At 38.9% G+C, this 72,089-nt stretch overlaps 2 protein-coding genes across 4 annotated transcripts in view; both read right to left on the bottom strand.

Moving 5' to 3' along the window:
• Window positions 1–4,700: 4,700 nt before the first annotated feature.
• TBK1 (TANK binding kinase 1) lies at window positions 4,701–57,982 on the bottom strand (the record flags this gene model as incomplete). Its single annotated transcript, XM_080706461.1, has 20 exons — window positions 57,878–57,982; window positions 52,283–52,423; window positions 48,768–48,897; window positions 44,481–44,662; window positions 35,329–35,489; window positions 32,289–32,399; window positions 30,208–30,387; window positions 27,926–28,122; window positions 27,175–27,233; window positions 25,298–25,389; window positions 21,993–22,094; window positions 19,290–19,368; window positions 10,195–10,316; window positions 10,022–10,098; window positions 8,742–8,781; window positions 7,640–7,741; window positions 7,423–7,519; window positions 6,024–6,130; window positions 5,729–5,800; window positions 4,701–4,752 (listed from the first exon to the last, which is right to left on the bottom strand). Exons 1-20 carry the CDS (start codon window positions 57,962–57,964, stop codon window positions 4,701–4,703), a joined length of 2,190 nt encoding a protein of 729 aa, XP_080562587.1. The 5' UTR covers window positions 57,965–57,982.
• A 6,704-nt stretch (window positions 57,983–64,686) lies between these two features.
• Window positions 64,687–72,089, bottom strand: part of XPOT (exportin for tRNA) — a gene marked incomplete at both ends in the record, with an annotated part of 37,943 nt that continues 30,540 nt past the window's right edge. For all 3 annotated transcript variants that reach the window (XM_080705405.1, XM_080705406.1, XM_080705407.1), the window contains 2 exons: window positions 64,687–64,713; window positions 67,232–67,288. In XM_080705405.1, coding sequence (XP_080561531.1) covers window positions 64,687–64,713; window positions 67,232–67,288 — 84 coding nt within the window. The remainder of the gene's footprint in view (window positions 64,714–67,231; window positions 67,289–72,089) is intronic.

Here is a 72,089-nt window from a genome sequence, read left to right on the forward strand (position 1 = left end):
GTGAGGCAAGGCTGGTGCTGGGGACTCCGAGGCCGGGATCGGAGCCTGCCGAGGTTGTTAGGCCGGTGCTAGAGCCAGCGAGGCTGGGATCGGAGCCTGCCGTGAGGAAAGGCCGCTGCTGGGCCTCTGAGGCCGGGATTGGAGGCTGGCAAGGGGTGAGGTCGGTGCCAGGGCCAGTGAGGCTGGGACTGGAGCCTGCCATGAGGCAAGGCTGGGGCAGGGGCTTCCGAGACCAAGACCAGAGCCTGGTGAGGGGTGAGGCTGTAGGTGGAGCCAGTGAGGCCGGGATAGGAGCTTGCCTTAAGGCAATGCCGGTGCTGGGGCCTCTGAGGCTGGGATTGGAGCCTGCCATGAGGCAAGTCTGATGTTGGAGCCAGTGAGCCCAGGATTAGAGTCTGCCAGGTGGCCAGGCTGGTGCTGGTGCCTTCAAGAGTGGGATTGGAACTTGCAATGCAGCATATACAGAGAAATATCACAGACAATAAAAAATCAGATGCGTTCCCTAATATGAAAAAACTAGGAAGAAATGGGTAATAGGAGATCTAGTTGAAGAAAGGGCCCTGTCAAGGAGCAATTAAAGTGACCAATCAAAGGGGATGGGATGGGGGAAGTTGGAGTCTCTTTAAAACACATGATGTATGTAAACAAATATATCAAAGTTAATCACCAAATCAAGCATGGGATCGAGGGAGGGGGAGGGAATGGGATGGGGATTGGATAAAGGCTAATTGGATGATGTGTGCTTATATATCAAGTCTTGTATTCCATTGTGATGTTTGACTACAATGTACCAATAAAAATATACAAAAAATTTTTTTTCCTATATAATTTACTTATGAAGATAGTATATATTCTTTTGGTGCTGGGGACTGAATCCAGAGCTCTACCACTCAGTATACTTTTAGAGAAATGTTTTGGGAAAAATATATATTTCTTTTATATCTAAGATGAGACTTTTACTGCTTTGTTTGAAAAAGGGTAATGAAGTCTTTTTTTTTTTTTTTTTCCCCAGTACTAGGGATTGAACCTAGGGGCATTCTACCTTCAAGCTACATTCCCAACCTTATTTTTTATTCTTTATTTTGAAACAGGGTCTAAGTTTCAGAGGGCCTCAGTAAGTAGCTGAGGCTGGCTGTGACCTGTAACCCTCCCGTCTCAGCCTCTCAAGTACTGGGATTACGACCGTGGCCACCATGCCTCGCTAGGGTAATAAAGTCTACAAGCCAACAATACAGTATTTGGTAATTCCCCAAATAACTGAAGGAGGAACTATTTTTTCTTTTTTGTAGTGCTGGGGTCTCATAGAAGCTGAAATTTTAGAAGATAATTTCCTAAAATTCCTTTTTACTAACTTGAAGCTACTCTTTCTTTGTATTTACTTTAAATTCTAACTTGCTTTATATTTGATTATTTTCCTTTTGCAGTTAGAACTATAGTTTCTCTTCTATGTTGAGTTAAATTTACTAACTTCTGTATTTGCTGTATAAACTATTTTTTATACCATTAATCCACATCTTTTGTAAACAGTCTAATACTTAAAAGAAAGCCTACTAAATGGGAAGTGTAACTTATTTTACAAGCTATTTTCACTTAAATTGTCACTGAAAATTAGTAGAATTGTACCACCATGTATTGACCTAAATTTTTGTTTTTGTTGCTGGGGCTTGAACCCAGTGCTTTGCACATGTGCTACCACTGAACTATATTTACAGCCATGAAGATAAATTTGAGGGTAAAATATTGAAGAAAGTTGGGTGTGGTGGCACATACCTGTAATTCCATCTAGTGCTGAGGCTGAAGCAGGAGGATTGCAAGTAGGAGATTAGTATGAGAACTCAGTGAGACACTGTTTCAAAATAAAAAGAGGGTATGGGCGCTGGGGATATAGCTCAGGGCTTGTCTAACATGAGTGAGGCCCTGGATTCAATTTCCAGCACTGCAAAAAACAAACAAATGAACAACAACAAAACCAAGAAAGAAAAAAAGCTTTGGGCTGGGAATGTAACTCAGTGGTGAAGCAGTCAACCCTGGTCCCATCCTCTGTATGGAAGAAAAAGAAAAAAAGCTTTGTTTCCATGTCATAGTAATGGAAAAAAGCAAAACAAAATCCCAAACAAATCAGTAAATCTTATAAGTAAAAATATAGACTGGATATGTTCTTGTCAAAGCTACTAATAACAATCCCCACAGCAAGGGTTTGTTTGATGATGTTCTTTACTGGATGTCCTGAAATCGAAGCTAAAACAAAACATGCAAATATTCACATTATTTAAGTAAAATCTTATCTAGTGTTGAAGCTGGGCGGGGGGCGCACACTTGTAATCCCAGCATTCGGGAGGCTGAGACTGGAGGATCACGGTTCTCGGACAGCCTAAGCTACTTAGTGAGGACCTTTGCAACTAAGTGAGACCCTGTTTCAAAATAAAGAATAAAAAATAGGGGTGGGGGTGTAGCTCCGAGGTAGAATGCCCCTGGATTCCATCCCAGTACCGCAAAAAAGAAAGAAAAAAAAATATTAAGAGATCCAGATTAAAAGCCTCTTTGCCTCACAGTCTCTGAGACTAAACAGATATCCAACAGGGAATAACTATATTTACATAAATGAAGGCATTTATTTTTGTATTTATTTCCATAATATATACATGTGACACTGAAAATCCCCTATTACTATACTGTATTAATAATCTAAAAATCTGGGGATTGAACTCAGGAGCATTCTACCTCTGAGCTACGCCCCCAGCCTCATTTTTCATTCTTTATTTTGAAGCATGGTCTCACTAAGTTGTGGAGGGCCTCACTAAGGAGCTAAGGCTGGCCGCAAACCTACAATCCTCTTGTCTCAGCATCACAGGTACGGGGATTACATTACAAACGGTACGCCACCACATCTAGCTACTCTCAAAATCTTAATACATTTTCAGTTTAAGATGATTTAGTTCCTAATGTTCATGGTAGGCAAATTTAGGACATGACATTTTTACAACACACAAACTGTATCTATTCACCCTTAATTGCCTGCAACCCCAAAACCAAAACCAATAAAAACTTCTGATGGTAAAGTAAGTTTTTGTTGAGCATACTCCTTTAACTCTAGATTTTTTTGTGTGTGTGGCTAAAACACTTTATTAAATTAAGCGCGCATTTTACAAATGTTTTCTTAAAAAATTTTTAAAGCAATGTTATAAACATTGTCAATAAAAAGTACATTAAAAGCAAACATTTTCTTTATAGTACAAATAAAAACATTTTGTTTTTTGATAGACTGTCTGAAATTTTAAAATTTAAATGGTAGCTACAATGTTATAATTTAATGAGAAGCCTTAAGGTTAGTCCATCATTTGCTAATAACAGGTTCATCATTTGAACCATAAAAGTAAATTGCTCAACTTTAAGGAAATAATAAACCTTGTCATCGCTAACTATAGAATTTAAGAGTATAATTTTTCAAAGAAAATATTCACTTGTATAGCATAAATTTATGAAGAACTTTTTTTTTTTTTTTGGTGGTACTGGGGGTGGAACCCAAAGGCTTCTTTCTACCTCCGGGCTAAACTCCCAGACCTATTTTTTGTATTTTATTTGGAAACAGGATCTCACTAAGTTGCTGAGAGCCTCACCAAGTAGCTGAGGCTGGCTTTGAACCTGTGCAATCCTCCTGTCTCAGCCTCCCAAGCGCTGGGATTACACGTGTGTGCCACCACGCCTGATTATGAAGAACTTCTAAACTTGAAATTCTTGGGTTTATATGAGACACAAAATTGTCCTTCCATTTACTATTCTGAGAATAATTACCATCACCCTAATACTCCTTTCAAAAGATAACTGGGGCTAGGGATGCAGCTCAGTGTTAGAAGTACTTGAATAGCATGTACAAAGTCCTGGGTTCATTCCCCAGTACTGAGAAAAACAAAACAAAACAAACCCACAAAAATACCTTTTGCTTCTCAAACTGGATAAACAGAAACACATGAACTTTTTACATTAAAACTGAGAAATTTATTTTTTCCATGAAATAGTAAGCAGATTTAAAGTAAAGAAATATACAGCTCAAAACAACTGAACAATTCTAAAATTTCAATAACAACTATACAGTTATGGCTATAGGAAAAATGAATAGTTTTAAATAATTTAAAATTTTTGCTAAATAATTCAACTAAAATTAAAAAGACAGAAGGAAACTGGGATCTGGGTATCTTATAAAATGAAATAATGTCACTTGATACTTCTTGGAAAAAAAATTTTGTGTTCTTTGTAAAACAGTGATTCAGTTTTGCTCCTCCCTCACAGAAACCACCTTTCCATTCTACCACTCACAAACCTAAACTCTCAATCTTTTCTGATTTGTACGGATGCCAATTTTGGTTCCACTTAAAAATATTTTCAGTAGGCAGCCCAAGAAGTACGACCTCTCCAGCCTTGCATGGAGAGTGATGAGCGTCCCGGTGTGCTGGCCAGTCCTGGCTCTCTAGTGCTTGCTGAGGTTACACTGCCTCGTGCAGTTAGAAATGTTAAAAGGCAAAATTACATCTTAACAGCAGCCAAAAATTTATATATTTTTTATGTATTTACAGTACTGTACATATTTACATGGTCACATCAAATACTGAATTGTAGAAATAAGACATCACCTAGAAAGGCATTCATTTAATGCCCCAGCATTATCTTGTGCAAAATGAAACTCCTCTCAACTTCTTAGAGAGCTAAAGACAGTCAACGTTGCGTAGTACACCGTCCATGGTTAAAGATCCAAACCTAAAACACACAAAGGGAAATCTCAAAAGATTCACTCATTTAGCTCCCAATTTTTTTTTGTTCTTTGCATATCATGTCAACCCAGAGCCTCCTGCACACCAGGCAAGTGCTCTACCACTGTGCTCTAGCCTTAGCATTTGGCCCCTGCATTTCAAAGAATACAGAATAATTTGGGGGAAATAATTAAAGAATTTAAGAAAATATGATTTGTTCTATTTCTTACTAAAATGTATGGTATTATTATAAATAAAAAAAATAGAATTCAAGCCAGGTGTGGTGGCGCACAGGTTCAAAGCTAGCCTCAGCTATTTAGTGAGACCCTGTTTCCAAATAAAATATAAAATAGGCCTAAGAGTATAGCCTGGAGGTAGGAAGCCTCTGGGTTCCCCCCTAGTACCACCAGGAAAAAAAAAAAGAATTCAGTGACCTGGGAAGACTTTTTAAGAGAAAATGGGGACTGTAGATGATAAATGGGGAAGATGTTAATAAGAACTGAAGAATTTCTTTTTGGCAAGGAGAAGTTCTTCTTTGTTGGTGGTACTGGTGATTGAACCAGGGGACATTCTACTTTTGAACTATACCCCCAGCCCAATTTTATTATATATATATATAATAAATATATACACACACACATACACACACATACATATACATACATACATATATATGTTATTTATTTATTTTGCGGTACTGGGGATGAAACCTGAAACCCAGGGGCATTCTACCTCTGAACTATACCCCCAGCCCTATTTTTTATTCTTTTATTTTGAAACTGGGTCTCACTGAGTTGCAAAGGGTCTCACTAAGTAGCTGAGGCTGTCTTTGAACTGTGATCCTCCTGTCTCAGCTTCCTAAATGCTGGGATTACAAGTGTGCACCACCACACCCGGCTTATTTTTTGTTTTGAAACAGCACAGATTAAAGGAACTCAGCTGTGCACACCACCACAATACAGGCTGAATATTCTACTACTCACCTTTCTAAAATATGATTATTTTCAGCAAGTTCTTTAACCACCCCTGCCATCTCTTCCTTCAATTTCTTCATTCTAACACATATAAAATAAAAGAAAGGCATCTGCTTAAAAAAGCATGTAATTGTTTTAGAATTATATTTAAACTGTTTTACTTTTCTAGATCTAACAAATCATTAAATATTATCAAATGTTATATTTACAATAAACATCAAACATTTAAAATATAAAGGCAAGATTATAAACAGAAACAAAAACAAATGGAAACATTGTATTTTCCAAATAACAAATTTCTTACCCAAGAGTCATTTCCACTAATGTGTTAGAACTTGGATAAATTGGGGTTATGGTATGTTTGATTCCACTGGAGGCAGCGAACATCTTCTGAGGCAGAGTTTCTTGTAACTATATCCAAAAAACCACATCACAGAACATTATTAAGACCAAGTGTTACAGCTTTTTTTTGTAGTAGTAGTAGTGGGGATCGAACCCAGAGGCATTCTATCTCTGAGCTACCCCCAGCCCTATTTTTTATTCTTTATTTTGAAACAGGGTCTCTCTAAGTTCTGGAGTGCCTCACTAAGTAGCTCAGGCTGGCTCTGAACCTGCAATCCTTCGGTCTCAGCCTTCCAAGTACTTGAATTACAAGTGTGTGCCACCACACCCGGCTTTTTATTTTTATTTTTTATTCTGAAAACAGGGTCTCACTAAGTTGCTGAGTCTGGCTTTAAACCTGCAATACTCCTGTATCAGCTTCCCAAGAACTGGGATCATAGGCATGCACCACCATACCTGGCTTCGTGTTAACAGCTTTTAATAAGACCTTTATAGCTTTAAATTTTATTTCAAAACATCAATGAAACAATACCCTTATATATATTAAAAAAAAAAAAAAAAACCTAGCTGTGTGTGTTGGCGCATGCTTGTAATCCCAGTACTTAGGAGGCTAATACAGGAGGATCCAGGTTCAAAGCCAGCCTCGGCTACTTAGTGAGGCCCTCTGCAACTTAGTGAGACCATGTTTCAAAATAAAAAATAAAAAATAGGGCTGGGGGGGGGGTACCAAAAAAACGAGAAAAACCCTTTCTTTCCTTTTCTTCTTCCTCCTCCTTCTTCTTGGTAATGGGGATTGAAGCTAGGGGCAGTCTACTTTTGAGCTATGCTCTACCTCTGAGCTACACCCCCAGCCCTATTTTTTATTCTTTATTTTCAAATAAGGTCTCACTGAGTTGCAAAGGGCCTCACTAAGTAGTAGCTGAGGCTGTCTGCAAACTGTGATCTTCCTGTCTCAGCCTCCCAAATGCAGGGATTTCAAGCATGTACCAACACGCCCAGCTTTCCTAAGCACTTTTTCATTTATTTTGAGACAGGGCCTCACTAAATTGCTGAGGCTGGCCTCGAACCTGTTATCTTTCTTTCCCAGTCTCCCAAGTACTGGGATTACAGGCATGTGCCACCACACCTGGTCTTAAAAAAAGTCTTATAAGTTATAAAAGAATGGTTTATAAAATGTTTTTAATTGTAAAACACCCAAAATTTAAAACTTGGTTCAAAATACATATTAAAAATGGGTGATTAGAGCTGAATAGATATATGAAATATAGTCTAGTTCTCCCTCCTCAATCATCAGATACAAACTCAGAAGACTTTTGTCTAATGGGGAAAAGCTTTTTTCTAGACACTTTGGATAGCTATACCTCATTAGTGTAGTCCTGATACTTTGATACTTCTTCTTCAATATCAAAACACTGATTAGTTAGAGATAATAGCTGTTTCCTAAGGTGAAGCATCTTTCTGAAATAAACAAGAATCCCATTAGCAAGTAAGTAGTTGAGTGAAAGTCTCACTTAAAATATCCAACATACATTACATTGTTCAGCCAGTCACCAATCACCCCCAAACAAATTTATTTACCTCATCCATTCTTCTGACTTATCCAAAAATGCCTCATACTTTTTAACACATTCGTCTGTGAAGTGTGACATAGCTTTTGTTGCATGGTAATACAGTTTTTGCCTGCAATTTAGAAATAATCAGAGGCTTAAGCCAATTTCACTGTTTATAATACTTAAACATTTTAAAATATACACAATCTGGTTTTTATAACGATTGTGGATTTAGGATATTTACAATATAAAGCAAAGGTTTCTAAGACAGACCTAAATATCAGCAAGAGGAAAAAGAGAAGATTCAAAATGCATGTTAAAAACTATTGACTGGCCAGGCGCGGTGGCGCACACTTTTAATCCTTGAGCTTGGGAGGCGGAGACAGGAGGATCACACAGGTTCAAAGCCAGCCCCTCTGGCTTAAGAGACCCTGTATCCAAATAAAAAAAAAGTATAAAATAGGTCTGGGAGTGTAGCCTGGAGGTAGAAGGGTTTCCAGGAAGCCCAGTACCACCAAAATAAAAAAAACAAAAAAAACCCCCAGAAAAACAACAACAAAAAAACTATCGACTGGGGTTAAAGTTAAGAAGGTGATTACAACTGTCCTTGCCTCTGTTCCCCAGTCTCTACCTTTTGCAATCAGAGCACAAGAAACAGAAAATGACTGAGGGCCTGGGGATCTTCCACCCATCACTGCCTGTCTTGGTAACTTTCTACTCAAGGACCAGATCAGTTGGTCTAAAAAATGTGCAACTATAGCAGCAATCCTATAGTTAAGATTAAAATTTATTTTTGTTGTAATTAATTCCAACTTTCAGAAGAATTGAATTAATAAAGACAACCAAAATAGCTGAAAGCAACCAACTTACTTATTTTTTATTTATTTTTTTGTGGTACTGGGGATGAAACCCAGAGGCATTCTACCTCTGAGCTACACCCCCAGCCCTATTTCTTATTCTGTATTTTGAAACAGGGTCTCACTGAGTTGCAAAGGGCCTCACTAAGTAGTAGTTGATGCTGTCCTCGAACCACGATCCTCCCTTCTCAGCCTCCCAAATGCTGGGAATTACAAGCATGCATCACCATGCCCAGCTACAAACAACTTATTAAACATAATCTAGATACTCACTTATCAAATTTGTGGATTTGTTCTTCATTATAAGCTAGTCCTAGAAATATAAAAATATATTTGTTAACATAGAATCATAATATCTCATATATCATTTTTCTCTCTGAGATCATTGCTCCAAAAAGGCTAAGGAATTGATGCAGATGTAATGACCTACATTTGTTTTAATTTGGTCTAAACAATGTTAACATTTAAAAAAGAATTAACTACTAATATTAAAAAAAAAATCAAGATTGATCCTTTGCTCCTTCCTTCCTTCCTCCTTTCCTTTCCTTTCCTATCCTTTCCTTTCCTTTCATTTCCTAGAAATGGAATCCAGGGGCATTCTACCTCCAAGCTCCACCCCCCAGCCCTATTTTTTGTTCTTTATTTTAAACAGGGTCTTACTGAATGGCAAAGGTTCTCATTAAATAGCTGAGGCTGTCCATGAACTGTGATTCTCCTGTTTCAGTCTCCCAAATGCTGGGATGCTGAGACAGGAGAATCGCACAAGTTCAAAGCCAGCCTCATCTACTTAGTGAGACCCTGCTTCCAAATAAAGTATAAAAAAATATGTCTGGGAGTATAGCCTGGAGGTAGAAAACCCCCTGGGTTCCACCCCCAGTACCACTAAAAACAAAAAACCAAAAAATCCTGTATTTCTACGAAGCAATAAATAAAATTTAAAAAAGAAAAAACCACACCCCTGTTATTTCTAGCTTTTCTTGAGAAGCGGGAAGGATGGTAGTCATGAGCAGTTACCTCTCCCCTTTAAAGGGCTGTCTAATCTCAAGGCTCCTCAGGCCCCCTAGCCATCTCATTCCTATTTGTTACGTGCCTGGCCTCCAGGGGTTTTGGAGATCATGACCAGAATTTTTTTTTTTTTTAATTTTTTTGTTGGTACTGGGGGTGGAACCCAGGGGCTTTTTCTACCTCTGGGCTATACTCCCAGACCTATTTTATACTTTATTTGGAAACAGAGTCTCACTAAGTTGCTGAGAGCCTCACTAAGTAGCTGAGGCTGGCTTTGAACTTGTGGGATCCTCTACCTCAGCCTTCTAAGTGCTGGGATTACAAGCATGTGCCCCATGCCCAGCTTATGCCCAGGATTTTAAAATAATCAAAAGCTTAGTTTTAAGAATAATTTTTTAGCACACTCACTTTTTTTCTTGAGAGAATTCCATTTCTGGTACAAATAATGATGCTTATAAATGTTAATGAATATATCAAATCAATCCAACTGAAATACAACTAACCACAGAGGCTGATTCATTAGATAAACAATAGCAAGCTTTACTTACTACGTTCTGCTTTGTCTTTTTTGAACTGATAGTAAATCTCTGTGATGCAATTTAACAGGACCTGAAGTTTTTCCACACTATTAGAGGAAGAAAAACCCAAATAAATTAATTGAACTGATGTGAAAGAGGAGATTTTAACAGGGGCAGCAACTACTCACAAAGGGATCACATACTTTCTGTCCTTCGGATGAGTGCCTTCTTGATGTGCCCATGTATCGGCCAGCACTCCACCTGGAGACAACGTGCTGTTGACTTCCTGAAGATTGGTTTCTATAGTTCCCTGAGAACTGGAAAGCTAAACCAAAACCAATGGTTCAGATCCAAACTGCCAAGTCACAAATGATAATCACAGTGCTAATTAATGTAGGCTATAGTCTAGACAATATTTCTTGGTAGATTACTTCAAGGCAAATCATTTGCATCTTTAAATGCAAGAGCAGACTGTTAGGTTGATTTTCACCAAGAGTACAAAATAATAATAAAACATAAAACTAACCAGTATCAAAACATTTTATATAACACTGCATGCAGTAAATACTTTTTAAAAAATAGTTGTTGTTGATTTAACCCAGGGCTCACAAATGTAAGGAAGCAATACACTGCTGAACTATACCCCATCCCAGTAAACACTGTTTAAAAAAAAACCCAAACACATGAAACACGTTTTGTCTTCAATTACTCGTTCTCTTTAAAAATCAGTTGATATTCTATCTCACAGAGATGTGAAAATTAAATAGGATAATTATGCTAACAAAGTCCCAAGCATAAAGTACAGTGATTTGTCCTCTGTTTATGTCACTGGATAGTGAGTCAAAGAGGTCCCTTCAGGGGGCAGTAGGACCTTAACTCAACCCTGGCAAGTTCTTGACCTACACTGCTGAAAGCAAGGCACAGCATATTATTTATTATTATTTTTCTTTTCTTTTTTTTTTTTTTTTTTGCAGTCCTGGGGATGGAACCCAGAAACATTCTACCTCTGAGCTACACCCCCAGCCCTATTTTTTAGTCTTTATTAGCTGAGGCTGTCCACGAACTTGGATCCTCCTGTCTCAGCCTCCCAAATGCTGGGATTACAAGCATGCACCACCACTTCCGGCTTTATTTTTTAAAATGTTGAAACACAGTAGTGCTAAGTTGCTGAGCTGGCCTTGAACCTGTGATCCTCCTATCTCAGCATCCCAAGTACTGGGATTACAGGTTTGTGTTATCTAGCCTGACTTCAAAAGATTAAAGAATAGCAAAAGTCTACACATCCAACAGGCAGGGTGTAGGTACCCCCTCCTCTCAGAAAAGTGACACACGCAGGGTTGAGCTCTCTGGTTTTATATACAATTTTCCTGGGAAAAAATATGCAAGTTCTCAGGAAGGCCTCTTTGAAGATCAAATCCCATGTTAGTCATTTGGTATTTGGAGTTCAGAATGCTTCTTCCTAATCAAGCAGTGTAGTCATTAATGAGCTATGGGCACATCATGTAAATCTTTGAATCCAGTGGTTTCAACTGAGTATGTTTTTATTTAGTTGGTTTGATGTAAGAATATGCTGGGGGTTTCGTTCATCTAAATAAATAGACAAACATGACATGTCATGCTCAGAGATCCAAGTCTCCATTTACCAAGGGGTCTCTTTTCTTTTCTTCCTAGGAGCTCACCTATCTCACTTGGGGGCCAAAGAAAAGTAACTCATCTTGAAAATGGAAAATGAAAAGAAGCCTCATCTAAGGTTGTTCACTTTAAGCTAAGAAAACTTACCTACCACAGAACTAAGTATTTGTAAAGTTTTAAAGAAAGAAAAAGGTTAGACTTAAATTATATATATATATTATAAGACTTAAGATACTTATAATATATATAAGATACTTTATATATTATATAATATATAATATATAATATAATATATTATATATAATATATATAATATATAATATAATATATTATTATATACAATATATTATATATTTATAATATATTTATAATATATTATTGTATTTTTTATATATTTATTATTTATATTTATATATTTATTTTTAATTATATATTTATAATATATTATTATATACAATATATTATACATTTATTATATATTTATAATATATTATATATAATATTATTATTATAATCAATATATAATATATATTATATATAAGATAATATTATATAAGATATATATACTTAAGATACTTATAATATATATATAATAAGACTTAAGATACTTAGATATATAAATATCTAAGTATCTTAAGAGTCTTGATATACATTATTGCTTTCCATTTGAAAAAAAAATTTTCTTTTGTAGTGCTGGTGTTGGAAACCAGGGGCATTCTACCTCCGAGCTACAGCCCAGCCCTATTTTTTATTCTTTATTTTGAATCAGGGTCTCACTGAGTTGCAAAGGGCCTCACTAAGTAGCTGAGGCTGTCCGTGAACCATGATCCTCCTGTCAGCCTCCTGAATGCTGGAATTAGAAGTGTGAGCCACCACGCCCGGCTTTGAAAAAAACATTTTAAGCAGAACTGCCATTAGTAACAAATAAGGGAGCCCATCTTCCTATACTTGTGTGTGTGTATGTATGTGTGTCTGTGTGTGTGTGACTAGGAATCAAACCCAGGGCATTCTACCTCCGAGTTACACTCCCAGCCCTATTCTTTATTCTTTCTTCCCCCTAGCCACCAGAACTGGGGATTGAACCCAGGTGCATTCTACATCTAAACTACAACCCAGCTTTATTTTGCAATAGGGTCTTACTGAGTTGCAGAGGCCTCACTAAGTAGCTGAGGTGGGCCACAAACCTTTGATCTTCCTGTCTCAGCCTCCCAAGTCCTGGGATTACAAGTGTGCGCCACCACGCTTAGTTTGCCTAGACTTTTGTCATCACTGGCATTACTATTTTTAAGCTTTTATAATTTAAAAGATAAAAATGGTATTTTACGTGCAGTGCATGGTGGCGTATGCTTGTAATCCCAGTACATGGGAGGCGGAGACAGGAGAATTGCATAGGTTAGACGCCAGCCTCAGCTACTTAGAGAGGCTCTCAGCAATTTGACCCTGTTTCAAAAAAAAAAAAAAAAAAATATATATATATATATATAAAATATATATATAGGTCTAGGAGTATAATTAAGAGGTAGAAAACCCCTGGGTTCCATCCCCAACCCCTCCATCTCCCTCCCCCCCCCTCTCACACACACACACAATATTTTACTACTCTTTTTTTTTTTTTTCTCCGGGTCTGGGGATGGAACCCAGAGGCATTCGACCTACGAGCTACACCTCCTGCCCTATTTTTTTATCCTTTCTTTATTTTTTTGGTGGTACTGGAGATGGGACCCTTCTACCTCTGGGCTCCGGGGGCTCTACTCCCAGACTTATTTTATATTTTATTTGGAACAGGGTCTCCTAAGCCAGCAAGGCTGACTTCTAACCTGTGCGATCCTCCTGTCTCCGCCTCCCAAGCGCGGGAATTACAAGCGTGCACCATCATTCCCAGTTTCTTCTTTTTTTTTTATTGTTTTTATTTTTTGTTTTATGGTACTGAGACTGTAAGCCAGAGGCTTTCTACCTCTGGGCTATACTTCCAGACCTATTTTTATATTTTATTTGGAAACAGGGTCTCACTAAGTTGCTGAGGCTGGCTTCGAACCTGCGCAATCCTGTCTCAGCCTCCCAAGTGCAAAGATTACAAGCGAGCGCCACCACACCCGGCTCGGTTTATTCTTTATTTTGAAACAGGGTCTCACTAAGTTGTGGAGGGCCTCACTAAGTAGCTAAGGCTGGCCGTGAACTGCGATCCTCCAGTCTCAGCCTCCTGAATGCTGGGATTACAAACATGTGCCACCACACCCGGCTGCAATTTTCTACTATAGGCTTAAAGTTTTAAAAAGCTGTGCACTAACTAGGCATGATGGCACACACTTTTAATATTTAGTAGGCTAAGACAGGAGGATTGCAGGTTTGTAGACAGCCTCATTTACTTAGTGAGGCCCTCTGCAACTTAGTGAGATCCTGTTTCAAAATAAAGAATACAAAATAGAGTTGAGGGTAGCTTGGAGGTAGAGTGCCCCTGGGTTTAGTCTCCAGTATGAAAAAAAAAAAAAAAAGTTCTGCGCTGCATTTTCTTCATCTGTAAACTGTCTCTAAATGTTATTTGCTCATCTAGTATGGATTTAATATCATTCATTTGCACGAGCTCTTTTTATAAAAGACTTTATTTGCTTTCTTTTTTTTGTGTGTGTGCTGGGGATTGAGTCCAGGGGCATTCGACCTCCAAGCTATACACCCAACCGATTTTATTTGGAAACAGGGCCTAAGTTGCTGAAAGCCTTGCTAAACTGCTGAGGCTGTTTTCAAATCTGTGATCCTCCTGTCTCAGCCTCCCAAGTACCGGGATTACAAGCGTGTGCCACTACATCTGGCTTTTAGTTGCTTTTTAACAATACTTTTTCAATATATAAATATCATATACTTTCACATAGTCAAATATATACCCTGTTTTTTATGCTTTATATTTACTTTAACATTAATTTTAGAATGCATTAAATTATACATTCAACATGTGAAAAATAGTTTTTGGAAAAGTTTTACTTATAGTATTACACAAGAGCAAAAAAAGTAGCAGCAATCTGAAGGACAAATAATAAGGGTAAGACAAGAATAACAAATCCAAAGGCCACATATTATTTTTATTAAAAAGTACTGTTATGGCTGGGCATGGTGGCGCATGTTTATAATCCCAGCGCTTGGGAGGCTGAGACAGGAGGATCACACGGGTTCGAAGCCAGCCTCAGCTACTTGGTGAGGCTCTCAGCAACTTAGTGAGACCCTGTTTCCAAATAAAATATAAAATAGGTCTGGGAGTATAGCCCAGAGGTAGAAAGCCTCTGGGTTCCACCCCCAGTACCACACACACACACACACACACACACACACACACACACACACACAGAAAAGCACTGTTATGGGGGCTGGGGATATAGCTCAGTGGTAGAGCACTTGCCTGGCACATAGGAAGAGGCCCTAAGTTCAAAAATAAAAGAAAAAGGACTATTACAAATCAACCTAGATAATGCCTATAACATTCTTTTTAAAAAATCAGTATGTCCTAGTGGGGCATGGTAGTGCACATCTGTAATCCTAATACTTGGGAGGCTGAGATAGGAGGACTGTACATTTGAGGACAGCCTCAGAAATTTAGTTAAAAAAGAGCTAGGGTTATAGCTTGGAGGTAGACCATCCCTGGGTTCAATCCCCTTTATGCTTCCAAAAAGACAACAAAATACCCTGTACTGTTCCAGGAGTGACAATCATTTCATAATATGTATAAAAGGAAATGAAAATGCAGGTTGTCAAATGTTGGGATCAGAATCACCTGGAAGCTTGCTGAAGCGCCCTTGCTGGAGTCCACTACCAGTTTCTGATTCAGCAGGTGTGGAGTTGGGCCCCTCAATTGCATTTCGAATACATTTCCAGGTTAGGCTGATCTTGCTGATCCAGGAACCATTATCAGAAGCAATGTGTGTGTGGGACCAGGGACTAAACCCAAAGGTATTCTACCTGTGAGCTACATCACCAGACCTTTTGTTAAGTTTTGAAACAAAATCTCACTAAGTTGCTGAGGCTGGCCTGAATCTGTGATCCTCTTGTCTCAGCCTCCCAACTACTGGAATTAGTATGTGAACAAAACATTCAATAATAATTTTTTGGGGTGGTAGGCATAGTGCTATATTTTCTTTTTTCTTTATGTTAGTAACATAAAGATTAGGATTGGACGCAGAGGGATTCTACCTCTGATCTATACTCCAGCCCAATTTTTTTTTTTTGGTGGTACTGGGGTTCTCTGAAAACCCTTCTACCTCCAGGCTACACTCCTAGACCTATTTTTTATATATTTTTAAAATTTGAAAACTGGGTCTCTTAAGCCAGCGAGGCTGGCTTCGAACCTGCGCGATCCTCCTTTCTCTGCCTCCCAAGTGCAGGGATTACAAGCGTGCGCCACCACGTCTGGTGTCCGATTTTTTATTCTTTATTTTGAAACAGGGTCTCATTAGTTGCAAAGGGCCTTACTAAGTAGCTGAGGCTGTCTGCAAACAGTGATTACAAGCATGCGCCACCACGCCCGGCTAGGTGCTATATTTTCTATTTGTAAATCTAACTTCTGTGGTGGCAAACAATTTTTTAAAGGTCTCCATTAAGAAAGAAATCACAACTCAACAGATTATGAGGAAAAACAATGCAATCTAGAGAAAATAACTGGCTTAAGTTAGAGGGTCTGATACCTTAGATTCCATGCCATTTAGCCATTTTTTTTTTTCTTTTTTGGTGGTACTGGGGTTCCTGGAAACTCTTCTACCTCTGGGCTATACTCCTAGACATTATATATATATATATATTTTTTTTTAAATTTGGAAACAGGGTCTCTTAAGCCAGCAAGGCTGGCTTTGAACCCGCACGATCCTCCTTTCTCTGCCTCCCAAGCGTGGGGATTACAAGCGTGCGCCACCACGCCTGGCGTCATTAAACCATTAAATCATGTATGGTTTCTTTCTCATAAGAAGTCTAAATCTCAAGAAAATGTCATTAATATGAGAAACATTTTGGGCTTTCCGAAACAAGGGATAATTTTGATTGAAAGTGTTCAAATTATGCTGGGTATTGAAAATAAATTCCATTAGTCTATGAGCCAAATTCTAGCCAAATTCAAAGTCAAAAGAGCGGGGCGTGGTGGCGCACGCCTGTAATCCCAGCATTTGGGAGGTTGAGATCGGAGGATCACGGTTCACGGACAGCCTCAGCTACTTAGTGAGGCCCTCTGAAACTTAGAGAGACCCTGTTTCAAAAATAAAGAATAAAAAATAGGGCTGGGGGTGTAGCTCAGAGGTAGGATGCCCCTAAGTTCCATCCGCAGTACTGGAAAAAAAAAAAAAAAAAAAGGGAAAGAGTACATTGCAATATGGTCCCTATACTTAAAGAGAGATGAATATTGGGAAGACTATTTCTGGTTTTTCTAACTTTCTAAAAGCAAAATTTTCAGCTGGGCATGGTGGTGCGTGCTTGTAATCTTAGTACTTGGGAGGCTGAGACAGGAGAATTGCAGGTTCATGGCCAGCCTCAGCTACTGAGTGAGGCTCTCTGCAACTTAGTGAAATCCTGTTTCAAAATAAAGAATAAAACACAGCACTGGGGTTGTATCTTGGAGGTAGAATGCCTCTGGGTTCCATTCTCAGTGCTGACATTTTTTTTTTTTTTAATTATGTGGGGGATTGAACTAAGGGACACTTCAAATTATATCCCTTCTTTTTATTCTAAACCAAAGGTCCTGCTAAATTGCTGAGGCTGGCCTTGAACCTGCAATCTTCCTGTTTCAATCTCCCAAGTACTGGGACGACAGGCATGTGCCATCATACCCAGCTTCTTTAACATTTAATTACTTTATAAAAAACTGAATCAGAAGTTTCATGCAATAGTGACTTCCTATATAAGATACATTCAGATATTTTCTATCTTCCATTAAGACCCGGCTGATTGCAATGTACTAAACTTCACAACCTATTATACATTATTCATGAGTCTTTTTTTTTACTCTATATAACTTAATTGTTATACAACCCATGAAATGAGCAGGGTATGAAACTGTTCATTTTGTGTGTGTGTGTGTGTGTGTGTGTGTGTGTGTGTGTGTGTGTGTTACTAGGGATGGAACCCAAGGGCATTCTACCTCCAAGCTGCACTGCTATTCTTATTTTTTATTTTGAAACAAGGTTGCTGAGACTGGCCTTGAACCTGTGATCCTCCTGTCTCAGCCTCCCAAATACTAGGATTATGAGTGATGATAAATTGTCCATTTTGTTTTTCTGATACTGGGGTTGGAACCCAGGGGCATTCTACCTCCAAGCTACACTCCTAGCCCTATTTTTTTATTCTTTATTTTGAAACAGGGTCTTACTGAGTTGGAAAGGGCCTCACTAAGTAGCTGAGGCTATCTGCGAACTGTGATCCTCCTGTCCTAGCCTCCCAAATGCTGAGATTACAAGCATGTGCCAACACACCTGGCTAATTGTCCATTTTTGAAGGGGGAGAAGTGAAGTATGCAAGGAATTAAATGCCTCAAGTAGCCTGAAAGGAGTAGCTGGGTAAATAGAGGCAGATTTGTGAGTAGTAATCAGCTCTCACAATATATATTTCCATTTACTTTTACAATACTTACAATACATTTTATTTTTTATATATTTTTATTGGTGCATTGTAGTCATACATCTTAATAAAAAAAACTTGTAGAGATATACATGCACACATCACCCAATTAGCCCTTATCCAATCCCTATCCCGTTCCCTTCCCCTCCCTCCTTCCCATACTTGGTTTCATGAATGATTTTGGTATGTTTAAGTACATCATGTGCTTTAATAAGTTTCCATCTTCCCCCCTCCCACCCCTCATATAGGTCACCTTAATTGCAGATACTCCTGCATTGGTTTGGTACTTTGGTTTTCATTCTTTTGGGTAGATACCCATAAGTGATACTGCTGGATCTTATGATAAGTTTGTTTTCATTCTTCTGAGTACAATACATTTTACTAAGAGATTCAGAGTCCTTGAAATGCTGTTTTTCATCAGAGTAGAAAATTGTGTCCTAATTGCCTTTGCTAGTTATAGAAATGATTCAGTGCCTTAAGGATTCCAAATCTTTCTTTCCTTATCTTTTATTTTAGAAAAGATCTGATAACATTTTTCTAATTTGCATTTATTTCTAAACAAGAATCCCACACCCAAGCTCGGCGTGGTGGTGCATGCTTGTAATCACAGCATTTGGGAGGCTGAGACAGGAGGATTGCAATTCATGGACAGCCTCAACTACTTAGTGAGGCCCTTTGCAGCTCAGTGAGATCCTGTTTCAAATAAAGAATAAAAAATAGGGCCAGGAGGTGAAGCTTGGAGGTAGAATGCTCCCGGGTTAAATCCCCAGTACTGCAAACAAACAAATAAATAATAATAATAATAATAAAAAAAACCCAAGGTGCTTTACCACTGATCTATACCCCTAGTCTTTTTATTTTTTAGCGATACTGGGGATGGAACCCAGGGGCATTCTATCAAGTACTGGGATTACAAGCATGCACCATCACGCCCACCTTGTCTTTTTTTTTTTTTTTCCCCGAGAGTGGGTCTTGCCAAACTCTTTGGAGATCTTTAGAAATATCAGTGCTCTAAAAATTTAAATCTAATCATGCCAACAAAGGAATAATAAGCCTATAATTTTCATAATTTATAAATACTTACTCTCAACAATTTGGTGCGTATGTCTGAAATTTCACCCAATTCTGTTGCTTCTAGGTTGATCTTCATCAACTTTTCATATCTGTATGAAAAATGTCATAGGAAAAAATTAAATGAGTGTAGTAACAAATATAGATTAACAAATTTATTTTTATACTGGCAATTTAACCCAGGGTCTTGTGTATGATCACTCTACCACTTAGCTATAACCCTAGCCCTTTTTCTGTGGCACTGGGGATTAAATCCAGGGGCATGCATACATGCATGCATGCATTCATTCATTTATGTATTTGCGGTACTGGGGATGGAACCTAGGGGGCATTCTACCTCCAAGCTACGCACCCAGCCCTATTTTTTATTCTTTATTTTGAATCAGGGGCTCACGGAGTTGCAAAGAGCCTCCTTAAGTATTAGCTGAGGCTGTCTGTGAACCGTGATCCTCTGTCTCAGCCTCCTGAATGCTGGGATTACAAGCGTGTGCCACCACACTTGGCTTTTATTTTTTATTTTGAAAGATTGTTTTACTAAGTTGTGAAGGGCCTTTGCTAAATTGCTGAGGCTGGCCTCAAACCTGTGATCTTACTATTTCAGCCTCCCAAGTACTGAGATTACAGGCATGCACTACTATATGCAGCACAATATCCCCAGCTCTTTTTATTTTTTACAATAAAAAATAGGATCTTGGTAATTTATTCAGGCTGGACTCAAACTTGTGATCTTCCTGCCTCAGCCTACAAAGTAGATGGGAGTACAGGTATGCACCACTGTGTTCAGCCAAAAGATGTATTACAAGGGCTGGGGGTGTAGCTCAAAGAAAAATTCAAAGCTAGCTAGCAGGTTTAAGAAAATCTTGATCTTGATGCCTTTCTAACGTCTCTAAGAAAGAATATTATATACAGTGGTTCCCCCTTATCTGTGATTTCATTTTCCATTGGTTTAGTTACTGGTGGTTACTGGTGGTCTGAATATATTAAATAAAAAGTTTAGGTTGTTGGGCGTGGTGGCGCACGCTTGTAATCACTTGGGAGGCTGAGACAGGAGGATCGCACAGGTTCGAAGCCAGCCTCAGCTACTTAGTGAGGCTCTCAGCAACTTAGTGAGACCCTGTTTCCAAATAAAGTATAAAACAGAATTGGGAGTATAGCCTGGAGGTAGAAAAGCCCTTGGGTTCCACTCCCAGTACCCCTGCCCCCCGCAAAAAAAAAACCAACCAAAACAACAAACCTAAGGCTTCTGGAGCTGGGCGTAGTGGCGCATGCTTGTAATCCCAGCATTTGGGAGGCTGAGGCAGGACGATTGTATTTTGAGGACAGTCTCAGCTACTTAGTGAGGCCTTCTGCAACTCAGCAAGACCCTGTTTCAAAATAAAAAATGGGGCTGGGGGTGTAGCTCAAAGGTAGAATGCCCCTGGGTTCCATCCCCAGTACTGAGAAAAAAAAAAAAAAAAAAAAGAAAGAATCCCTAAGTTTTAAAATCTCCTGCCATTCATTCAGCCTGGGACTTCTGTGCTCTGCACCCACACTGTATATGCGACCCACCCATTCATCACTTAGTAGCCATGGCAGCTATCAGATGTCTAGATGTTGCAGTGCCTGTGCAAAGGGTTTGGTACCATCTGAGCTTTCAGGAAAGCAATGAATACATCTCCCAAGAATAAGGAACATGGGGGATGACTAATGCACTTCTTAGAGTTTGAAGATGAAGGGATAAAATAGAAAAGACAAGTTGATTTCAAATAATTTTATGCCATGATAATAGTAAAAACACTAGATTTCAGAATTAATAGAGGTTGCCAGGTGTTGTGGCTGGTACACACCTATAAAGCCAGTATTTGGAAGATTGAGGCAGGAGGACTGCAGGTTTGAGGACAGCCTTGGCAAGTTGTGAGACTCCAATCAACCTACCGAGACCCTGCTTAAAAAAAAGAAAAAAGCCAGGCATGGTGGCGCACGCTTGTAATCCCCGCGCTTGGGAGGTGGAGACAGGAGGATTGCGCAGGTTCGTAGCAGGCCGCGCTGGTTTAAGAGACCCTGTTTCAAAAAATATAAAATAGGTCTGGGAGTGTGGCCCGGAGGTAGAAGGGCTTCCAGGAACCCCAGTACCACCAAAAAAAAAAAAAGGACTAGGAGTGTGTAGACTGGAGGTGGTATGTAGATGGGAGGTAGAATGTCCCTGGGTTTAATTTTCTGTGACAAGCACGCATGCACACACACAGGTCAATAGTAAATCCTGAATTCATTTATTATATTTCTTCTGCAAATGTAGAGTATATAGCTTAGAAAGACAGCAGTTTATAAAGTATTATTCTGTTTAAAAGGCATATGGGATAAGAGTAAAACATAATAAAAATAATTCCTAAAATTCTAAAAATATTACTAAAAGTCTGTTCTGGAGTATCTCTTTCTACTTCCTTTGTTGATTCCATGTTCTACACTGTCCTGTTTAGATATTCTGAGATGTTTCTACCTCCCACTATCTTTTTCTTCACAAAGGGAGGGTGAAAATGCTACCAACATGTGGTGGCAATTTCTTACTGAGAAAAAGGCTACTTTTCCTCTTGTGATGAAGTAACCACTACCTATGGATGCTCTATACTATGGCTACTTAAACAGCATGCCATGTGCTTAAGATATAAATTATATAAACTCAACAGAACTGCAACATTTAATATCTTAACCACTACTAGTAAGGAAGTAATCTACTCACACTTGCACAGTTTTTTCAATGTTTCTGATGCAGAAATCCAATGTGATCACAACTTCTGTTTTTTTGTGAACAGTTTCATTGTAATCATCTTTAACCAATTCACTGAAAAATAACAGTATTCTCATTAGTTTATCAAAGGAATTTATTCTTGTGGTCTGTTACTATTTATATTGCTGTACTACTGTTCAAAGACATTTCATAACAACATACTAAATATATTATGAAATTGGACTTTTTAGGACATCATTAAAAGCATTTCGGTGACCTTTATACATATCTAGAGCAATGAATACTTCTCATAAGCCTATATATATGCCATATATATATATATATATAGGTTAAGAGTTTGGAAATCTAAGGTATTCAATTATATTATGGAATAAAAATTAATTTAGAATCCTACAAATAAATGATAGAGTATTATGTTTTATACTACCAGAAATGGTTTTTTACTAACTCATATCTTAAATATACTTTTTTATTAAAATTTTTTTTGCAGTACTGGGGATGGAATTTAGGAGCATTCTAACTCTGAGCTACAACCCTAGCACTATTTTTTTTTTTGGAAGTCTGGGGATGGAACCCAGGGGCATTCTACCTCTGAGCTACACCCCGTGACCTATTTTTTATTCTTTTAACTTGAAACAGGATCTCACTAAGTTGCGGAGGGCCTCACCAAGTAGCTGAGGCTGTCCGCAAACCTCAATCCTCTGGTCTCAGCCTCCCGAATCGACCTCTGAGCTACACCCTCTGCCCTATTTTTTTATTCTTTATTTTGAAACAGGGCCTCACTAAGTGGCTGAGGCTGTCTGTGAACCACGATCCTCCAGTTTCAGCCTCCCGAATGTTGGGATTATAAGCGTGCACCACCATGCCAGGTTGACATATACTTTATTTTTGCAATGCTGGGGAAGAAATTCAGGGCCTCCACATACTAGACAAGTACTCTACTACTGAGCTATATTCCCAACCCCTGATTTATACTTTAAACCAATTAATGTGATCTCCAAAGAGGGTTAAATAATACATAATTGAAGGTCTACATCAGGAATCAACAAACTAAGGCCTGAGATATATTTTTATATGGCCTATCAGCTAACATAACATTTTGAAAGGTTGTAAAAATAAGAGAAAAACAAACATAAAAGAACACATATGTGGTCCATGAAGCCTAAAATGTCCTTTAAATAAAAAAGTCTGCATAAGCCAGGCGTGGTGGCGCATGCTTGTAATCCCTGCACGTGGGAGGCTGAGACAGGAGGATCGCGCAGGTTCAAAGCCAGCCTCAGCTACTTAGTGAGGCTCTCAGCAACTTAGTGAGACCCTGTTTCCAAATAAAATATAAAATGGGTCTGGGAGTATAGCCCGGAAGTAGAAAGCCTCTGGGTTCCACCCCCAGGACCACCAAAAAAAAAAAAAAAAAAAAAAAAAAAGTCTGTCTGTCTGTATGTCATTGCCAACATTATTTACGTTATGATATGAGACAACAGTGTACCCACAAAAGCACATTAAAAAACGGCCTGTCAATAGCAACCTACCCTGAAGACTGTTCTCAGGACTTACCAAGAGTATAAACTAAAATGTGAAAGAAATAAAAACTAAGCCGGGCATGGTGGCGCACGCTTGTAATCCCAGCATTCGGGAGGCTGAGACCGGAGGATTGTGGTTTGTGGACAGCCTCAGCTACTTAGTGAGGCCCTCCGCAACTTAGTGAGATCCTGTTTCAAGTTAAAAGAATAAAAAATAGGTCACGGGGTGTAGCTCAGAGGTAGAATGCCCCTGGGTTCCATCCCCAGACCTGCAAAAACAAACAAACAAACAAACAAACAAACAAACTAGCCAGGCGTGGCGGCACATGCTTGTAATCCCAGCATCTGGGAGGTTGAGACAAGGAGGATCAAGGTTTGCGGCCAGCCTCAGCTACTTAGGCTCTTTGCAACTCAGTGAGACCCTGTTTTAAAATTAAGAATAAAAAAATAGGGCTGGAGGTGTAGCTCGGAGGTAGAATGCCTGAGTTTAATCCCCACACCACAAAACAACAAAAAAAAACCCCAAAACTGTTGTTCAAAGTGAATGTATACTCACATTGTATGATCCCACTTAAAAGAATAGGCAAATGTACAGAGACAGACTAACTATATTAGTGGCTGCTTAGGGCTGGATGGTTTGAGGGAAATGGGGAGTGGCTGCAGTTTCCTTCCTTCTTCCTTCCCTCTCTCCCTTCTTTTCCTCCCCTTCCCCCCTCCCTTCTTTCTCTCCCCCTCTTCTCTGTTTCTTTCTTTCGTCTTTTTTGGTCGGGTAGTACCAGGGATGGAACCCAGAGGTATTCTATCTCTGAGATATACCTCCAGCCCTATTTTATTTTTTATTTTGAAACAAGGTCTTACTAAGCTGCAAAGGGCCTTACCAAGTTGCTGAGGCTGGCTGTGAGTCTGTGATCCTTCTATCTCAGTCTCCCAAGTGCTGGAATTACTGGCGTGTGCAACCATGCCTGGCTCAAGAGTTTCTTTTTGGGTTAATTAATTTGTTCTAGACATAGTGGTGATGACTGCATAATTATGTGAACATACGAAAAACTACTGAATTGTACATTTTAAATGGTAAATTATGTAGTATGTGAATTATATCTTAATAATGCTGTTAAAAAAACTGAAAAGAGTACTTCATTTTGGGAAAAGGTAGAAAATAGAGAACCCTGAAAAATAGCCAGGTATGATGGTGCATACTTGTAATCCCAGTACTTGGGAGGCTGAGACAGAAGGATCACTGGTTCACAGCCAGCCTCAGGAACATAGAAAGATTCTCAGCAAACTAGTGACATCCTGTCTCAAAACAAAACTAATAAAAGAGGGCTGAGGGGTGTAGCTCAGAGGTAGTATGCTAAAATGTTCCTGGGTTCAATCTCCAGGACTGAAAAAAAAAAAAAAAAAAAACCAAAACCCTTGAATATATAGCTTATATAGCTTATACTGGGTCATGACCATGCAAAAAGGCCTTTCAAAATAGCAAAATGGAAACCAAGATAAGGTCTTTGGAAAAGAAACTCATTTGCCATCACACTGTACAGTGTGGTATAAATTTTAACATTCAGAGTTATTTATCCTGTCTCATAAGTCTATTGTGGAAAACAAATGAAAATCAGCTGCTGTTTTTAAATTAAATGTGAAAGCAAATATAGTATAATACAAAAGTTAATCATGTGATGTAACTAGTCTAAAGTGCCAACTACCAACAACAGGGTGATTACCAGTTATTTAGTGAGGTCTCTGGAAAGGTCAATTTTTAAATTTCAACAGATTACTTACATCAACCATCGTATTCCCTTTCGCGTTAGTTCCTGATAAAGCAGCAAGGTACTGGCAATTCTACAGGCGTAACACACAACCCCTGTTATTGCCTGTTGTAAAAATAGAAAAGGTCCTATTTGGTGCCAATTGTGTACAAAGTAAGAAAAACTTTTACACAAAAAACTTCAAGCTTATATATGTACTTATATTAGGTTAATTAGAAACATAATAAACTTACAGGTATGATGGTATATATCTTTTTATACCATGTTACCAAAGTACTTGGGAGGCTGAGAGAGGAGGATCACAGGATCAAGGACAGCCTCAGCAACTTAGTGAGATCCTGTTAAAAAATAAAAATAATAGGGCTGGGGTGTAACTTAGAGGTTAGAAATCTCCTGGGTTCAATCTCCAATACTAAAATAAAAATAAAAACAAATAAGCCTAAACCAAACACATTATAAATATCTATGACTAAAAACTAAGAATAAGAAGCCAGGCATGGTGGCGCATGCTTGTTATCCCAGCACTTGGGAGACGGAGACAGGAGGATCACACAGGTTTGAAGTCAACCTCGGCTACTTAGTGAGCCTCTCAGCAACTTATTGAAACCCTGTTTCCAAATAAAATATAAAATAGGTCTGGGAGTATATAGCTTGGAGGTAGAAAGCCTCTGGGTTCCATCTCTAGCACCACAAGAAAACAAACAACAAACAACAAACAACAACAACAACAACAACAAACTAAGAATAAACCAGAAGTGGTGGTACATGCTTGTAATCCTAGTACTTGGGGAGGCTGAGACAAGGAGGAGCTCTGGTTTGAGGACAGTCTCAGCAAGTAGTGAGACTCTCAACAACCTAGTGAGATCTTGTCTTTGCTGACAGCCTCAGCTACTTAGTGAGGCTCTCTGCAAATTAGTGAGACCTTGTTTCAAAGAACAGGACTGGGGATGGGGATGTAGCTGGGAGGGAGAATGCCCCTGGGTTCCATCCAGTACTGCAAAACAAAAAAAAAACAAAAAAAAAAAAACCAAAAAAAAAAAAAGAAAGAGAAAAAGAAAGAAAGAAAAAAAGAAAGAAAAAGAAAAGAAAAGAAAAGAAAGTAATTTGGGCATGGTAGCATATGCCTGTAATCTGGAGGCTGAGCTGAGACAGGAGGACCACAGGTTCAAGGCCAGCCTCAGCAAATAGTGAGACTCTACTCAACCTAGAAAGATCCTGTTTTAAACAAACAAACAAACAAACAAACAAACAAGCAAGCAAGCAAGCAAGCAAGCAAGCAAGCAAGCAAGCAAGCAAGCAAGCAAGCAAGCAAGCAAAAAAGGCTGGGGATGTAGCTTGGCGGTACAATGCCCCTGGGTTCAATCCCCCTCCACCCCCCCGCAAAAAAGAAAAGCAGAAAAAACACAAAATAGCCTGGGAAGGGCTACAATTTTTTTTTCTTTTTTTTTGAGGGGTATTCTACCTCTGAATTATACCCTAGGCCCCATTTTTTGGTATTGGGGAAAGAACTCAGGGCCTTCTATCTCCAGGTTATACCCCCAATTTTTTTATTTGGAAATAGGGTCTTGTTAAGTTGCTGAGGATGGCTTTGAACCTCTGAGCCTTCTGTCTCAGCTTCCCAAGTCATTTTTTAGTTTTGAAACAGTTTTGCTAAGTTATTGAGGGTCTTGTTAAATTGCTCAGATTGGCCTCAAACCTGCAATCCCTCTATCTCAGCCTCCCAAGTACTGGGATTACAGGTGTGTACCACTATGTTCAGAAAGACATAAAAGTTTAAATAATTCTTTAAGTCATATAAGCATATATAAAGACATAACACATCTTATTGCTTCCACTGTTGGTAGAATAATCTATTCAAATGTTTATGTAGTAATTCAGTTAAATACTAACCTTAGCCATGCTAGCATCCCCATCTAAATCGTAACGTGGATGTACTTTAGGGAGGGAAACTGAAATAGGAAATAGAAGACTTAAAATCAGAAATGAATTTTTTGAATCAGTTATTTTATCTTTTATATGGCAAATAGAATATCTAAGTTAAATATCAGTGTCAAGTCTCTTTAGAGTACATTTCCTTGATTAAAAAAAAAACTATTTGAAAGAATGCTCATTACCTCAAAAATTTCTAAGGAGTTTCATTTTTTTCTTAATATATTCCAACACAATGAGCTCGATGCTTCTCTTTACATCTAAACCAAACATTCAGATTCCAAATAAGAATCTAAACCCTTGATACTTCATTTTTTTCTTCCACTAGGATGAATAACTTAAAAGACTTCAAGCATTCAAGCATGCAGATCTAATTTTCCTTAGACTCTAAAGCCTGGTGCAATGTCATATATATATACTGAACATAATATTGGCTGAAATTTATGGCATAAAAGGTTTTTCTGAGTTTATGATAGCAAGCTAACAAAAAAAAACATACATGACAATGTATTGAACCATTTTTATGAAACAAAATAGTCAAATGATGTACCTGAAGCTTTACATTTTACTATTTTTCTAATTTATACATTTTTAATATTCATAAGAGCTTTAATGTCATCATCAATTTTATTAAAATGATAGTCAACTACATTGAGATTTTTGAATTTTTAAAAAATGGCCAGTAAGAACAAGAAGAAAAATCCTAACTTACTTTTCTCATATATTAATCCTATGGTACTCAGGGGTTCCCTGCTTACTACAAAGATAGGATTTTCCTCTGTGGTTTTGGGGAAATGCTGTGCCAGTCTTCCAGGTTCTAGGACTAAGCGTCGTCCTTCATAGATAAGTTCTTGATTTGAAGAAGTAATTTTGGTTTGTTTATACACCAGTTCATGAAATACAGTAGCACTATATAAGAAAAATTCAAATAGACACTGTAATTGTAGATAAAATGAGGCATAATCTTTTTTTAAATGTTGAGTGCAACAACATTCATTTCTAGGTGATTTCCAAGATTATGACCAGTCCCTATAAACACTGCTTTTTGTGTGTATGTGTGGAACTGGGAACTGAACCCTTGGACATTCTACCTATGAGCCACCCCCTACCCCAGTTCCTTTATTTTTTGTTTTGAAACAGGGTCTCACTAGGTTGCTGAGGTCCTCGTTAAATTGCTGAGGCTATTCTTAAACCTGTGATACTCCTTTCTCAGCCTCCCAATTACTGGTATTATAGGCATAAGCCATCTTGCCAGACTCACCCAGTCCCTTTTTAATAATTTTATGGGGCATTAACTATTTGAATTTTGTCAAAACACAAACTAAGGCACATAGAATGGGTTTCATTTTTCCCTCTTCACTTTATTAAACATTCTATTTTGAGATCATTGTAAAGTCTCATAGAGTTGTGAGAAATACAAAGAAATATATAACCCTCATCCAGTTTCTTCCAATGTTAACATCTTACAATATAGTAAGATACCACAACTAGGATATTTACTTTGATATAACTGACCTAACTTACTTTTTTCAGTTTTACACCGTGTGTGTGTGTGTGTGTGTGTGTGTGTGTGTGTGTGTGTGTGTGGTGCTGGGGCATTCTATCTCCGAGCTACATCTTCAGCCTGATTTTTTAATTCTTTATTTTGAAACAGGGTCTCACTAAGTTGTGGAGGGCCTTAGAGGCTGAGGCTGACCGTAAAGCCAGTTGCTCCTGTCTCAGCCTCCCAAGTACTGGGATCTTTTCTTTGCAGTACTGGGTATGGAGCCTGATTTTTTTTTTTTTTTTTTTTTTTTGTGGTACTGGGGTTCCTGGAAGCCTTTCTACCTCCAGGCTACACTACCAGACCTATTTTTACATTTTTATTTGGAAACAGGGTCTCTGCCTCCCAAGCGCGGGGATTACAAGCGTGTGCCACCACGCCCGGCCGCAGCCTGATTTTTTTATTCTTTATTTTGAAACAGGGTCTCACTGAGTTGCAAAGGGCCTAAGTAGCCGAGGCTGTCCTCAAACTGCGATCCTCCTGTCTCAGCCTCCCAAATGCTGGGATTACAAGCATGTGCCACCATACCCAGCTGGGTGATTTTTTTTTTTTTTAGCCATGAATACAATGTGGATTTGTTTATATAAAACAAATGTTGATTATTTCTCCAGCACTGACTAAATGCTTTAGCTACATATGCAAATATAAAATAGCCTATATTTAGCACTTAGGCTTTAATATATTTATAGCAACAAGAGAATACTCTTAATAAAACCTAGTTCATTCATCAGTACATGATATTTTTGTGTAATATTATAAGTAATTTGGAAGAAGGCACAATATTAACCTAAGTTTATAAAACTTGCAGTTCAAAGACAAGCTAATTAAGCTAGGCATGTGGTGGCGCACACTTCTAATTCCCGCACTTGGGAGGCTGAGACAGGAGGATTGCACAGGTTCGAAGCCAGCCTCAGCTACTTAGTGAGGCTCTCAGCAACTTAGTGAGACCCTGTTTCCAAATAAAATATAAAATAGGTCTGGGAGTATATAGCTTGGAGGTAGAAAGCCTCTGGGTTCCACCCCCAGTACCAAAAAAGACAAGCTAATTAATTAAGCTGGGTGTGGTGGCGCATACTTGTAAACTCCAGTGCTTGGGAGGCTGAGACAGGAGGATTGCACAGCAACGTAGTGAGACCCTATTTCCGAATAAAGTATAAAACAGGTCTGGGAGTATAGCCTGAAGGTAGAAAAGCACCTGGGCTCTACTTCCAATACCCCCCCACACCCAAAACAAGACAAGCTAATTAACATGTAAACTTTAGAAAATTAATCTTTTTTTATTCCATATATACGTGAAAAGGAATTTTCTAAGCACTCAATCCTAATTTTTCCAGTAAGAAGTGGGTTCCTTTGGGAAAGCTGAGTCAACTTTTATATTTATTCTCTTAATTTAAGAAAATATTTATGATATGATACAATATGCTGATATAAGAAAACACAGAATTACTTACGTATTATAGCTATGAATATAAATCTTATGAGCTGTCATCTGTTGTAGTGAAAAAACATGAATTATCATTCGATGAAGTATATCACTAGTTTCTGCAAAAAACTGGTCAAACCCCCAACACTTTTCCTGATCTGCTTCAAGGATGTTTGCAAGAACAGGGGTAAGCAGAACTTGAAGACCCCTAAAATAGTAGTGAAAAAAGTTACTTGAAGAACTAATGTCATATTCTATCTAGGTACAAAATGATAATATTTACCAACAAATTGAAGGAATTACTATTACTACTATGAATATCTATTATTGAAAATGGTTGGGACCAGAAGTGTTTCAGATTCCACACTACTTTAGATTTAGGAATATTTGCATATACATCATGAGATATCTTTGAGATGGGAACTAAGTCCAAACAATTTATTTGTATTTCACATATACATTACACAAAGATTCTGAATGTAACTATATAGTTTTTTTTAAAGCATACCTGTGTTTTGACTATGACTCATTACATGAGGTTAAGTATGAAATTTTCACCTGTGTCATGCTGACATTAAAAATTATGGATTTTGGAAAGTATACCTGACTATGTTATTACTTTTATAAGAAAATTAAAATCTAGCCAGGTGTGGTGGTGCATGCATGTAATCCCAGCATTCAGGAGGCTGAGATGGGAGGATCCAGGTTTGTGGCCAACCTCAGCTACTTAGTGAGGCCCTCTGCAACTCAGACCGTTTCAAAATAAAGAATAAAAAATAGGCCAGGCGTGGTGGCGCATGCTTGTAATCCCCACCCTTGGGAGGCAGAGACAGTAGGATTGTGCAGGTTCAAAGCCACCTTGCTGGCTTAACAGACCCTGTTTCCAAGTTAAAAAAAAAAAAGGTCTGAGAGTGTAGCCCGGAGGTAGAAGGGTTTCTAGGAACCCCAGTACCACCAAACCAAACCAAACCAAACCAAACCAAACCAAGCCAAACCAAACCAAAAACAACCCAACAACAACAACAAAACCCCAAACAAACAAACAAAAAAATAGGGCTGGAGGGTGTAGCTCAGAGGTAGAATGCCACGGGGTTCCATCCCTAGTATTGCAAAACAAACAAACAAACGAAAAAAAAAAAAAAACCAAATCTGCCAATGTTTCAGAATTAGGGAGTATAGTATTTTCATGCTATCTTTTATTGATTACTCTTTGATTCTTTTCATGTTAAATTTCCTCATTTTAAGCTGAGCATACTGGTGCATTCTTGTAATCCCAGTACTTGGGAGACTGAGACAGGAGGATCGAAGGTTCATGAGCAACCTCTGCTGCTTAATGAGGCCTTCCTGCAATTTGGTGAGACCTCGTTTCAAAATAAAGAATAAAAACTAGAGGCTGAGCATGGCAGCACAAGCTTGTAATCCCAGCATTTGAGAGGCTGAGACAGGAGGATCTCAGTTCACAGACAGCCTCAGGTACTTAGTGAGGCCCTTTGCAATTCAGTGAGACTCTGTTTCAAAATAAAGAATAAAAAAATCAGGCTGTGGGTGCAGCTCGGAGGTAGAATGCCCCTGGGTTCCATCCCTAGCACCACAAAAATAAAAGAGAAAGAGAAAGAGAAAGAGAAAGAGAGAGAGAGAGAGAGAGAGAGAGAGAGAGAGAGAGAGAGAGAATGAGAATATCCTCATTTCCCCAAATATATCATCTATATACATGGCTATCTAGATGAGATTAGTTGATTAGAACCAGAGGGTCATGAGGATAATGGTTATGAGGATAATTTTCCCAGGCTAGCCTCAAACTTGGAATCCTCCTGTCTTAGCATCCCAAATACTGGGATTACAAGAATGCATAGGTGATACTATAGTCTTGAGTAGTATTCCCACACGGGGTAGAATTCTAAGACTAATTTGCAATCTCAAAAAATATATGTCCTGGGGAAATTATTTATAAAGTTCAGAATAAATTTTTTATTACTACAAATAGCTAAAATCACATACCTTAACAATATCTAATTAATATCAAGCTACACTTAAGTATTTGTGATTTTAGGCAACAAAGATTTAAAGCACCAAAATGCAAATGATGAGAATTAGGTGTGCTATACTCACCGAGAAAGACTACAAGAAACAGGCATGTCTCCGCTCCAATCAATTGGCCCATTTTCTGCTTTCTGTACTCCAGATATCGCACCAGAAGGCTTTCCAGTGATTATTTTATACCTTGGAAGAAATACAAGCAGAATGAAACAATTAATTTATTACTGCACTGTCTATTAATGGGCTTTGCAAAAGTATTTCCTCAATTGCACCTACAATTATCTACTAGACGAAACTTTGTGATTGATGGTCACAGGATCCATAAAACAATCAAAATACTTTGAATCTGACTGACTGAAGTAGAATAGTGGTTGTATGATTATTTATATATGCCATAATTAATTTTCATTTGGGATCTCAGAGTGCCATTTACAGCATCTTGATGTTCACAACAAAAATATTAATTTTTCCATCTGAAAAAATGGAGCAAACACAAAAAAAGTTATGTCACAGTATATCTCTAGAGCATGAAACAGTTTCTAATCCTTCTACTCATATTATCCAAAGGCATAGTCAACTGGATATAAAATTAAGGCAAACGAACAAGAATATTCTTTAAAAAATAAAACTATACAAAGCACAGTATCAGAAAAATTTTGCATATTGAAAAAATATACAAATATAAGAACAGATGTATATACCAAAATTTTAAGCCAAATTCAATGCGATACCTGATGAAGGTGATAAAAATAAATCTTTAAAAAATAAAACTATACAAAGCACAGTATCAGAAAAATTTTGCATATTGAAAAAATATACAAACATAAGAACAGATGTATATACCAAAATTTTAAGCCAAATTCAATGCGATACCTGATGAAGGTGATAAAAATAAACTAGAGATGGAGATGGATGGGGAAGCAAAATAATACCACACTAACACAGCAAGACAACAAAAGCAGCCTTTTAGGTTTCAGAACTTTCTTAAAAAAAAAAAAAAAAAAAAAAAAAACCCTAAAAATAGAAGAGAAATATCAGAGCACTTTGGGCCTTTAAGGAATACCTTCACCTACATAAAATGTAAAACTTAACACTGCAGATACAGTTTACAGATATTATTTGTAAACTTAATGTCTAAATAAATGTGAAAAAATTAACACATTTTTTAAAGTACAACTAATCAGCACAATTGATTTAGACTATTTCCTGCTTCCTCAGTAGAAGCAGCCATAATTTCTGCCATAAGAAATAATGGAACCCAGGAGCATTCTACCTCTGAGCTACACTCCCAGCCCAATTTTTTATTCTTTATTTGGAAACAAGGTCTCACTGACTTGCAAAGGGCCTCAGCTATGAGTGAGGCTCTTAGCAACTTAGTGAGACCTTGTTTCCAAATAAAGTATAAAATAGGTCTGGGAGTATAGCCTGGAGGTAGAAAAGCCCTTGTTAGGCACAATTTATGTTTAGTGAGAAGAGTATAAACTTTGTTCACGAAGAGATTATTATTATGATTTTTTTTTGTGATACTGAGAATGGAACCCAGGAGCATACTACCTCTGAGTTACATCCCTAGCCCTATTGTATTTTTATTTTAAAACAGGGGTTTCACTTAAGTTGCAGAGGGCGTAAGTTGCTGAGGCTGGTCTTGAATCTGCAAACCTCCTGTCTCAGCCTCCCAAGTACTGGGATTCTAGGTGTGTGCCACCACATCTGGCTTTCATGAGGAAATTTTATAAAAAGAGCATTGCTACAAAGCAGGCTCAGGCTGATGTGATTCCAAAATTAGTGCTCTTGGTGGATGTCTTCCATGCACATATGTACTGTCCACAATGGAAAATTTCAAGTACCAAAGTTATAACAAAAGTCATTGTACCATCTGAATCTGTTTTACTTCCTCAAATTAACAAATAAAAAATGCTTCTTCCTCAATTTTCTGAGATAAAATTAGATAAAAGATAATAATTTTACAGTGAAGATTAAGTCACATGTGTTTTTAAAAGGCAGAGTCAAATATATAAGGGTCTAACAAATATGTTAAAATGAAAAATGATTGCACAGGAAGGCTGTCTATGCATCATCCTAAAATACTCACTACACAAAAAGTGCATAGTTTTATGTGTATGTGGGCTGGCTGTTGCTTGTAAAGTAAGGTCATTCACTAACTTTTCTTAAAAACACAGTGCATGAGCCGGGCATGGTGGCGCACACTTACAATCCCCACACTTGGGAGGCTGAGACAGGAGGATTGTTGCACAGGTTTGAAGCCAGCCTCAGCTACTTAGTGAGGCTCTCAGCAACTTAGTAAGACCCTGTTTCCAAATAAAATATAAATAGGTCTGGGAGTATAGCCTGGAGGTAGAAAGCCCCTGGGTTCCATCCCCAGAACAAACAAACAAACAAACAAACAAACTCGCAGTGCATAAATGAACTATCATTAAATAAACTTCACATCTAGAAAATCTCTTTTTACCTTGATTATTTGTTTTTTAATAAGTGATTTTGTACACCAACTATTTCCCAATAATATACAGCACATAAATGTATACATTATGCATTCAGTCCCTCTTCCAAACCTTCAAAGCCATAAAAATTTAATATTACAAGATTCCCAAATGTTATTTTGAAAATGGTAAAAGAGATCAGTGCAGGATAAGAAGAATTTGTTTTAGATCTGGTAATGGATCTAGTACTTCACAAAATTCTATTTTTTTTTTTTAGTTGTATGAGAGAAAATGCTGACAAGTACACAAAGACATAAACAAAAAAAGTGTGCTGAAATAAGATTCTGAAAGTGGTATGCTTTTATGATGAACCAAAGATTGGACATCATTTATATTTTGTATATAAGATGTTTAAGTATGATATGGAAATTTATAACTATATACTTTTCTAAAGCTTCATTCTTACATTAAAAATATGTAACTTAATATATCAGAAATGACTGCGGTATCAATTTTCATTAGCTGGGCATGGTCACGGCACATGATCGCAATCCCAGTACTTGGGAGGCTAAGACAGGAGGATCATTAGTGTCCACCTCTAACAGGTAGTGAAACAAAATAATATATACAGATACAAAAAATTATTTATTTTAGATGGAGAAACCACTTACATCACTTCTTTATTCCTGCGAGGCCCTTCAAATGGTCTAAATGGTAGTGATCCAGTAGCTGCATGGTAAAATGTTACCCCAATGCTCCAAAGGTCAACTGTTGCTCCGTATTTTTTCTGATGATCTTTTCTTAGTACTGCTCTCTCATACATATCAGGATGCTAAGAAAACAAGAAAAAGATTAAAAAAACTATGAACTTATAGCCTATTGCGTTACACAAAAAAGGGCACTCAATGTCTAGAATTTCTATCGTACTTTCCTAATAATTTCATGCTTTCATTCTCAAAAGACTATTTTATGCCTTCCCCTCAAACTTTAGTATCACCTCCTCTGACTCTTCATTTTGATGACGTCACTCCATGCTTCAAAGAGGAATCAGAGCTAGGCGTGGTGGTGCACGCTGGTAATTCCCACGCTTGGGACGCTGAAAAAGGAGGATCTTGCACAGGTTCGAAGCCACCCTCAGCTACTGAGTGAGGCTCTCAATAACTTAGTGAGACCCTGTTTCCAAATAAAATATAAAATAGGTCTGGGAGTATAGCCCGGAGGTAGATAGCCTCTGGGTTCCACACCCAGCACCACCATAAAAAAAAAAAAAAAGGAATCAGAAAAAATCAGATCAACACTTCTTTACTGAATACCAACCTACCTGAAACTGTCCATTTGTAAGACTTACTTTTCAGTTACAAGAAAATTTCTATTTGTACTGTGAAGACCATATTTTCCAGAAAATATGGAAAATATTTATTCCATATTTTATTCCAGAAAATAATTCTTGTAATTATCCCTTCTATTTTTGCATCAATTTTCCCCGCTCCACTTGATCATTATTTCTATTTTTTGGTATTGTGGATTGAACCCATGGAAGTTTTACCTCTAAGTCACATGCTTAGCCCTATTTTTATTTTTTACTTTAATTTTTTTTACTTTTAAAAAAATTTTTATTGGTACATTATACTCACACATCATACTGGGGTAAAAAACTTGTATGTACATACATGTACACATCACTGATTTAACCCCTACCCAATTCCCACCCCATTCCCTCTCCATCCTTCCTTCCCTTGCTTGGCTTAGTGGTTGACTTCGATATGTTTAAGTACATTGTGTGTTTTAGAGAATTTCCTTCTTCTCCCCTCCCATCCCCTCATTTAGGTTGTCTTGTTTGCTCCTCTATAGGATTTCCTTTTTCATCTAGAGTCCCTATGACCCATTTCCCCTTAGCTTTCACATATTAGGGAAAGCATCTGATTTCTTATTTTTTGTGACTGACTAATCTCACTTAGCATAATGTCCTCCAGTTCCATCCATTTCCCTGAAAATGATGTAATTCAGTTTTTTTTAATGGCTGAGTAAAATTCCATTGTGTACATATCCCACGGTTTTGTAATCCATTCATCTGTTGATGGACATCTTGGCTGGTTCCACAGTTTGGCTATGGTGAATTGTGCAGCTATGAACATAGATACACATGCATTAGTTTGGCAGTTTGGTTGCCTTTCTTTTGGGTAGATACCCAGAAGTGGTATTGCTGGATCAAATGGTAGATTTGTTTCCATTCTTCTGAGGATTCTCCATACTGCTTTCCAAAGTGATTGCACTAATTTGCAATCCCACCAACAATGTCTTAGAGTTCCTACTTCTCCACATCCTCTCCAGCATTTGTTGTTGTTTGTGTTTTGAACGACTGCCATTCTAGTTGGCGTTAGATGAAATCTCAGGGTAGTTTTGATTTGCATCTCTCTGATTGCCAATGATGTTGAACATTTCTTCATCCATTTATTGGCAATTTGAATTTCTTCTTTCGGGAAGTGTCTATTTAGTTCACTTGCCCATTTGGCTATTGGATGATGTGTTTTTTTAGTGTTGAGTTTCTTGAGTTCTCTGTATATTCTGGATATTAGTCCTCTATCAGAGGTGTAGGTGGCAAAAATCTTCTCCCATTCTGTTGGCTCTCGATTGAGGTTCTTGACTATTTCCTTTGCTGAACAGAGCTCTTCAGTTTCATGCAATCCCACATTGATTCGCCTTTTAATTTGTTGTGCCTTTGGAGTCGTATTGAAAAAGTGTTTATCTGTGCCTATGTGTTGCAGTATTGGACCTATGCCCTCTTTAAGGAGCTTCAACGTCTCTGGTTTGATTTTCAGTTCTTTGATCCATCTTGAATTGACTCTTGGGCAGGGTGAGAAAGTGGGATTAATTTCCAATTTTCTGCATATGGTCAACCAGTTTGGCCAACATCATTTGTTGAACAGGCTTTTTTTCAGTGTATGTTTTTGGCCCCTTTGTCAAAAATCAATTGGCTGAAAGTGTGTGGACTTGTTTCTGGGTCTTCTATTCTGCTCCATTGGTCTATATATCTATTTTTGTGCCAGTACCATGCTGTTTTTATTACAATGGCTTTGTAGTATAGTTTAAAGTCAGGTATTGTGATTCTTCCTGCATGGTTTTTGTTGTTGAGAACTACTTTGGCTATTCTGGGCTTTTTGTTATTCCAAATAAACTTAACGACTGATTTTTCTATGTCTGTGAGGAATGATCTTGGTAGTTTAATGGGCATTGCGTTGAATCTGTAGATCACTTTTGGAAGGATGGCCATTTTAATGATATTTATTCTGCCAATCCATGAACATGGAAGATCTTTCCATCTTCTAAGATCTTCTTCAATTTCTTTTTTCAATGTTTTATAATTTTCTTTGTAGAGATCTTTTACCTCCTTGGTTAAGTTTATTCCTAAGTATTTTATTTTTTTGTGGGAGATCCTGAGTGGAAGTGTTTTCTGAATTTTTTTTTCAGTGGATTTATGGTTGGTATACAGGAAAGCTTCTGATTTTTTGAGATTGATTTTGTATCCAGACACTTTGCTGAATTTGTTGATCAGTTCTATAAGAGTTTGATTTATGAAAGAAGCTGCACCTATGTTTGGGACATATGTGTTGATTATTGTTATTTCCTCTTGCTGGTTATTCCTTTTACCAGTAAAACATGATCTTCTCTGTGTCTTCTAATAAGTTTGGGTTTGAAGTCTAACTTGTCTGATATCATAGTTGCTATTCCTGCTTGCCTTCGAGTTCTGTTAGCAAGAAATACCTTGCTCCAGCCCTTTACCTTGAGTTTGTTCCTGTCTTTACTTGTCAGGTGTGTTTCTTGTAAGCAGTAGATGGATGGATTCTGGTTTTTAATCCATTTTGCCACTTTATGTCTTTTTATTGGGGAGTTGAGGCCATTTACATTTATTGTGATTATTGAGAGATAATTTTTAATTCCTAACATGTTAAGATTTTATTCCTGTTTGAGATACTGTTTATTCTTCTTTGCTTAGTTGTCTGCTGGATGGAAAATCTTGTTTCTTTGGTTCTGGCATGTATTACCTATTTCTTCTTTGTAGTTAATCTCCCTTAGTATTTTCTCTAGCGCTGGTTTTGAAGACATAAATTCCTTCAGTTTCTGTTTGTCATGGAGCTTCTTATTTCCCCATCTAATTTGATAGTTTTGCTGGGTAGGAAATTTTTGGCTGGAAATTGTTTTTTTTTCAGAGTCTGGAATATGTTACTCCAAGCCCTTCTGGCTTTCATGAAGTCTGGAGTGATTCTGATTGGTTTGCCTCTGAATGTCACTTGGCTTTTTTTTTTTTGTCTTTAAGATTCTTTCCTTGGCTTCCATATTGGTCATTTTGACAATTATGTGGCATGGCAAACCTCTTCTCTGATCCTGTCTAAAAGGAGTTCTATAAGTTTCCTGGACCTGTGTATCGACCTCTTGCTCTATGTTTGGAAAATTTTCTGCTATTACTTCCTTGAAGAGATTGTTGATCCCTTTGGTTTCACCTTCTTTTCCCTCCTCTATTCTGATTATTCTTATGTTAGCTCTCTTAAAATGGGCCCATATTTCTTCAATGTCAAATTCCTGCTGTCAGATTTTTTTTTTTCTAAATTATAAACTATGTGTCCGTTTTGGAGTGATCATCTTCTAGGAGCAAGATTCTATTCTCCATGTGGTCTAATCAATTGTTTATAGTCTGAATTGAGGCCTTTACTTCAATGATTGCATCCCTTATTTCTTTTAAACTCTTTCTACATTCTTTTCGAAGGTCCTCTATTATTTCTACAGTTATATTCCTTTTTTGATCTTCTGGAGATCTCTGAATTTCTGTGTTATCAGGTTCTGATGTTGCGGGGTTGTGGGCGTTCATTGCTCCATTGTTTTTCCTCTTTCCCATGATTTCAGAAGTTTGTGCCTTCTGTGGGTTCTTCCCTGGGTCACTACAACTTCACTTAGGGTGCTCTGCATCTCGAGTCTGTGGCAATCTCAGCTGCCACTACTCCTTTACTGGACTGTATCGCAAAGTCTCAGACCCAGGGAGTTGACTGAGGCTGTGCGAGACCATAGGGGGTGCCAGGCTGGGTGTTTTCCCATGGGGAGCTGCGACTAGGGTGTGGTATCTCTGCCACTGCTACTCCTTCACTGGATTGAACTGCGAAATCTCAGACCCAGGGAGATTGTCAGAGCTACTCAAGTCCCTGGGGGTGCAGTACTGGGATTTCTCTTTTAGGGGTCACAATTTCACTTACAGTTTTTGAGTGCGCTGATCTGGAGCTGTCATAGGTGTGGTGAAATTGACGCTGCCGCTGGCAATATGGCGCTGCTGCCATGCCCTCGGCCGTGAGGTTGGCGTATTTCTTTTCTGGTTTTGAGCTCTGTTCTGAGTCCCTGGAGGGCGTGATGAGTTTGGCCACTGGGATTTTTAGACGTTCTTTGCACTGAAAAAGCTGCTGAATTACTCCCAAACGATCCGCAGCTGCTCACTTCAGCTCCTTGTTTACATTTCTTCTCTGGAGCCTGGTGGGTTCTAGAGTGTGCTGATCTGGAGCTGTCGCGGGTGTGGTGAACTTGCTGCTGCTGGAAATAATATAGCGCAGCTGTTGCGCTATCGGCCGGGAGGCTGGTGTATTCTTTTCTGGTTTTGAGCTCCGTTCTGAGTCCGTTTCTTTTCTGGAGCCTGTCCTGTAAGACAAGATGGTGCCGGTGTAGCTCTGCCACCTCAATGTAGGCTGGTTTCTTTTTTGGTCTCTGTTTGTTCTTCTAGTCTTCTTTTTCTCTGTCCCTTGTATTTAGTTTTTATTTCTCTGCTGATGGTGTTTTCTGGCTATGAAAAGTGCTTATTTTGTGGTAATAGAGATCGATTGTTAGTGTGACTCATAAACACTGCTTTTCTCGGTCGCCATCTTCCTGGAAGTCCTATTTTTATTTTTTAGTTTGAAACAGGGTCTCACTAGGTTGGTGAGTCTCACTACATTGTCAAGGCTATTCTTGAATTTGAGATCCTCCTGACTTAGCCTTCTAAGTACTGGAATTACAAGTGTGCGCCACTACACTTGGCTTCTTTCTTTCTTTCTTTCTTTCTTTCTTTCTCTATCTATCTATCTATCTATCTATCTATCTATCTATCTATCTATCTATCTACCTGTGGTACTGGGGGTGGAACCCAGAGGCTTTCTACCCCCAGGCTATACTCCGAGACCTATTTTTTATATTTTATTTGGAAACAGGGTCTCACTAAATTGCTGAGGGCTTCACTAAGTAGCTGAGGCTGGGTTCAAACCTGTGTAATCCTCCTGTCTCAGCCTCCCAAGCGTGGGGAATGCAAGCGTGTGCCACCATGCCTGGCCTTTATTTTTGAGGTACTGGGGATTGAACTTAGAGGCACTCTGCCTTCAAGCTACACCCTTAGCCCTATTTTTTAGTCTTTATTTTGAAACACTTAAGTTGCAGAGGGCCTCACTAAATAGCTAAGGCTGGCTGTGAACTTAGATCCTCCTTTCTTAGTCTACCCAAATACAAGGATTACAAGCGTGCACCACCATGCCTGCCTAAAACGTTTTTTTTTTTTTTCTTTCTGGTACTGAGGACTGAATCAGTGTCTCACCTATGCTGATCAGGCATTCTGTTTTATGGCTCATCTACATCCTTTGTTTCTTTCTTATCCTTTAGGTAAATAATACACCACCCGTGCAGTTGCTTACACCCCAGAACCTATCAAGTGGCTTGGTTTCTTTTCCTCTTTCCTCACATTCAATCCATCAGATCTAGTTCTAGGAACTCTGAAATGAAAACTAAACTCTCTAGAATTAGTTCAGAGGACTAGCTTGACTACATGCTGTAGGGACCTACATATGTAGCTGGTCTGAATCTAAACACATGTCCTTAAGCACAGAAGACATTACTCCAGATTTGCCAACAATAGTTAGGTCTTCTAAGAATAGTTTAGGAGAGCCGGGTGTGGTGCTGTATCCCTGTAATCCCAGTACTTGGGAGGCTAAAACAGGAGGATTAAAGGTTAATGGCCAGCCTCAGCTACTTAGGCCCTCTGTAACTTAGTGAGACCCTGTTTCAAATTAAACAATAAAAAAACAGGGCTGGGGGTGTAGCTCAGAGGTAGAATGGCCCTGGTTTCAATCCCCAGGACCACATACACACACAGTAAAAAAAAGGAAAAAAAAAAAAAAAAAGGTTTAGGAGCTTAGAGATGCAGATATTTAGCTCTGCAAAAAATACTAGTGGCCACCTAGAGACAGCCTCCTAACATGTGCCTTTATGGAAATTATGCACTGGCACTTTGAAAATTATTGGGCTAAAGCTTCAATAACATATTATGGACCAAACTAGAGTTATTGCCCAAATCAAAATAAACTCTTACAACATTGTGGGAGTTGTCTAATGCTCAGGGGAATGGGAAACCATGCAAGAAACACTACTGGGAGTGGCTTTCTTTTGGTGGTGGCAGTATTGGTAACTGAATCTATGGGTGCTCTACCACTGCACTACAACTCCAGCCCCTTTTTTATTTTGACATGTGATCTTACTGAGTTGCTCAGGCTGGCCTCAAACTTGGGAGGCGGAGGCAGGAAGATCTCAAGTTTGAAGCCAGACTTGGCAACTTTGTGAGAACATTCTCAAAATAAAAAAAAGATAAGATGGTTGGGGCTATAGCTTTGTAGCTCAGTGATAGAGTGCTCCTGGGTTCCATCCCTAGTACTGCCAAAAATAAATAAAAATGAAATAAAAGAAAAAAAAATGGAGAAAGGATACTGGTATTTCGCGAGCAGGCATCTTGCACTATAGGTGACAATTCCAAAAAATACTCTTATTATCTTGAACTATGTTCAGATATCCTGCCAGGTATTTATGCAAGTGAGAAATCTATTTCTAACTCAGTTTTATATATAACAAAGTATTTTCATGTAATTTTCTCAGAAATGTATGTATTCAAATCAGCGTTCTTTAGATACTTTACCAAGAATTGTTCACTATTTTGGAAAAACCATGCCAGTGAAAATGTCATGACTTATGAAAGGCGATTCACTAATATAAGCCACCACTGCACTTGTATTCAACATGAAATTACATACATGTAATTATGACTACTTATGACTACTTAATTTGTTTGCTAGTGAAGTTAAATACCTATTCAACTTTTATTTATTTATTGGTACTGAGGATTGAATCCAAGGGCATTCTACCTCTGAGCTATATCCTTGGCCCTTTTTATTTTTTTAAATTTTGGAACAGGGTCACTAAATTGCTGAGGTTAGCCTCGTCAACCTGCAATCCTGTAGCCTCCTAAGTACTAGGATTACAGGCATGCACCGTGATGCCCACCTGAAGGATCTTTTCTTAAGTATTTCAAATCTTATGAAATTTATACAAATACACCTATATAACCTTTTCAACTACAGAGGTATTCTAGCTTCCTAGTATTTTTAAATTAGGTATTCATAGAGGTATTTAATATTTTGTGGGTTTCAAACAATTGTTCTCTCAACCTTTGTCTTTTTTTGTGGCACTGGGGATTGAACCCAGGGGCATTCTACTTCTGAACTACACTCCCAGCCTTTTTTTTTTTTTTTTTTTTAAGTTTTAAACAGGGTCTTGCTAAGTTAATGAGAGCCTCACTATTTGCTGAGGCTACTCTTTTTTTTTGCGAGTCTGGGGATGGAACCCAGGGGCATTCAACCTCCGAGCTATACACCCCCTGCCCTAGTTTTTATTCTTTATTTTGAAACTGGGTCTCACTGAGTTGCAGAGGGCCTCACTGAGTAGCTGAGGCTGTCCGCGAACTGCGATCCTCCAGGTTTCAGCCTCCCGAATGCTGGGATTACAAGCGTGCGCCACCACGCTCGGCTTGAGGCTACTCTTGAAACTGCAATCCTTTCCTGTCTCAGTCTCCTGCATTCTGGGGTTACAAGTGTGCACCATTATGTTCAGTCCTCTTGGTCTTTAAGTAACCAAGTTATCCTGAATAGAATCTTCTGTTTCAGAAATAAATGAATTTTGCTCAGGGAAGAGTACTTAACAAGTCTGTAATGCATTACTGCTCTGATCCAAAAATGGGAGCTTTTACTAGTTAGATGCTTAAGTGCACAGATGGCTTTTATTTCAACATAGATTCATGGCATGAATAAAATTAAAGGATCTGAGGGTGTTACAAAACTTCTAAGGAAAAAAAAATATATATATATATAATTTTTTTTTGTGGTACTAGGGATTGAACTTAGGGACATTCTACCCCTGAGCTACATCCCCAGCCCTATTTTATATTTTAGTTTGAAACGGACTCTCACTAAGTTGTGGAGGGCTTCACTATGTAGCTGAGTCTGGCCAAAAACTTACGATCTTCCTGTCTCAGCCTCCCAACTACTGGGATTACAAGCATGCGCCACCATGCCTGGCTTCCAAGAATTTTTAACAGAAAACTATAAGTTCCCTGAAGAACCAATACCGAATTCCATTCTTATGCAAACTCTTTAGAGTAGAAGATTCTATTTTTGTCATAAAAGTTATATACAACATTTTATAAATGGTAAATTGGTTGAACAATTATCTGATTTTTTCTGTAAGATATCTAATTTTTTTTCCCCCCCGATGGTACTGGGGGTGGGACCCAGGGGCTTTCTACCTCCAGGCTATACGCCCAGATCTATTTTATACTTTTTATTTGGAAACAGAGTCTCACTAAGTTGCTGAGGCTGGCTTTGAACCTATGCGATCCTCCTGTCTCAGCCTCCCAAACACAGGGATTACAAGTGTGCACCACCTCTCCTGGCTAAGATATCTAACTTTTAAAACAAAATGATTAGGATACATAACTTACCAAATATTCTTCTGTACCATAAAGAGAAACAAATTGCTCGTCATCTTCTAATTCTCTAGCTGCACCAAAATCTGTGAGTTTGTACACAGACTGTCCATCTTCCCCTATGACACGCATGATATTTCCTGGCTTTATATCACGGTGCACTATGCCATTCTCTCGAAGATGATTCATTCCACCCACTTTTGAAATAAATATAAAACAAAGAAAATCATAATGTAGTTATCTATGTATACATTTATGTCTCAAATTAATTGATATAATACATTCATATTTATTAAAACTTAATATATGCTTCTCTATAATTTAGTGCAAAGTTATTTTACTCAAAGTAATTGATAGTCTATGCACAGACCCATCTCCTATTTAGTTATAAGGGCTTTTTTTGGTGGTGGTACTGGGGATTGAACCCAGAGGACCAAAGGTTATTCTACCTCTTAGCTACATCCCCCATCTGAATTTCTTATTTGGAAACAGGGTCTTGCTAGGTTGCTAAGAGCCTCACTAAGTCCTGAAGTTTTGAACCTGCAATCCTCCTTGTCTCAGACTCCCAAGTACTGAGAAGACAGGCGTGAGCCACCACACCTAGCTTTATAAGGAGTTTTGGAAGAAGAATTAATAAGAATATGAATTAATATGGTTTAAGCAGGAATGCAATCTCTCTTTAACAGTATCAGGAAAATGTAAAAAAATGGCATTTATGTATATGATTTCCTTCCTGAATTACTTTTGGTTATATACATACACACACACACACACACACACACACACACACACACACACACACACACACATATATATAATGTATCTTAAGAATAATGAAAATTCCCAGAAATACATTAATCTTTCACTACAGGTTTACATTTCTTTAACTTGGGAGAAAATCCATAAAAATTAAACTGAGCTCCATATGTAAAATAGAAAAAGAAACAAATAGAGCTAACATCAGACTTGTTTCCATAAAAATGTATTTTCCATATGCTCAAAACTATTGCATAAAGCCCATTTTCTTTTTTTTTTATCTTTTTAAGGACAAAGGCGGTTAGCCAATGCTGAAATTAACCTTTTTTTTTTTTTCCCCCAGTACTGGGGATGGAACCCGGAGGCATTCTACCTCCAGGCTACACTCCTAGCCCTATTTTATAATTTATTTGGAAACGGGGTCTCACTAAGTTGCCGAGAGGCTCACTAATTAGCTGAGGTTGGCTTTGAACCTGCGCAATCCTCCTGTCTCAGCCTCCCAAGTGCTGGGATTACAAGCGTGTGCCACCACGTCAGGCTAAAATTAAGTTTTTTTATTTTTTGTGGTGCTAGAGATTGAACCCAGGGGAATTCTACCCCTTACACCCCCAGCCTGATTTTTTTTTTCATTTTGAAAGAGGGTCTAAGTTGCAGAGGGCCTTACTAAGTAGTTGAGGCTGGCTTTGAACCTGGATCCTCAAGTCTCAACCTTCTAATTTTTTGGATTACAGATGTGCACCACAACACCCAGCTAATTAAGCTGTTTTGGCTGACAGGAAATGTTGCTGAGAAAAGACATTTATTTGATAACTGACTATTCAAATTCAACATGTGAAAATAAGTTTAGGGACCCTAATATTTAATTATTAAAACTCATGGCTATCAATATTCTTAAAGTGGCACCAACTATCTGTAATTTCTATTTAATTAAATAGGCTATAGCATATTAGTAATTGTGTTTCTCTCTTGTTTAATTCTCATTTAAACGGTCTCATACTCTGCTTCCAGGGTCAAGTTTAAGAATTCCCATTAATTTTAATGTGGGAATGAATTAATTTTCATTACCTTTTCCTAAATTATGAGACTCATTTCCTTGGTTGCCATTTTTTATTTTTCCTTTGTGGTATTAGAGATTGAACACAGAGTCACTCTACCTCCGAGTTTACATGTCTAGCCCTATTTTTTCCCTTTATTTTGAAACAAGGTCTCACTAAATTGTAGAGGGCCTACATATCTGAGGCTGGCTACAAACCTGTGATCCTCCTGTCTCGGACTCCCAAGTACTGGGATTATATATGTGTGTCACCATGCCCAGCTGCCACATATTTTTAACAGGTTACTAAGATAATAACTTATATATAGCATTCATCATTTTAAATGGCACAATTCAGTAATTTTTAGTATAGTCAGAGTTGTAAAACTGTCATCACTAATTTCAGAACATTTTTTTTGTGTGTGTATGTTTCTGGGGATTGAACCCAGGATCATTCTACCTCAGAGCTATACTTCCAGCCCGATTTTTTATTCTTTAATTTGAAACAGGGTCTTACTAAGTCGCAGAATGCCTCACTAAGTAGCTGAGGCTGGCTGCGAACCGAGATCCTTCTCAGCCTCCCAAGTACTGAGATTACAAGCATGCACTACCACGCCCGGCATTTATCATGCTCAAAATAAAAAACCCATTTCTATCATGCCAAAAGAAAGTTCACACCCTATTGCAACCACTCCCCAACTTTCCTTCCCAACAACCAATAATCTGTTTTCTGCCTATACTAAACATTTTACCTAAATGAAGTCATAATATTGTGAGGTTTTGTGTTTTGTTTCTTCTGTTTTTTTTTTTTTTTTTTTTTGTTGTTGTTGCTTTTTTGTTTTTTGTGGTACTGGGGTTCCTGGAAACCTTTCTATTTCCGGGCTATACTCCCAGACCTATTTTTTATATTTTTTTAAATTTGGAAACAGGTCTCCTAAGCCAGCAAGGCTGGCTTCGAACTTGTGCGATCCTCCTGTCTCTGCCTCCCAAGTGTGGGGATTATAAGTGTGCGCCACCATGCCCAGCATGTTTGGCTTCTTTTACTGAGCATGTTTTCAGGGTTAATCCACATTTTAGAATGCACCGCGTTACTTCTTTTTTTGCCTGTGTGGTACTGGGGATGAAACCCAGGGACATTCTAACTCCGAGAGGCACCCCAGCCCTATTTTTTTTTAATTCTTTTTATTTTTGAAAAGGGTCTGAGTTGCAAAAGGCCTCACTAAGTAGCTGAGGCTCTCCTCAAACTGAGGTCCTTCTGTCTCAGCCTTTCAAATGCTGGGATTACAAGCGTGTGCCACCACACCTAGCTCTCATTTCTTTTCTTAATCCAGCGGTATTCTACCTCTGAGCTATACTCCCAGCCCTATTTTTTATTACTTATTTTGAAATGGTCTCACTAAGTTGCAGAGGGCCTAAGTACCTGAGACTGGCCACAAACCTATAATCTTCCTGTCTCAGTCTCTCAAGTACTGGGATTACAAGCTTGTGCCACTATGCTTGGCTTTCACTATTTCATTTCTTTGTATGAGTGAATAAAACTTCATTGTATGTTTATACCAGTGTTTATCCATCCTTCTGATAGACATTTGAGCTGTTGCTATTTTATGGCTATTACAAATAATGCTGCTATGTACACAGATGTATAAGTTTTGGTGTGGATATGTTTTTAATTATTTTGGGTATATACCTGGCAGATTTGCTGGGTCATGGTAATTCTATATTTAAATACTGAGGAACTGCCAGACCGTTTTCCAAAGTGGCTATATCATTTTACAATCCTACTAGTCCTGTGAGGATTCCAATTTTTTTTAACTTCCTTTCAACATTTGCTTTTGTCTTTTTGATTTTAGCTCCCTAGTGGGTACCAAGTGCTATTTTATTGTGGATTTGATTTGAATAGCCCTATCAACTAATGATGTTGAGTATTTTTATATTATTTTCAAATTTTTATTTTTGGAGAAAAGTATGTTCAAATCATTTGGCCATTTTAAAGTTGGGTTTGTCTTTCTATTGTTGAGTTGTCTGAATAACTATTCTTCCCTGTGATTTGTAACATTTTCTTTCATCCTATGGGGGTTGTCTTTTCACTCATTTGTTGACTTTTGGAGTTTTTGTTTTGTTTTGTTTTGTTTTTGCAGTACCAGGAATTGAACCGAGAGGCATTTTACCTCCGAGATACACCCCAGTCCTATTTCTTATTATTTTGAAATGGTTTCACTAAGTTGCAGAGGGCCTCACTAGGTAGCCGAGGCTGGCCACAAACCCGCAACCCTCTCATCTCAGCCTCTCAAATACTGGGATTACAAGCTTGCACCACCATGCCTGGCTTGGAGCAGTTTTTAATGTTGATAAAGTCTGATTTATCTATTTTTTCCTTTTTGGCACTTGTGCTTTTGGAGACATATCTAAGGAAGTACTGCATAATGGTCTTTTATTTTGAATAATAAAATTAATTTTTAAAAATCTATGTCACTAAATTACATATATAAAATCATAAAAATAAATAAACATACCCACATCTCGTAAAACAATTAAAAATTCTGATTCTGGTAGTCCATAGGCATTAGATGGCTCTTCTAAAACAGTGTATAAACTTCCACATGGACAAAATTCCATAATGAGTACTTTATGTCTTGTCGTTGTCTGAAAAAAAAATCATTGGTTGGGAATCAATATGAAAAATAAGCTTTGATTACATGGCAATACTTTCTGATTTATTTCATTTAGCTTTTAATATTTTATATTTTCTACTGGGGATTGAACCCAGGGGTGCTTTACCACTGAGCTGTATCTCTAGCTCTTTCTGAGACAGTCTTCCTAATTTGCTGAGGCTACCTCAGAACCTGCAATCCCCCTACCTCAACCTCTGGAAAACTGGAATTAGAGGTATGTACCACTGTGCCTTGTTATTTGATTTCATTTAAATGTAGGATTTGAGCCGGGCGTGGTGGCGCACACTTGTAATCCCAGCATTCGGGAGGCTGAGATCGGAGGATCGCGTTACGCAGACAGCCTCAGCTACTTAGTAAGGCCCTCTGCAACTCAGTGAGATCTGGCTTCAAAATAAGGAATAAAAAATAGGGCAGGGGGTGTAGCTCAGAGGTCGAATGCCCCTGGGTTCCATCCCCAGACCCCCACCCCCCAAAAAAACCCTACAAGTAGGATTTGCTACAGTGATGAGGGCACTTCCAATTGCTTCACCTAGAATCCACTGAAATATCTGTTGGCTGCATATAAATAAAAATCAACACCTTCTAAGTTTCCTATTGTGTAAGAAAGTTAGATTTGTTTCTGAAGAAAAACCAGTAAAAACTAGCTAAATTTGAACTATAAAAATATTGCTTTAATTATAATGGTTCTATTAAATTGTCTTTACTTATGCACAGTAGTACATTTGGAACAATAGTCTTCTAAAAAAATCTTTTATAACATTTGAAATTCTTCTGTGACACAGCATTTCATTTTAAGGAATGAAGTTTTATTTTTTTGTTGTTGTTGTTTTTTAAATGAGGTAGTGGGATTTGAACCCAGGGGCATCCTACCTCCAAGCTATTCCCCCTATTTTATTTTCATTCTGAAATGGTTTCACTAGGTTGCTGAGAATATTACTACTTGCTGAGACTGTCCTTGAACCTGCGATCCTCCTGTCTCAGCCTCCCAAGTACTGGGATTACAAACATGCATCACCATGCCCAGCTCTGAATTTCTTATATTACATTACATATTTCAGGCATGGTGGCATATTTGTAATCCCAGTACTTGGGAGGCTGAGATAGTAGGACTGCAAGTTCATAGTAACTAGTAACTTAGCGAGGCCCCCACAACTTAGTGGGACCCTGTTTAAAATAATCAAATAGGGCCGGGTTTTGTGGTGCACACTTGTAATCCCAGCATTTGGGAAGCTGAGAAAGGAAGATTGCCGTTCACGGACAGCCTCAGCTACTTAGAGGCCCTTTGCAACTCAGTGAGACCCTGGTTCAAAATAAAGAGCAAAAAATAGGGCTGGGGGTGTAGCTTGAAAGTAGAATGCCCCTGGGTTCCATCCCCAGCATCACCAAAAAAAAAAAAAAAAAAAAAAAAAAAAATCAATTAGGGCTGGGGGTATAGCTTAAAGGTAGAATCCCCCTGGGTTCAATCCTCAGTAACACACACACACACACACACACACACACACACACACACACACACACGCATATTGTTAAGTATTTTTTATTCTTGCTTAACTATTGTGTAGCAACCAATTCACTTTATCCAAGAAGTCTGGCTTTTGTCCTAAGTTATTGAGATTTTTGGTTACTGAAATGCCCTGTCTGAAAAAAAAAATGTATGTAAGTATACATGCATATGTATATATAAACATATATATATTTATCCTCCTTTCTCAGCCTCCCAAGACTTGGAATTATAGATATGTCACCACAATTAGCAAAGAAGTATTTTTGATCCTCTGGATAGTCCAACAGTGTGGTTGATGATGGAGGCTTTAGGACCTATCAGTTCTGACCTCTAGAGGAAATGGGAACTACAAGAATTAGTCCAAACCTATAGAAGGGAATAGAGACTAAAGGTCAGCCAAGAAGGCAATATGTGACAGACGTAATAAAAAGTCGGCATCGTTCCAGGCTGGTCATCAAAAGTCAATACTAGTTGAGTAAGGTGGCTCATGCCTGTAATCCCAGTACTTGGGAGGCTGAGACAGGAGGATCGTAGGTTTATAGCCAGCCTCAGCAACTTAGTAAGATCCTTAGAAACCCTGTTTCAAAATAAAAAATAAGAAAAGGCTGAAAAGCCTGGAGGTTTAGCTCAGAGGTAGAGTGTCCCTGGGTTCAATCCCCAGTACCAAAAAACAAGCAAGCAAAAAACAAACAGAAAAACAATGCCAGAAGGGTAATGTGTCCGTGAAGACGAGGAAATTATGTTTGGAACCATCTCACACTCTAGCCTGTGTCTCCCTTTGGCTGTAACATTTTGTGATAATAAAATGTTAAGTATAGCACTTTCCTGTATTCTGTGAATCATTTTACATCCTAGAAAATTACCAAATTTGAAGAATATTATGGGAACTTCCAAATTTGTAGCTAACTTGTTTGAAGTGAGTAAGTAGCCTTCAGTAATCCTGAATTTGAGGCTGGAAACTTAAAAGTGAGGGGCAGTTTTGTGGGAATTGTGCTCTCTTTGTAACTTGCCAGATATCTCTGTAGTTGGTGTCAGAAGTCTTGGATAAACTTGGCAGTCTGGAAGGCTTACCTTGAGTCTGGCTAACTCTGGGTAACTAGCCAGGATTCCATCCCACAATCTAATTTGTTAAAAAAATTTTTTTTCTTCAAAAAATAGGAGACAGGGTCTTGGCCTCAAATGCACAATTCTCTTGCTGTAGCCTCCTAAACAGCTGGGACTACAAGCGTGTACCACTGCATCTAGCTTGACTTATTCAAATGTTGTAACTAGTTTTATTATAGAGCACCAGCTGACGTGTTTAATGTAGAAAACTACAATTTATATTTGATTAATTCCTAAGAAATCACTAAAAATGAAATCAGTAGGATAAGGAGTAAAATTACCAAACATTTTCAACAGGAATGATTTTACTGATTTCTTATGTCTAAAGGATTAAAATAGATTTTGCTCCTAACAACATTCTTACTTTTGCTATTCCTCCCTATAATCAAATATTTTATAACTAGACTTTACATATCAATCTCTTTCGCTAGGCTTTTTATTCTTTTACATAGGCTTCTCTCTACTGAATTTCTCTTTGTTCTTTTTGTAATTATGTCAACCTCAGTTTTTCCTTTTTTTCCTTTAGTAATAATACAAATTCTTATGCAATTTTTTTTCGGATTTCATTTTTATGATACTCTGTTTCTATTGCTCTATCCATTCACGAATCCTTGGGGATAAGACTATTTCATTGAATGAGCCCTACACCTCATTTTCACCAGTTTTCCTTTTTTAAGTTAGATCGCATCTTTTGAATCCTAACCACAATAAACATGATGACAAGATTAATTAAAGCTTGCCTACTCACCTCTTCTTCAATAGCAAATAATTTGACAATATTCTTGTGATTAAGTTTTTTTAACACTTCAAATTCTCTCATTTGAACATCAACTGGGCGAAGAAAGCTTATGTTATTAAACACTTTGATAGCAAATAAATCACCAGTTTTCTAAAAAAAAAAAAAAGAGAGAAAAGAAAAGTACCATTAGTCCTACCATAGCAATTTATATTTTTCATAGAACACCATTAATCCTTCAGGAAAAGGTAATTCATACTAGGACTCCTGTTTCAATTAAAATGAAACAATCAATTGTTCAAAATTTCTTTCAAGCTGTACATTTTGGAGTTTTGAAAGGCTATTTTCTTTAATGTTATAAATAAAACTTACACTATGATATGCTAGGGCAAGGGTAGTTATTTACATCAGAAGATAAAAGTTCTTCTAACTGTGCAAATGAGATCATCTTTGGGATAAGAAACTGAAAGTGATACTCTAAGGTTTCTCCGTGGCCTAATACTTTTAAAGTAATCAAAACAGGAATAAAATGATTGAAAACTACATTCTACGCATACAAAATTTTTATTAAAAATTAATGTGATTAACTCTTCCTGTCTGTGAGCGCTTGTGCATGGGCAGGGGCTGGAGAAGTGAGGTTAAAGTGGACTTCCTGGTGGGATCATAGCATGGCTGCCAAGGAAGAGCTGAAGGCTGTTCCTTCACAGACTAGCTCTAGAGGAAGAAGGGCATGTCCTCTCCTCTACTCTTGTACTGCAGCACTGCACTCTCTCATGGCCCACTGGAGCGGATCACATGCAGCATTACAATGCACAGCTGTAGCTGGGAGAGAACCTAGCATACATAAGGTACTGGCATCAATCCCCAGCACCAAAAAACCCCTTAAATTTCAGTTAATATCACACTTGCATGTTCATATTAACTTTTCCTTCTTTCTTTCTTTTTTTACTTTGCAGGTCTGGGGATGGTACCCAGGGGCATTTGACCTCTGAGCTACAACCCCTGCCCTATTTTTTATTCTTTATTTTTATTTATTCATTTATTTAGATTGATTTATTTATTTTTTAGTACTGGGGATGGAACCTGGGGGCCTTCTACCTCCGGGTTATACTCCTAACCTATTTTTTTTTTTTTTTGGGTCTGGGGCTGGAACCCAGAGGCATTTGACCTTAGAGCTACAACCCCTGCCCAATTTTTTTATTCTTTCTTTCTTTTTTTTTTTTTAAACTTTTTTTTTTTTTTTTTTTTTGCGGGTCTGGGGATGGAACCCAGGGGCATCTGGCCTCCGAGCTACACCCCCTGCCCTATTTTTTTTTATTATTTTGAAACAGGGTTTCACTAAGTTGCAGAGGGCCTCACTGAGTAGCTGAGGCTGTCCGCAAACTGTGATTCTCCAGTCTCAGCCTCCCAAATGCTGGGATTACAAGCATGCGCCACCATGCCCGGCTTTATTCTTTATTTTTGGAACAGGGTCTCACTGAGTTGTGAAGGGCCTCACTAAGTAGCTGAGGCTGTCTGCAAACCGCGATCCTCTGGTCTCAGCCTCCGGAATGCTGGAATTACAAGCGTGCGCTACCAGGCCCAGCTTCCTCCTAACCTATTTTAATTTTATTTGAAAACAGGGTCTCATTAAGTTGCTGAGAGCCTTACTGAGAAGCTGAGGCTAGATTTGAACCTGCGAGATCCTCCTGTCTCAACCTCTCAAGTACTGGGATTACAAGCATGCACCACCATGCCTGGCTTTTTATTTTTTATTTTGAAAATGGGTCTAAGTTGCGGAGGGCCTCACTAAGTAGCTGAGGCTGGCCAATGAACCTCAATCCTCCGGTCTCAGCCTCTCAAATGTTGGGATTTCAAGCGTGTGCCACCACACCTGGCTTTAACCTTTCTTTATGATGCTCTTCCAGACCCACCCAGTTCCTAACCAGCAAACCTCCGCCTAATGGCCAGTCTAGATTCTTTTATATCTAGCCTTACTTTTTCCTCATTTATCTGTGGTTGAACTTCTTTGGAGCAAGTGTAAAGATCATCTCTTTGTGCTAGGGTTCAGGCAAGCCCTGCTTAAAGATATGCTGTGGCTCTCTTAAGTGTCAGAACCCTGTACTGTTTCTGCTTTGGAGCCCTGAGTTTTCCACAGATTTACCACTTAAGCAACTATCCTCCCTCATCCCAGAACTGCATGATCTTTTCCTTTAAACTATTTAGCTACTTTGTAATCCCATCTCTAAGATCACCAAATGAGGGTCACCATCTACATGATTCTCCATTGTCTCAGTCACACCAAATATATCAAGAGACATATATTCTTTTGAGAAGAAATTGGGCAGTGACTGCTTTCAGACAGTCTGAAAAGAGAACTGAAGGTTCAATTACACTCTTCTTCCATTTGTTCAGCTAGAGTAAAGACATTGCCAAATCTGTATATCATTCAACACAGATTTTCCTTAAGAACACTTGTCTCAAACTCAATCTAAAATAAGAATTATAGCCGGGCGTGGTGGTGCACACTTGTAATCCCCGTGCTTGGATTCTGAGATAGGAGGATCATACAGGTTCAAAGCCAGCCTCAGCAACTTAGTGAGGCTCTCAGCAACTTAGTGAGACCCTGTTTCCAAATAAAGTATAAAATAGGTCTGGTAGTATAGCTCAGAGGTAGAAAAGCCCCTGGGTTCCACCCTCAGTACCACCAAAAAAAAAAAAAAAAAAAAAGAGGGGGGTGAGGGAGAGAGAAAGAGAGGGAGGGAGGGAGGGGAGGGGGGGAGAGGGGAGAGAGAGAGAGAGGGAGAGAGAGAGGGGGAGAATCCTAATAGAAGAGCAAACAGGGAAAATACAGTGTTGCAATGTACCCATCCAGGTTAAGGGTAGGATTTTCCAAACTCTTGCAGCCTATCATGCCTGTGAGATTACTGGGATACCTGTGAGAATGTACTGTTTTTCCTTTATTCATCTGCACAATCATCATGCACTCACTGTCGTTAAGTCAAATACCAATAATACTTAAGAGATCTGGGCACAATGTATGCATGCATGCAGATCAACACATCCTACAACCTACTTCCCTTCAACTTCACCATGGTTACCACACACATACACACTCACCCCTATACAACAGTAACTGAAAGCCACTTAATGAAAAAAAGTAATACACTTTGAATAAGTAGTACATTTAAGAACCTGGTCATTCTAAAGAGTAAAATACAAGGGGTAATACCAAACTTAAAAATCCTTCAAATAAAGCTGGGTATGGTGGTGTATGCCTGTAATTCCAGTACTTGAGAGGCTGAGGGGAATTTCAAGTTTGCAGTCAGCCTACCCAATTTAGGGAGGTCCTCCACAACTAAGTGAGACTTTGCTTCAAAATAAAAACAGAAGCCAGCACAGTGGCCCACATGTGTAATTCCAATATGTGGGAGGATGAGATAGGAGCACAGGTTCAAGGACAGCCTCAGCAACTTAGGCCGTTTCAAAAAATATAAAATAGGGCTGGGGTGTAGCTCAGAGGTAAATACCCCTGGATTTAATCTAACCCCTACTAACCCTTTCCCCACAATCTTTTAAATAATTGAGAATTTTTTTAAATCCCTGAGAAGACTTTAGCAACATACTAAATTGGGTCTTAGCACTATCTTGAAGTCAATTTTTTTACCTCTTAAATCTGTGTTTTAGATTTCCACACTACACTGGAAAAAGAACATCTCTGGTTCTTTGAGAACTTCAGGCTGTCTTCGTTCCTTCATCAAACTTCTATAGTACCTACTATGTGTAGCCACTTACATGAAGGACACTGTATCTATGTAAGGAAAAAGGACCAGAATATCTAAAATATCTACTAATGCCAGGCACTTTGAAATATGTCTCATCCAATCTCTATCTCTAGTGACTACCATCCCATCAGTTTCCAACTATGCCCTTCCTTTTTTTTTTTTTTTTTTTTTTTGTGATTCTACAGATTGAACCCAGGGGCATTCTAGCTCTGAACTATGTCCCCAACCCTATTTTAATTTATTTTTTTAAATTTGAAACAGGGTCTCACTAAGTTGTGGAGAGCCTAACTTGCTGAGGCTGGCTGCAAACATATAATTCTTATGTCTCAGCCTCTCAAGTACTGGGATTACAAGTGGGTGCCACCATGCCCAGTTTTTTTTTTTTTTTGTATTCAAAGTTCAACCCAGAGGCATTCTACCTCTGAACTATACACCCCCAGCTCTATTTTATCTTTTATTTTGAAACAGGGTCTCACTAAGTTGCTAAGAATGGCCTTGAACCTGCGATCCTTCTGTCTCAGCCTCCCAAGTATTGGGATCACAGGCACACGTCATCCACGCCCTTTCTGAGTGAAGGGACTGCTGATTAGTTGTATGCAGTTCCGTTCACTGGGCTTACCATAGTGCTGGACATATATCAAGTGCACACTGAAGTTTGTTAAGCTAATTTGGAACACAGGAAGATAGTAGTTGAATGTGTTTCAATGCAAAATCCTATGTCGCTATCTGTTTTCTATTCTTGGCACAAAACTGAAACAATTTGTAGGAGAGCAATATTCAGAATCAAAGGGGAAATTGCTAAGAGCTATCCATATGATATTTCTGATTCATTCTCTGTGAGCCATACAGGCTGCTTATAATCATATTCTTAACCCAGAGAAGGCAGCCCCTCCCCAGTACATACTTATTATCACTGAAAGAACTGACTGGTAACCTCAAGGTTACAGAAAAACAGAAAGAAATTCCTTCCAACTAAAATATTTAGAGTCCCTGCTTCTGAAAATAGGAATTTACGAGGCCCCAAACATAACTGAGCTTAGCACAGGTTCACACAGTGATTACTTGGGGCATAAAAAATATTTTTTACTCCATTATTTTTCCGGCTTCCTTCCCAGGATAGGGCTTTAATTATCTTCAATCTCTTCATTTCAAATTACTTCAATTATCTTTAGTTTCATTCTCCAAATGAGACTCTAACAAAATCCTTTTGGTCCTTAAAGTGCTTCTGGGATTAGTCCTTTTATTCTATTCCTTCTTTACTACCACATTCTGATTACTGCATACAGGAGACAGCCTTTTAACCCTGGACTTCTTGATGAGAATCTAATTTACTCCTACCTCCGTTATAGGATGGTCTTCTACTGGGGGCATGAACCCTTAGTAGAGGATCATGCTCCCAGTAGAAGAGCATATAAACTCTGCTACCATGAGGGAAGATGTGCTCACTGCTTCTGATGCAAACTAAATCTAAAACAACAAAAATCATTAATAATTTCTTCAGATAAAACAAACCAAGTCAAGCCAGGCGTGGTAGCACACGCTTGTAATCCCCGTGTTTGGGAGACTGAGACAGGAGGATCGCACAGGTTCGAAGCCAGCCTCAGCTACTTAGTGAGGCTCTCAGCAACTTAGTGAGACCCTGTTTCCAAATAAAATATAAAATAGGTCTGGGAGTATAGCATGGAGGCAGAAAGCCTCTGGGTTCCACCCCTAGTATCACCATAAAAACAAAAACAAACAAACAAAAAACCCAAGTCAGACATTTTAGGATAAATGTGTTTCTCAGATGAAAATACAGATACTGATTATGACTGAAAATGACTTCTGTTTTCACTGCACCAACCTTGTGTCTTCCACGAAAGACATTTGCTGTAGCTCCTTGGCCCAAGATATCAGATAAAAGCCACAGATGATTAGAAGTGCTCTGCATCTCGGCCTGGTCAGGAGAGCCTCTTGTTATACTAAGGGAAAAGATTTACATATGTTGTAAAGGAAATAATATAGTTAAGAAACAAGTGTTAGCAATTTTTAGTCTCAAGTAACACTACCCAATATTCATTGTTATACTGAAATGCATAAACAGTACAATGTAAAAACCCAAGTTTATAGCAATGTTAAAGGCTAAAATGCTATGTGGGCTTTGATAAAAACTATTACCCAATTACATCTTATATAGTCAATTTAATTCACATCACAGGACTGAAAGAAACATCTATTTCTTTCCAATTTTGATTGTTAATGAGAATAATACCTCTTTCAAATGTTTCTTAAGAGTAATCAATAATAAATTATATTTGAAATTGCTTTAAGATAGAATTATTTTGCTTCCTTCAAAGTCAGGGGAACAATTGTTATTATATAACATTTCCATAACCTAAAATTTCATCTGCATAGGGCCTGACAACCATAACAGAACTGTGCAAATTATTATTTTGAAAAGTTAATAACTTTTCTAAAAATTAAACCTGGAAATTCTTTAACCTTCAAGTATAGAAATAAACAATACCAAGTATATAGTACCAAGGCTTAAAGAGTAAGCATTGCCCCTAGCCTTGTCCTTTAATACTGAAAAGCTATGGAACTATAAAGATATTAAGAATATTTGAGTTCCATGTTGGAATAAAAATGAGTTATGCTAATACAGCCTAACACTATACCAAGCATATTCCCTTAAACCTGCTATGACATAAGATCAAATGATAATCTTAAAGCGGGATGTGGTGGCGCATGCTTATTATTCCAGCATTTGGGAGGCGGACACAGGAGGATCGCAGGTTTGAGACCAGCCTCAGCTACTAAGTGAGGCCCTCTGGAACTTAGTGAGACCATGTTTCAGAATAAATAATAAGCCGGGCGTGGTGGCAAAGGCTTGCAATCCCAGTGCTTGGGAGGCTGAGACAGGGGGATCGCACAGGTTCAAAGCCAGTCTCGGCTACTTAGTGAGGCTCTTGGCAGCTTAGTGAGACCCTGTTTCCAAATAAAGTATAAAAAAGGTCTAGGAGTATAGCCCGGAGATAGAAAAGCCCCTGGGTTTCACCCCTTGTACCACAAAACAAAACAATAATAATAAAATGTAGGGCTGGAGGCATAGCTCAGAGGTAGAATGTTCCTGGGTTCAATCTCCTGTACCACACAAAACAAACAAAATCTTAATATTTTTCATAGTAAGTTGATAAAATCAGTATGTTGAACTGGGTATTCCATGATGAAGTAATGATGCCGATATTGTAGAACCAGGAACAAGTAGCAAATTTTACCAATCTGTTGTATACTAGGATACAGCTGTATCCATCTAATTAAGATAGGAAATTTTACATATATCAATTTATTGGAAATAAGCAATAAAAATAAGATTACATTTTCACAAGGAATACACATTTGTTAGTTATTCCATTCCATACAAGACAAAATAGTCAACTTAAATATCTAGTGGAAAACCATCTCTAACTTTGCTATTTCAGATAAGTTGCAAATAGTATCATTAAGTACTTATATGTAGCTAGTGAATAATATAAAACACACTTATTAGCTTACTTATCTGCTCTAAGCTGTTATAAAAATATGGTTACACAATAGCTATCAGGGGGAAATTCCTTTCTTCTTTTTTTGTACTGAGGATTGAACCCAGAGCACGCTACCTCTAAACTATACACCCCCAGCCCTATTTTATTTTTTATTTGGAAACACGTTTCCTTAAGTTGCTGAGGCTGGCCTCGAATTTGCGATCCTCCTGTCTCAACCACCTAACTACTGGGATTACAGGCACGCTGCCACCATGTCCGGCTGGGAAATTCCTTTTGAGACTGTCTTCCAATAACCCCATCATACTAGCAAGCTAAAGCATGACTCAGCACACCCATCAGGTGTTTGCTATCTAAACCTCCCCGAATTTTTGATAAGAGAATAAGCAGGCACTCAACAAGTATGTTTGTTACTGGTAATGCTTCTGGTAAGTACTTGGCTACTTCCTTTTACTGTCAAAAACGAAAGTTAGCCAGGATGAAAACAGGTTTGGTGACACGGACTACGGACAAAGTCCCAGTTTTTCCAAACTCGAACAACAGTATGTGAATCTTTTATTACATATAGATTCTACTACACATTCCAGGGCGAAAACGATCAATCTTTGGTTATACATTTGACAGCTACTGGGGAAGAATATGTTTTGAGGCAACCTACTAAAAGCACCTAGAAAATGGATTAGAAAATAAATTCCTAAGCCAGGTCAACGAGGAGGAAGGAAACGTTTGGGAACTTGACTGTATATGAAAAACGTCTTTTGTTTTTAGCTTCCGGTGAGTCAACCTTTGCCGTTCATATCACTGAAACCCTACAAAAACAGGCTCTTTTTGATCATCTGTAAAATCAGTCCATTTGAAAACTACCAGTCGTGCCAACACTCTAAAGAGGTGCAGAAAGCGGCGAGCCTCACTCCCCGGGTAGGGGCCGCCCTTCTTCCCGCGATGGTCGGAGCCCGGACCCGGTCATGGACTCGGGACTGGGACTGGACCGGTCCTGGGCTGGCCCAACGCCCGGCACACGGCGGGCCGCCGACGCGGGATGAGGGGCTGTCCGCGGGCCCACCCACACGGAGGGGACCGGGCGGCGCGGCCACCACGGCTTCCCCCGACCGTGCCCCGGGCGGCGGGGGCGGCGCAGCCAGGTCGGGGGAGCTCGGCCTGGGGCCGCGCGGTGCCTCGGCTCGCCCGCCGGGTCCCCGCTCTGACTCAGCAGCCCGGGCTCCCTCCCCCAGGGGGCGCGGCAGGCCCCGCCATCCCGGCCCGGCGCGGCCCGGGCCCCTCCGCCGCCGCGGCCCCTCTTACCCAGCCGGGCCTGCGCCGTGCCTCCGCCAGCGGGCTCCCGCGGCCTTCGAGCGCCCGGGGCCACTTCCGGCTTCGGCGGCCTGGCCGGGGCCACGTGACCGGCGGCCGCGCGCGGCGCTGCGCATGCGCACACCTGTCCGCCCGCCGGCCGCCGCCGCAGTGGCTGAGCGCTCGCCGACAGACCGCGGTGCGGAGGGGAGGGGCTGAGCGAGGGCGGGCTGGGAACCGGCCGGTCGCACACCTTGCCTGTCGATCCGCCACGTCTGCTCTTACTCTGAGAGTGAAGATGGGGAGCCCTGCCAACGCAATGAACACAATTCAGACTCCCTCAACGGAAGACCCCGCCTCGTCCCCCAGTGCCTGCAGACTGAGCGAGGAGTGCGGCGACAGTGGATTCTTGAAGGCAAACCTTCCAGTCGCAGATGGGCAGAGTGCTGACGCGTGAGGAGCTATCTCAGAGCAACATCATAGTCTGAATAGATTTGTATATGAATTTTTTGGGGGCGGTACTGGGCATCTAACCTAGGGGGTATTCCTTCACCCCTACCTCTATTTAATTTTTACTCAGAAACAGGGTCTTGCTAGGTTGATGAGTCTCACTAATTGCTGAGGCTGTTTTCGAACCTGCCATCCTCCAGCTTCCTATGCACTGAGATCACAGACACGCGCCACCACGCCTGGCTCTTGTATCTGACTTAAAGATCACTGGTTGCAGTGGTGCCAGATCATCGCACAATCTTAAGAAATGAAATTCTTAATATGCTCATGTAATTCTCTTTCAGACTATTTGGGAGGTGGTAATATTGAGGAACTAAGGTACTTAACTAAAACCAGAGCCAAGCTTGGTGGTACACACCTGTAATCCCAGTACTTGGGAGACTGAGACAGGATTGCAGGTGCCAGGCCAGCATGGGCAACTTAATGAGACGGTTTCAAAATAATAAAATAGGGCTAGGGGTGTAGCTCAGAGGAAGATCATCCTTGTGTTCAATCCCCATACCACACACAAAGAACTAAAGCCAGGACCCAAATCAGATCTTTCTCGAGAAGTATTTGTGTACTTCTTAGGAAGGGGTCCCTTCTGCCCACCATAGCACCAAAGGCTTTCTGTACATAGGAGAGGGTACAGACTCCTGATGATCTATGGCATAGTTTCTCAGTGAGAGGAAGAGAAAGGAGATGCTTTCCAGAGCAGTACTAGCTTTACTAATGAAAGGGAAACCATGGCAGAGTGGTCGAGTCCCCCTCTCTGCCAGTTGCTCACTTGTTCACTTTGAGTTTCTTGCATCTGTAGGTCTGTTTTATGAAATGTACAACTGGGATAATAAAAGCCCACTCCAATGAGTTCTTAGAAAGGAAATTATTTTATTAGAATTTCAACAATTTTTAAATGATGAAATCATTCCAACATTTCTATCATTGCTTACAGTTCCGACAAATTCAGTTCTCTTATATCAGAGGACAAGAATGAAGACCTGTCAAAGTTCCTTCCAGCTGTAAAATTCACACTGTGGAAGGAAATGTGACTCAGGTAAAGGACTTCACATGTTTACTACATAAGTGATGCACATTAAAATACCACACAGTACTTTCATAAAAGGTCAAGCCACTTGTGAACCAAGTACGTTAGCATGAAGACTTAACAACCTCATAGGTACAACACTAAATTGGGCATCAGTAAAACCCTGGTTCCACAGTGAAGTTGCAAATCCCCAAGTCTTCTGCCTCAGTCATTTCACCTGTAACAAGTGAGATTCACCCACGAGACAGTTATTTGGGTACATGCTTTTGGAAGTAAGGTAATGACCAAACACTTTCCTGATTGTGTTGGTGCTTGGGAATAAGGAATGAAGATAATAATTTTTCATGATTATGTAACATTAAGCGTTCAAATTCTATTTACACACTCAGATTTCCATGTGCTGATTTCTCTTAGTTCTAAATACATGAATCCTCTGCACAGTGGTGTTTGCTTGCAGTCCCAGTTACTTGAGAGTTTGAGGCAGAATTTCTTGAGCCCAGGAATTCTAGACCAGCTTGGGAAAATAGCAAGCTCCCCATCCTCCAGAAAGGAAAAATGTTTCACTTTTCCATATGTGGGATTAATAGTACAGTAATACAAGCCAGTATCAAGGCCTTATGTTCCAGCTACTTTTCATGTTTAACTCACTCAATTCTTAATGAGTCACGAGGTAGCTACCATAATTTCCCCCATTTTTTGAGAAAGGGAAATTAATTATTAGGAAGAAATAATTTAAGGTTCTAAGGTTACTGGCAGAACTGGTATTTGAACCTAATTTGGGTCCAGAGCCTGTGTTAGTTTTTAACTGCTATGCAGTGCTACTCATTACTAATGGTTACTCATTAGTAATCACACCAAGTGATTATGACTGTTGCAGTAGATGCCATTATTATCCCATAGCACAGGGGAACCTGGCAAAGAAACACCCAGTTTCCACTTCTCTATCCCTAAAACATTTTCATTGACATAAAATATACATTGGTACTGATCAATTTAGTTTAGTACCTTTATTCCATGATATAAAAATGTTTAAAATCTCTTGGGAATTAAACCCAGAAAAAGCTTCACGTGCACAATTTTAGGGAATTTATAGGCCATTGAAACCCATCCACAAAACCACTGTAGGCAATGCACTGGCCAAAGGTAAAACAAAACAAAACAAAACAAAACATAACAAAACCACCTCTTTTTGAAAAGTATTTTTCTTTTCTTCTTGTGGTGCTGGGGATCTACCCAAGGGCCTTATACGTGTTACACGAACAGTCTACCACTGGGGGGCCCCCAGCTCCCTCTGAAAATTGAGCTTTTAAAATTTAAACTTAGATGTCTATAATTATTTCTGCTGCTCAGATTTGTCCCATTTGCTTTCTCTAGGAGCCATGAATAAAATTGAGGGAAGGCAGGAGAAGGTACTTCTATTAATTAAATAGTAGCTGACTATAAACACCATAACACAGGTACACTGGGCTGTAAGCACACCCAACAACAGGAAAAACACTGGAATTTTTAATTCTACCCCAACAGACTCACACAGGCTTTTCCTGGTGCATTTTAAAAAAGATTCATTTAATAGAACTAAGCTATATGTAACCTTTAGGAGCATAATTAAAATAAGGCATCCACAGTTGTAGTTGCAAATCTTTAAATGGGAAAACAGAGAGTAATTAGGATGGGAAAATGAGGCCAACATTTTGTATAATAATTCCAGAAAAGACTTGGAAGATTTCACTACATAAAATTTATTTTTTTAAATGTATAACACCGGCACCTACTTTTAAATCAATTTATAAACCCATTCTTTTTTTATAGAATACATATTGGCATTGAAACAAATTTAAAGAAATGTGATGGCTATCTACAAAAAATTAGTTCTGATTGTAGTATTCCCCCCATACTTTTGTCTGCACAGATACAAGGAAACTAAAGTTTTCAAACATTTTATATTTTAACAACTTTTAAGAAAAGCACACTGTTTGTGTACTACTATAGTCTTTATAAAGAAAAGACTTTGAAAGTTTCAAATAAAGAAAAAAAAATTAAGGTACTGGGATTAACTCTGCTGTATCCTTTAACAGTATTTTTTTATAGAGAACAATTTGAGCTGGCATGCAAGCAACTTCTCTTGTTGTCACATACCTGTATTTAGGGAATTATACCCATTTACAGAAAAACCCCAAATACATATGCTGCAATAAGCTCAAAACAATGTTAAAAAAGACCAGTGTGAATGGCACACAAAAATTGCTTCTTTATAAATTAACTGGAATTCCTGATCATGAAGTAGGTAGGCACAGGGGAATCCAGTCCTTAGGGCTTTGCTCTCTGGAAGAACACCTATAAATGAAGTATTAATACAATTAATGAAGACATCAGAAAATATGACTTCACATAGAGTGGTTCTAAGTTTCTGAGTGCTAGGGATGGAACCCAGGGGCATTCTACCTCTCAGCCATACCCCCAGCCTCATGTTTTATTCGTGGAGGGCCTTATCAAGTAGCTGAGGCTGGCCATGAACCTATGATCCTCCTGTCTCAGCCTCCCAAGTAATGAGATTATAAGCATGCACCACCACGCCTGGCTTTTACATACTTTTAAATCCATACACAGCCGGGCGTGGTGGCGCATGCTTGTAATCCCCGCGCTTGGGAGGCTGAGACAGGAGGATCTCGCAGGTTCAAAGCCAGCCTCAGCTACGGAGTGAGGCTCTCAGCAACTTAGTGAGACCGTTTCCAAATAAAATATAAAATAGGGGCTGGGAGTATAGCCCGGAAGTAGAAAGCCTCTGAGTTCCACCCCCAGTACCACAAAAAATAAAAATTAAAAAATAAATAAATAAATAAAAATCCATACACAGAATCGGATACTCTATATATAACTTGTCAATATCACTCAATGTTTAGCAGTAATATATCCTCTAATGTTATATGATTCAAGTAGTCAGAAGAAAACATGCTCTTGATACCTTTCTACTGATTGGCACTACTGTCAAAATTAACGCTGAAAAATTAAAATTGCCCTACAAACAGTAAAGGTAGGCACTGAGCTAGCTCACTTAGGACAAGAACTGAATTTATCATTGTATTCTGAGCACCAATGGAACTGATATCTGATAAATAATCTTAAATGCAGAGAAAAGGATGAAAAATATATGAAGAAAAAGGAAGCCTTACGAGGCCATAATTAAGGTAAGGCCGGCAAAAAGGGCAGAATTCATAAAAGAGAAGGGTTGCTGAAATAGTAGGATTTTTAAAAACAGCAAGAATAGCAAAATAGCCTTCTGCAAGGATAGTCTGAGATAAGATTATGAAAAAAACTTCAAATGCCAATGCCAAACTAAGAAATGTGTACTTAGGTTTAGGAAGGATATGGAGAATTGGGGCAAGGAATCTGACAGGGGTGCTTGATATATATATATATATATATTACACACACACACACACACACACTTTTTGGTGGTACTGGAGTTCCTGGAAGCCCTTCTACCTCTGGGCTACACTCCCAGACCTATTTTATATTTTTATTTGGAAACAGGGTCTCTTAAGCCAGTGCGGCTGGCTTTGAACCTGCAGGACCCTCCTGTCTCTGCCTCCCAAGTGCGGGGATTACAAGCCAGCCTGTGCCAACCATGCCCAGTGGTGCTTGATATTTTTTAATAGACCAGTCTGGCTGGAACAAGCGAAAGGAGATCAGTGAAATACTGAAGCCTACCTGGAGGAGGAGGAAAGAATCAGCAAGAGCTGAGCTCAACCAGAAATGAAGGGAGAAGTGGGCAGCTTTTTTTTTTTGGGTAGTACTGGGGGTTAAACCCAGGGACATTCTACAGCTGTTCTAAGTGGTGGAGAGCCTTGCTAAATTGCTGAAGCTGGCCTTGAATCTGCGATCCTCCTATCTCAGCCTCTTAAGAACTGGGATTACAGGCCTGTGCCACGACAATGGGCTAATTCAGGGATTTTTTTTAATATAAAAAGATCTTTGATGGTCAAATCTAAGGATTCTTTTTGCCTGCTATTCAGTTCTGTTTTAATATTTTTAGTTTTCTTTCAAATTAATATGAGCAATTGATCCTGAACATTTCATGTTTTCCCAATCCTCTAGTTCTTATTACATCATTAAGCTGTAAAAGAAAACCGGCACTTTTACACCAATATATGGAGAGCGTATAGACATTCACTGCACGCATATTTATTTATTTATTTATTTATTTATTTATTTATTTATTGCAGGTTTGGGGATGAAACCCAGGGGCATTTGGCCTACGAGCTACACCTCTGCCCTATTTTTTATTCTTTATTTTTGAAACAGGGTCTCACTAAGTTGCAGAGGGCCTCATGAGGTAGCTGAGGCTGTCTGTGAGCCGCAATCCTCTGGTTTCAGGCTCACAAATGCTGGGATTACAAGGGTGCACCACCACGCCCAGTTTGCTTTTAACTTTAAATGACCTTTTGCAAGAGCTTTGTTGAAAAGGACTTCATAGAAATATTTGTAACTGCATATTCTTTTTTTTTTTTTGTGGTACTGAGGATGGAACCCAGGGGTATTCTACCTCCAAGCTACATCTCCAGCCCTACTTTTTATTCTTTATTTTGAAACAGGGTCTCAGAGTTGCAAAGAGCCTCACTAAGTAGCTAAGGCTGTCTGTGAACCTCAATCTTCCTGTCTTAGCCTCTCACATGTTGGGATTATAAACGTGCGCCACCATGCCCGGCTCTAACTGCAGATTCTTAGAAGCAACTTTTAAAACAAAAAGACCCCAAAGTAAATGACAGTCAAACTATTGCATGTATGTCTTCTCTCTAGGCCCTCAAATATTACCTAATTATATGAGGATATGAAAAATTTCCCAAGTACCTACCTTTAAGTAATTTTTAAAAACCTTAGCATCAGGTTGCTGAAGTGCTTGACAAAATTCCTAGAGGTGGGGTAGAGATAGGAAGAAAGAGAACAATTGATATATTAAAACCCATTTTAATTCAAATCCGTAGTATTCTTATAACTGTGGTAAAAGACATTACTTACCATCCTTACCACTTTTACATGTACAGTGTAGGAGTTTAAAACTGCACACAGCAGATCTCTAAAGCATTTCATCTTGTAAGACTCAACTCTGTGCCTGTTGATCAGTTCTCCTCTTAGCCCCGACAATCACTATCCTACTTTCCACTTTGATGAGTCTGACCTACTTTTTATGTATGTAGATTCATGTAGTATTTGTCTTTTTGTTCCTGGTCTACTTCACTTAGTCTGATGTTCAAGGTTCATCTGTGTTGTAGCATATGACAGGAGTATTCTTTAAGGCTGAATAATACCATTTTTCTCTCACTTATCTACCAAAGAACAGTAAGATTGCCTCAAACACAGTGTTTCTACTATAACTTACAAAAGTCAACCCAAACAGATCCTTATCACAAAAGGTTTTTTGGCATTTTCAAATTTAGCATTATCAGACAGGCTGCTTTCGCTTTTAAGAACATGCCTTTCCTGGACAAAGTGAAGTAAGAAGAGTGAATGGGACAAAAGCTACATTGCTAGGACTATAATCTAAAAGAAGGCTCACTGAACAGACCTAGATGAAAGGCTAATGAATAATATTTTCTAAGAGAATTCTACAAAAAGTTATGTCAGAATATAAGGCATATGGCTGGGCATGGTGGTGCAGCCCTATAATCCTAGTACTTGGGTGGCTGAGACAGGAGGATTGCAGGTTTGAGACCACCTTCAGCAATGCAGTGAGGTTCTCAGCAACCTAGTGAGACCCTGTTTCCAAATAATAAATAAAATAGGGCCAAGAGTGTATCCCCGAGGTAGAAGGTCCTTGGGTTCCACCCCCAGTACAATAACAACAACAAAAAATTAAGGTATATGAAGCCGGGCATGGTGGCGCACGCTTGTAATCCCCACGCTTGGGAGGCGGAGACAGGAGGACCACGCAGGTTCGAAGCCAGCTGCACTGGCCAAAAAGACTGTTTCAAAAATATAAAATAGGTATGGGAGTGTAGCCCAGAGGTAGAAGGGCTTTCAGGAACCCCAGGACCACAAATAAATAAATAAATAAATAAATAAATAAATAAACAAATAAATAAATAGATAAATATTAAAGGTATATGAAAAAGGGAAAATTGAGGTTTCTTACATTCTCTTTTTATAATTAATTAGATGCAAATATGGTAATTTACTTTAGCAATTTGAAAGGGTATTTTAACTAATGAGAATGGTATACTTCTACAATTCATGGGTACAAAGTTCACAAGTAAAAACACTGATGTCATGAAAGTATTAGTTTGTTTATGTAACTCTCCTTTTTTTCAGTTTTCAATGCCTCTTTAAAAACAGCATTTCAGGTCTGGGGATATAGCTCAGTAGGAGAGTACTTGCCTACACACACAATGTCCTAGGTGATATGCAGCTACACAAAAACAAAACACATGACATTATAAACACTTCTGAAGCATTATTTCCTCTATTCTCCATGCTGCATGTATCAAACACAAGGTCCTTCCTGCATTCCTGCATGCAATGGGGATGCTGTAATTTCTAGTATAAGGAATTGACCAAAGGGTGTTCTACCTTTAAGATACATCTGCAAGCAGTCTTTATTTATTCATGTATGTATGTATGTATGTATGTACGTACGCACGTACCTACTCACCTATGCACATACTGGGGATTGAACCTAGAGACATTTTACCTCTGAGCTATATCCCCCAGACCTTTCTATGTTTTATTTTGAAACAGAATCTCAGAGCTGAACATGGTGGCACATGCTTGTAGTCCCAGTACTTGGGAGGCTGAGACAGGAGGATCACAGGTCCACAGCCAGCCTCAACTACTTAATGAGGCCCTCCTTGACAACTTAGTGAGACCTTGTTTCCAAATAAAGAAAAAAATTAGGGCTGGGGGTACAGTTTAAAAGTAGAATGCCCCTGAGTTCAATCGTCAGTACTGGTGGTGGTGGTGGGGGACAAAAACAAAAACAAAAACAAAACAAAACAAAAAAACCCCAAACCAAAAAACAACCCAAAATAGTCTAAGTTGCTAAGAATCTAAGTTTCTAAGAGGCTGGCCTTATACCTATTATCCTCCTTCCTCCTCTCTCAGCCTCCCAAGTACTGTAATTACAAGCACACACCATAGTGCCCAGCCTATAAAAACTTTTTTCCCCCTGTACTGATAGTAATCCAAAAGTGAAAATGGAACTAAGTACAAGTGGCACGAGACCTGCCAGGGATGGTGACATCAGCAGGTCTCTGTTCTCTCCCTGAATGCTCAGTTGGCTACCATGCCCATGTAGGGACATTTCCTCATCTCAGTCCCTGGGTCAGGGTAATAGGGGTTGTCAGGGACTTAGTGCAGGTCATGATGGTGAATTTTAACATGCAATGGGGAGCTTGGTGTGGTAAACAAAAATGTATGGTCTTCAACATACCTCAGGTCCAATAGAAAAACCCTTAGGTGTACCATCATGATGCTTAAGAATATGACACCATCACCCTTCATGTGATTCTCTTTAGGTTATGGAGAGCAGGTCCTGGTGGATGCAGAGTCCAAGAGCAATAAGATCACAGAGCACATTAAATATATATATATATGTATATATATTTATATGGGGAAGAATAAGGAAACTCTCCAGATAGAGGAGCAGGAGAAAAAGCAACTCTTTTACCCAGCCCACTCTGGCTTTCAAGTATTTCCTGGGGGAATGAATGCATCTGTGAGGCAGGACAAGTGTCCTACCTGGGCCTAATGCCAGGAATTACAAAGCAACTCTGAAAACCAATGTGCAGAACTGTAGGCTACTATGAGCTAGAAAAATTAATGGAGAATTATCTTGAACACAGGCTTCAAAGCCAGTTTCTGTCCCTAGCAAGATTGTGGAAAGGAGTCTCTACTGGTTCAAATACTAAATAAATAAATAAATATCCTTCTCCATCAGGTCAACAAAATGATTCTTCATCTTTACAAAATAAAAAAACAAGATTCAAAGCAATTCCTATCATCAAAATCCCAATGACAGGCCGGGCGTGGTGGCGCACACTTGTAACTCCTGTGCTTGGGAGGCGGAGACAGGTGGATCGCACAGGTTCGAAGCCAGCCTTGCTGGCTTAAGAGACCCTGTTTAAAAATAAAATATTCAAAAAAAAAAAAAAAAAAAAAGGTCAGGGAGTGTAGCCGGAGGTAGAAGGGTTTCCAGGAACTCCAGTACCACCACCACCAAAAAAAAAAAAAAAAAAAAAAAATCCCAATGACACAGGATCTTGCTCAGTTGGCAAGGCTGATCTCAAAATTGAAATTCTCCTGCCTCAGCTTCCTGAGTAGCTGAGATAACAGTTGTCTGATTCCAATAATTTTTAAAATAGAAGTAGAAAATACTAAAGTTCATATAGAAACACAAAGACCCAGCCGGGCGTGGTGGCGCACGCTTGTAATCCCAGCATTCGGGAGGCTGAGATCTGGAGGATCGCGGTTCGCGGACAGCCTCAGCTACTTAGTGAGGCCTCTGCAACTCAGTGAGACCCGGTTTCAAAATAAAGAATAAAAAATAGGGCAGGGGCTGTAGCTCGGAGGTCAAATGCCCCTGGGTTCCATCCCCAGACCCGCAAAAAAAAAAAAAAAAAAAAAAAAGAAACACAAAGACCCCACATTGTAAAAACAATCTAAGAACAAAGTTGGAGTCATCTACCTAATAAAAAAGATATTATGAAGCTACAGTAATAAAAATAAGTATGGTACTAGCATGAACACAGATATATAGACCAAAGGAACAGAATACAGCCCAGAAATAAATCATGTACATATGGCCAATTGATTTTTTATATGTATTGAACTGGACATACTACCCACAGCCCTAATTTACTTACTTATTTACTTTACTTACTTATTGTGGTACTGGGGATAGAACCCAGGGACATTCTACCTCCGAGCTACACCCCCAGCCCTATTTTTTTTATTCTTTATCTGGAAACAGGGTCTCACTGAGTTGTAAAGAGCCTCACTAAGTACCCTCGACTGTCTGTGAACTGCGATCCTCCTGTCTCAGCCCCCCAAATGCATGTGCCACCATGCCTGGCTCATTTTTATTTTGAAACAGGGTCTCACAGGGTTTATAAGAGTTTCACCACTTGCTGAGGCTGTTTTTGAACCTGCGATCCTCCTTTCTCAACCTCCCAAAATACTGATATTATAGGCGTACGCCACTATGCCCAGCTTGGTCAATTGATTGTGTGTGTGTGTGTGTGTGTGTGTGTGTGTGTGTGTGTGTGCACGCGCGCTCACATGTGGTGCTAAAGATTGAACCTAAAGTCTAACATATGCAAGACAAGCACTCCATCACTGAGTCACATCCCCAGCTACCAGTCAACTGATTTTTGACATGGGCACTAAGAGTATACAATGGGGGAAGAAAAGTCTCTTCCCAAGTACTGGGATTACAAGTGTGCACCATAACACTGAAGGTTTTTTTTTGTTTTGCTTTGTTTTTTGTTGCTGGTGATTGAACCCAGGGCCTCACATGCTCTACCATTTATGCTAAATTCCCAGCCTACTATAAAGGCTCCTATGATGGTCTTATAGGACCACCATATGATCCAGCAATCCTACAGTCAGGATGGCCAAGAGATAATGTCACTCCCATGTTCATTGTAGCACTATAACTAAGATGTGGAAATAACCACAATGCCTACTGATGGATAAATGGAGACAGAAAATATGGTATT

The sequence above is a fragment of the Muscardinus avellanarius genome, assembly GCF_963383645.1.
Source record: "Muscardinus avellanarius genome assembly, chromosome: 11".
NCBI classification, from domain to species: Eukaryota; Metazoa; Chordata; class Mammalia; order Rodentia; family Gliridae; genus Muscardinus; species Muscardinus avellanarius.